The following is a 69,741-nucleotide window of genomic DNA, read 5'->3' as shown; positions in this document are numbered from 1 at the left end:
TTATTTGAGAGACAGAGAGAGAGAGAGCAGGAGGAGGGGCAGAGGGAGAGGGAGAGAGAGAATCTTAAGCAGACTCTGCACTGTGCTTGACATGAGGCTGGATCTCACAACAGTGAGATCATGACCTGAGTCGAAATCAAGAGTCAGACATTCAATCAACTGAGACACTCAGGCACCCTAAAAGTTCCTTAATTTTTAAAAAGTGATACATTCAAAAGAGATTTTACAATCCAAAAAATATTGGTCATATATGGTAATAGGTTAGTATCTTTAATGTAAAAGAGGGTTCTAACAAGTCAATAAAAAGAAAAAAGCAAGGGATATGAATAGGAAGTTTTTGAAAAAGAAATTATGAATAGTTCAAAATCATATGAAGGAAAGGTTCAACTTCCTCCAAAATCAAATACATGTGAATTAAAACATCAAGATACTATTTTCTGCTTCTAAGAGCAATAGTGCTCATTGTGGATGAAGGTATCTTATACACTTATGAAAAATATTACTTTTCCAGAGAGTAGGTTGACAGTATCTGTGAAAAGCCTTACATATTTTCATGCCTTTGGCCTAACGAGCACACTTTAAAGCTTTATCCAGGGCATATCAGACAGATGCTTGGGATGCTTGTATATGGATACTTATGGCAACCTTGTTTATAATAAAGAAGAGCAGGAAAGAGCCTTGTGTTTACCACTCGTACTAGTAATATAAATTACAAAATTATGGGATATTATTTAATCTTTTAATATGGAATTCTGATCAGGGTGGGGGTAAATTTATTGTAATTACACAGGGAGAAACCACCAGGAAAGGAAATACAGCCAGTGAACGTGCATAAGAGATCTTATAAGTGGTCTTGCATGTTTGGCAATGTTTTGTGTGTGATGTTTTGTGGTTAGAGAGGGCAGACATTCAGTCGGTACAGTTGGATCAACACAGTAATCTCCATCAACAACAGCCCGAAAGGTTGGGGAGCAAGATGCTTGGAGACATGCAAATGAGAAAGAGGAAGAAACAGTGCTTTTTTTAATGTGTGTGTGTGTGTGTGTGTGTGTGTGTGTGTGTGTGAAGAGAAAAGGGAAGAGATGAGAAAGACATGGAGTTTGGGAGGTGTTTGTGTGCAGAACATGAATAAAGTAATATGGTGGAGGGTTCAAGTGGTGGATATAAGGAATATACCTAACCCATGTGCCCTCAAACTTCTAGAGTCTGCCTGTTATTTCTGCTACTGGCAAAGGAACAACGAGCATGAATAAACCACATGCCAATGAATTGCCCTACCACTCCTATCTTGTACAACTTCGGCGTAGCCTAGACTGGAAACAGGTAGAGCCTCATTTTCCTGATGTCTGTTATGAGTCGGCTTGAGTTGTTTGTCACCTTGGAAACCTCCTGCCTTCATTGCTCTCCCAGCCCTTTGCACAGCCAAAGAGAATAGAGCCCATTTGGAGGTGATTTTTTAGTGAGAATACAGGGTCAACTGTGTAAGTCTACATTTATTGATATGGAAAGATGTTCATGAAATGTGAAGGAAAAACTGATTCTAGGGGCATCTGGCTGGCTTTTTCAGAGGAGTGTGTGACTCTTGATCTCAAGGTCATGAGTTCGAGTCCCATGTTGGGTGTAGAGATTACTTAAATGAATAAATACCAAAAATTGAAAAAAAAAGATTCTAGAGCTGTAGGAAGAGTATGGTTGCATTTTTGTACCTACATGTAATATAAATTATGGTGTGTTTGTATGTTTCTCAATGTAAAAACAGTAAAAGTCTGGACAGGCATACACCAGTAGTTTAATGGTGGTTGTTTCTGAAAGATAGGGTTAGGAAATCATTAAAATTTTTTGTGTTTGCTTATTTCTATTGCCTAATATTACTTCATAAACATGGATTACCTGTAAGTTTTCCTTCAGAGCTATTATGGAAATATGCAAATCATGTGAGGTCATCGCTGTACCTTTGTCAACTGCAAATGACTGCATTGCCACGGACATGTTGCACAGTGTTTAGGAAGACATTGTGGCAGACACTCTAGGGTGGCCCCTGCTTGCAGACCCACTCTGAGACTCTACTTGCTGGCGTGATGAAGTAAGCAGCCATGTTGGGTAAACCCCCACGGCAAGGAGCTGAGGACACTGTCCCTAGAAGCTCAGGACAACCTCTAGCCAACAGTCAGCAAGAAGCCAGGGCCCTGGGTCTTACATCTGCAAGGGAATGAATTCGGGCAGCAACCTGAGTAAACTTAGTTGGAAGTGGATTATTTACCAGTTGAGCCTCTAGATGAGAATGCAGACCATCTGTTTCCTTGGTTTCAGCCTTGTAAGACCCTAAGTGGAGGACTCAAGCTAAGCTGTGGTCTGACTCCTGACCCACAGTAAAAGTGAGATAATAAATGTGTGCTATTTTCAGCTGCTAAATATGTGGCAGTGTGCATCACAATAGAAGAATACAGACATCTTCAGGGGAATATGAGGGCCTATGACACACAGCTCTTAGGGCTTCTGAGGGTAGCTGTTTCTTTTCTCCCCCAAGGGCAGTGGGGTTGAGTTCAAAGCTCTTGGGAGGGGAGCAAGGAACTTCAGATTTTGAGGGACAGCTGAGCTTTCCCTTGAGAGGTAGAACCCTCTGAACCTCCAGGGCACTTGTGCCCTTTTCCACTTGTTGTGGGGCCTCCCTCAGCCTTTCGCCTTCTCAGCCTGTCCTGTTTTCTTAGTCTGTATCTGTCTATCAGTTTTTCCATCTCTTACCCGAACAAGAATGGACCTACCATAGTGGCATGAGGCAGAGGCAGAGGGGGTGAACAAGAGAAGAACACAGTAGCTGCAACATTGAGAGCTGGGCTAGGCCCTTGGTTAAGTCCTTCCACAGACTCATCTGGAGCAGCTGCTTGGATAGATGAGGCTCAGGGCCTGGGTTCCCCCTAGGGACCCATATCCCCATTCCCTGCCCTGGGAAGCACCAGATGTCTTGGGTTCTGGGCTGAGGGTAAGGGCAGGCAGAGCCCTCGGGAGGTGTCACAGAAAGTCCCAGGTTCTCACCTCCCACTCAGCTTGGCATTCTCTTCCTGCTTCCCATTGATATGGGTCACTCTCTGCAGGGCCATTGGGGTGAGATTCAACCTCCCTGAGAAGGAGTACCAGAGGGCAGACTCAATGAAGAAACTGTGGGTGGGGGCAGGAGCGAACACCACTTCAGCCTGGGTTGACAAGAGTTGTGGTTGCCTAAGGGCACAGGGCAGAGCAGGAAGACACCTTAGAGAGGTGGAAAGAATTCTGGCCTGGGAGTTAGGAGCCCTGGGTTCTACTCTAAGGATTGCTACTGTCTTCCTGGGATACCTGGAACAAGTCTTACTCCTCTCTGGGTCATGGTCTTCCCCACCTATCAAACTGAGCATTGATTCTTTTTGCTTTCACCTGCTTTGATACTAGGGGGGAAGAGAGGGAGTTCTAGGAGATGCTCTGCCCATCTTATTCACTTATTCTGAACCCTCTACCCTACCCTCAGGCCCCACACACCTGGAGTAGATGGCGAGGACAAAGAAAGGCAGAGAGACCGACAGCTGCAGATGGTGCCAGTGGGGCACAGTATAAGCCACGCCAGCCAGGAAGAACTGGCCAAGTCAAGGTACAAATCCAATTAGGAGGCTCAGACCTGGTCGGGCACAGATGGGCAACCACTCCAGGCCTAGGGAGAAGAGCAGAACTCAGATCAGTCAGGGTTTGTGTAGGTATGTGTGCATGTGGGGGGTGGTAGTCACTTCCAGGTGATTATGAGGATCCTCACATTGGAGCAGAAGGACTCCTCTCTTGAGCTCAGTCCTACTCTGCACCTCCAGGCCCCTCAGAGGGTAAGGCAAAGGTCGTTTGATCATTGCAAGGTTCAGCGTGTGTGTGGAGCAAGGGATGGGCTGGAAGGCTCTGAATTCCCAGGCATACTCCAATTTGGTGTCCCCAACCCAAACATCCATATTTCCTGGCTTCTCCCAAACCACTTTTGCCTATAGCCACTCCTTCTGCACTTCCTTCAACTCATTTTAATTCAACAAACATTAGGGTTGGCAACTCTGTGCCATGCCCTTTGCTTGCCCTGGGAAATAGAGATGAATGAGCCCTGCCCTCGGGGCATCCTATACCACTTTTATTTCCTCCAATGGGTCATACTTTCTTGCCTCTGTATATTCTGTTGTATATTCTATTTTTTGTCTAGAACTCTGCCCCAGAACCTTACTCCCTTTCACTTTCTGCCTCAATTTCCAGTCAATTCTGAGCTTAGATATCACTTCTTCTTCTTCTTCTTTTTTAAAGAATTTTATTTATTTTTTGACAGAGAGAGAGACACAGAGAGAGGGAACACAAGCAGGGGGAGTGGGAGAGGGAGAAGCAGGCTTCCCGCCGAGCAGGAAGCCCGATGTGGGACTCGATCCCAGGACCCTGGGATCATGACCTGAGCTGAAGGCAGATGCTTAACAACTGAGCCACCCAGGCGCCCCTTAGATATCACTTCTTCTGGGGAGATTTTCCCACTTCTGAGCTCCCACATCACACAGGATGGCCCCCATCACAGCTTTTAAGACACTAATTTGTAACTGCTTGGCAGTCTCCCCCAGTAGACTGTTAACTCTTTGAGGTCATGGACAGTGTCCTCTTGTTCACTTTGTATCCCCAGTTTAGGGTCTGACACAAAATTCCTTTTGAAATGGTTTCCAGTTGGGTGCCTGGGTGGCTCAGTTGGTAAAGTTTCTGCCTTCGGCTCAGGATTGAGCCCTGCATCAGGCTCCCTGCTTCTCCCTCTGTCTGCTGCTTCTCTTGCTTGTGCTCGCTCTCTCATTCTCTGTGTCAAATAAATAAATAAAATCTGAAAGAAAAAAATTGTGTTCAGTAAATGAATGTTTAATTAAAGGCTCACAGTTTGATTGGCCTCTTTAAGGAACCCCACCTAATCTCTATCAAGTCTTTACTTAGTTCATTATGTCAGGGATCCCTAAATATCTGGGATGGATTCCAGCCCCAAATGATCAGAGCTTCCAAAGAGGCTGTACTCTTAGTTTCCTTCTGCTTTGGGCTCAGCCTACTCCAGGAAAGGCCCTGATAGGCAGGGATGCTGGGAAAGGTGGACTCTGTTTTCACTCAGGGAAGGAGCTGAGGTCTGAATTTGTCAGGTCTCCTGGTCCACTGAAACCCTGTGACTCAGGAGTCCCCAGGAGATTGGCCCTCCCAGGGCCCTTCTCACTCAACATCAGAGAGTTGCTGCTGATGCCATTCACAGCCATGCCCGAGAGGAAGCGGCAAGCACAGTAGGCTGGGAAGTTGGGTGTGAAGGCAGAAGACACCACTAACTGCAGATGGGTCCAGATCAGCACCTTCGGGGAGCCCAGCCTGTGGTGGGTAGAGGAAACATGTACAGAGAGCACATTGCTTCCTTCTCTGGCCCGTTTCCCTGGATGTCTTGCCCTTGGTGCCCTGGGAATCTAAAAATGCATGTGAGGTTGCCCAGATGTGACATGAGGTGGGTGCTGAGATGGAAAGTGGGGAATGATAAGGTGAGGGCTGGCATCTTAGGGCCCTGAGTATTGGGAGGCTTGTTGTGTTGCCGCTGTCCAGGGTCCTGACACATCCCCGAGCGCCTTGGTGGAGGGGCCCACACCCTCTCATCAGAATCATAGTGGTGTGTTTAAAACAACTTGGATGATGAGTCCCAGTCATGTCCTGTAAGGTAAGCTAGAAACCTAATTTTTAACAAGTTTCCAAGGCTTGGAATGCTTCCAGTGCTCTGAGGTGTGGTTGGTACTTTGGCTGTTGGTCTATAGTGACTCCTGTCAGACCTCTCCCAATAGATAGTGATCTTTAATTTTTTAAAAAATCTTTTGCGATGTTTATGCTTTGGAAAATGGATATGGCTGTGGCTTATATTTTGTGAAGAATAAAGCTGATTTTGTGTACCTTTGATCTGCTATGACATTTCTAATATTTGCAAATTTTATTTTTTAGACCAACACCTCCATTTTATAGATGGAAGAACCAAGCCTAAGAGAGGTTGTGTAACTTTCCCATGGACTCACAGTAAGTTGTAGATCTGAGTCGGGGAATCTAGATTTTTGTCCTGCTTTGTCACTTTCTAGCTAGCTATGTGACTGTACTTTCTTCTTTTCAAAAAGTAAACACTAAATATTTACTTGTTACAGTCATAAAATAATAAATTATCACAAAAGTTAAAAAATATATTAATGAAAAGTGAAAACTTCTCTTCTTCCCAATTCCACTCCTCAGAATTCACAACTGACAACTTTCTTGAGTTCCTTCCAGACAATTTGGACATATTATTTAATATCCTTGAACTTCAGTTTTCTCATTGGCAAAATGCAGGTAATAGTACCACTCCATTCATGTTGGCTTCACATTGAAGTGAAGTGAAGCATGGGAAGTGCTGATGGACTGTTGTGTGATTCCTACAGACTTTCCAGACATGGTCAGACTTGGGTGGATCAGGCATGTGTCCCTCCCTGGATCCTCAGGGATGCCAGTCTTCCTTCCATGTCCAGCCTAGAGAGCCCTTTGCTCCTGATCCAGCAGGGACCTGCCTGTCAAGGTCCCAAACATCAAGCTTGCAACTAGCATTCCTGCCATGAAAATGGATTGGCTCAACTGGGGCAAGGTCTTGTGTGTGCACACAAGGTCCCACAGTGAGGAAAGAAGAGCTGGGTCAAGGAGAGCTGGACTGGCCCCAGGGAAGCCCAACTACCCCTCTCCTGGGGTCCTGAATTGGGACCAGCACATAGAGAGTGCTTCCCTCCCCCTGCCACACAATCTTTCTCATCACTTTCTCCTGGCGAGATTGATTCATATTACTTCAAAACACGTAAAAGTTGCCTTTTGGGATGCCAGCTCAGACTACATCCCCTTCCCTGGGCACTAACCCCTCACTCTCCTTTAGGGCTCCTGAACCTGACCTTCTCTGGGCATAGCTGAAGAAACCTGGCCCAGGAGCTAGATTGAGCTAATCAGAATATTTTTATTACAGACTTGGAAATGTGACTCAGAGAAGTAAGATTTATAAGGATACCTAAAGTAGGGTGGGAGGGCCAAGTTTGGCACAATGTAGAAGTGGAGCTGAAATATGAGAGAGTGGGAGAGGGAGCAGGGAGAGGGGAGAATGAAGTACTCTAGTCAGAAAGAAGTCAGGGTGAGAGCTTAGTCAGTGCCAGAGAAATCGGGATGGAGTGCTCCCTTCAGCTACCTGATCCCAGTCTCTCAAAAGGGTGGGCTCAAGTTCTTGACCTTGGGTTCTGTGAAACACTCTTGCATCCTTCCATTAACTTCCCATAACCAAATTTGAGAGGGTTGTGGTTATTTGCAATCCTGAAATAAACAGCAATTGGATACTGTAACTGATAGTTTAAATTTTGTTGCTCTTTTTAATGACAGGCGGGGATACTCACCACTATACTAACGAGGAAGACCCTGCTCTTTTTAATGAATATGAAGAAAACACTGTCATTTTGAAAGTATTTCCATTCTAGGTGGAGTAAAACAGCTCTAGAGCCTGCAGAAAAATCATATTGCTGACAGATGTGCCATTAAAATTAAGTCAAAATAATAAAGAGATGTGGCATTTCCTTTATGAGTAAGATCTAATTTTTATACACTTCTGAGTGGATTTTAAAACTCATTTCTTTTGTTAACAAAAAAATGAAAAAGGGCTGGAATGACCAGGACAATTAGGGAATTCCCCCTAGATGGGTTAATAATATGCAGATGAATTCATCTTTCAAGTGTAGTTACTTGATAATTTTGATTTGGTTGGAGAGAAATCCTTGTTTGTGAATATAATTATTATGTAGGTCTTTTACCATAGATACACACATTCACATGTTGTAGAATTTGGGATGTCAGCCCTTGAATACTTTCTCCAAAGAGCAATGGACTTTATTGCTGTTTTATTCAAATAACTGCTATTCTATAATTCTATGTGTTGTCTGATATAGCTTTAATTTGAAAAAGATTATGCGGCTGTGTCAGGCTGGGACTTAATTTTAACAATACTTTAATGGAAATACGTGAATGGAATATGACTGTGGAGAGGCATGTGGGACACACTGTGGTGAGTGGGTTAAGGATATTATAGATAGGAGCTAAGGAATGGAGGGATAAGAAACAAGAGGATGTAGGAAAGAGGTAAGAAGTCAGAGGAGTGCAAAGAGAACAAGATCTGTATGCAGTTTAGTGATGAAATCTATATGTAGTCCAGATTAGAAATTGATCCATGAATACAGAATACTCAGAAAAAATCTCTCTGCCTCTGGTCTGCTCTAAGGTGCTTGTCATCTGTGAAAGCAACAGTTTCGTGGGTCTTACACCATCTGAGGGTTAGTATTGGCTTTTGCCATCTGTGTTCTTTTCATGTGCTCCTAAAACCCCAGATACCAGATATTGCTGTGTGCTCTGTGGCACTGTGGGCTGCATGTATACTTCCCTATCTTCATGTATACTTCCCTATCTTCATGTGTATTGCCCTATCTTCATGTATACTTCCTTATCTTCATGTATACTTCCCTATCTTCAGGTATACTTCCCTATCTTCACGCATACTTCACTATCTTCACGTATACTTCCCTATCTTCAAGTATACTTCCCTATCTTCACGCATACTTCACTATCTTCACTCATACTTCACTATCTTCACGTATACTTCGTTATCTTCACGTATACTTCCCTATGTTCATGTATACTTCCCTATGTTCATGTATACTTCCCTATCTTCACGTATACTTCCCTATCTTCAGGTATACTTCCCTATTTTCACGCATACTTCATTATCTTCACGCATACTTCACTATCTTCACGTATACTTCCCTATCTTCACGCATACTTCCCTATCTTCACGCATACTTCCCTATCTTCACGCATACTTCCCTATCTTCACGTATACTTCACTATCTTCACGTATACTTCCCTATTTTCACGTATACTTCCCTATCTTCACGCATACTTCACTATCTTCATGCATACTTCACTATCTTCACGTATACTTCCTTGTCTTCACGTATACTTCCCTATCTTCACGTGTATTTCCCTATCTTCATGTATACTTCACTATCTTACATGTATACTTCCCTATCTTCATGTATACTTCCCTATCTTACATGTATACTTCCCTATCTTCATGTATACTTCCCTATCTTCATGTATACTTCCCTATCTTCATGTATACTTCCCTATCTACATGTGTATTTCCCTATCTTCATGTATACTTCACGTATACTTCCCTATCTTCATGTATACTTCCCTATCTTCATGTATACTTCACTACCACTAACAATATCTTGGAATAAACAGTGTTGGGTTTGAGCTTGACTAAGAGATTTGCTACCCAGGACTGCTCTGCCCTGCTAACTTGAGAGAGGCTATGATAAATGACAGATGCTATGAGACTGGCCTCAGGAGAAAGAAAAAGAGAAAAAGAGAAAACAAAAGGCAGTACAACCAGGAAGTAGAAAGGTAAAGTGGTGGCTGTTCACATCTGCAGAGTAGGAGTGAACAAGGAGACTCAGGCTGGGTCATTCATAATAACTCATGCCCTCCCTGCCCTACAGTCATTGGACCAAGGGTAGGAACATGACTCAAGCCAGCCAATAAGTCTTTCCTAGAATTTTTTTATTTTTTAATTTCTAATTTTATTTTATTATTATTATTTTTAAAGATTTTATTTATTTATTTGACAGAGAGAGACACAGTGAGAGAGGGAACACAAGCAGGGGGAGTGAGAGAGGGAGAGGGAGAAATAGGCTTCCCATGGAGCAGGGAGCCCAATGTGGGACTCGATCCCATGACCCCGGGATCATGACCGGATCCGAAGGCAGATGCCTAATGACTGAGCCACCCAGGCGCCCCTTTCCTAGAATTTTTTTGAAGTCAGAGCTGAGAAACAGAAGCCCTTTTTCTCACTGGTGAGGAAGTCATTAGGATTGATACCAGAAGGGTCAGTGAATACCTTGTGAAGGGTCCTATGCACAGTGGACATGCCCAGCATGCAAAGAGAAGCACAGATGAAACCCTGCAAGGATCCTGATGACATCCATGGTGTTGGTTACTGTTGTCCCTAGAGCCAGCTACACCTCTGCCTAACTTGTGGTTTTGTTGTGGGAGATTTTATACACTCTTTTACTACTCAAATTAGCTTGAATTAAATTGCTGCCATTTGTGAAAAAGGATTCTGACTAATATAGTTCAGATGGAAGCTGCTAGTTATTGCTCAGGACATTTTAATTGAGAAGAAAACAAGGAGAAGAGCTCAGGCAGGATTTTATTATAACCCATACACCCATATCCAGCATTGTTTTCTTGTTATACTTATTTATCTTTTGCTTTGCATTCAGAGTGCTGAAGCATCCCTTTGGGTTGTTGGGTCATTCCAAGGGGCAAGCTGGGCCTTGTTTCTCTCAGGTGACCTGTGCTATTGTGCCTACCAGATACAGCATGTGGCTTGGGTGGGGTGTCTTCACTAAAATTAGGCATCTTGCTTAAGCAGCCCCTGTTAACTTGCGAGCCATTTCATTTGCTTCACAACTCAGAAGGTCCAGCTTCACATTGGGTTATACATGTAAGCTGCCTATTATCCTAATGAAATGTTCTCTGGTGCAGGCACAGTCTTTGACATTATTGGCTCAAGGAAGAGGTATCCTGGCTGTGCTAATGAAATAGGACTTTTAGTGCCTCATGCTCATGTGTGGTGGTGGATGATGGATTATCCTTGGAATCTCCAAACATCTCAGGGAATGGGAGAACTATGTGCATCTGACTTCATCAGCCATTGAAACAAAACATGATACGTTACTACCAAGTCTCCATTTTGAAGGAAATCCAAGGTGCTCACTTACCCAGATTCTTTGTCCTACATGGCAAGAAATATGAGCTTTGGGTCAAATTGCCTGCTCTTGGGGCACCTGGGTGGTGGTTAAGTGTCTGTCTTTGGCTCAGGTCATCATCCCAGGGTCCTGACATGGAGCCCCGTGTTGGGCTCCCTGCTCAGTGGGAGAGTCTGCTTCTCGTGCTCTCTCTCTCTCTCTCTCTCACTCACTGTCGCTCTCAAATAAATAAATAAATAAAATCTTAAAAAACCCAAACAACTGCCTGCTCTTTTGAACAGAAAAGCAAAAGCTAGGTTGATAGATCCTGGAGTATTGTCAACCTTGGAAAGCAGAACGTAGAGTTTTAAGAAGGGAAATGGGGAAGGAGAATTGCTTCCCCATAACATATAAATTAAGATGGGTGGACAAGGATGTCTTAGAACTTGGGTTGAGGCTGGCAAATAATGAAGAAAATCCCCCCAACTATGCCTGGTGGGGGGGGGGATCGCATATAATGCCTGCTTACCTCAGAGGGAGGAGGACTAGCCATGCTTAGGCACCTTCTGTTTCTGTGTCTTGGGTCTGTCTAGTGGGAGTATGGCTTAATTTTGATTAGTGCAGGCAGATCCTGCATTAGGCAAGTTTGGGGACTCTGCCTTACTCTAGCCCTTTCTTAGGGCATTTTCTCTGCAAATCCCTGACTAATAAGCAGTGGGTTACATAATTCCACTGTATTGTGCCTTGGCATGATGATTAGATGAAGGGTGGACACCTGAGCCAGTTGCAGGGTAAGGGGAGGTTCATCAGTGTCATTGCACTGAGCCAATCGGAACCTTTTCTAAGAACTTGGATTAAGAAACACAGAAACATTCTGGTTGGTAGTGGGCCCTAAATCTGAGAGATAATGGAGCAGATCTGGGACTGGTGGTCATCTTACAAGATGAACATGCAGACAAAATGGGCTGAGAAGGAGAGAGTGAGTGTATAGAGACGCCTCTGGTACTCCAAATCCTGGTTCCAGCTTCCACAAGGCTGAACACACATTGTTTCCCATCCCTGGATTCCCTAAAATCTATGTATCCGTTTTAAAAAATTTTTTTTAAAGATTTTATTTATTTATTTGACAGAGAGAGAGAGACAGCCAGAGAGGGAACACAAGCAGGGGGAGTGGGAGAGGAAGAAGCAGGCTTTCCGCTGAGCAGGGAGCCCGATGTGGGGCTCGATCCCAGGAACCTGGAATCATGACCCGAGCCGAAGGCAGATGCTTAATGATTGAACCACCCAGGTGCCTCCAAATCTATGTATCCTTACAGTAATACCCCTTTTTCCCATAAGCCGATTCAAGAGATCTTCTCTTCCTCTCAACCAAAAGACAATTGACTAGAACAGATGTTAAGAGCATGATGGATGTGACAGATACGAAGTGCAGAATTCAGCTGGATGAACCACTTAGCAGCCTGGTCTCAGCTGCTGAAAGCTCTATCTAGATGAAGTCAGAAAACTGTTTTGTCTCTGGGACTCTAAGCCCCCATATTTCCTGCTCAGGAATATTCCCTTTGCCCTCCACCACCTACACACCTCCTTTCTCTCTTCTTCTCTATCACCTCCTAGGGAAGTGTGAATTGTCCACTTCCCCAGGGAAACCAAAGCAGAATATTAGATTCCCTGAGTAGTGTTTCTCCCTGGTGAAGGCAGAGGGGCAGAGAGCAGCTTCCTGTGAGGGATTCCATAATCTCTTGTACCAGAAAGTCTGCAACTCCAACCACAGTTCTCTCACCTCCATTTTAGGCAAAGGTCTTCACAGCTCCAGTGCTTTCCCACATTTAGACAAACTCAGGTTAGGGTCACACAGTGTCTGTGTCTGTGTGTGGAGAGGATAAGATGGAGACACAGGGGCTGGAGGGGGGACAAGGGGGCCCAGGTATCCTCACCTCAGTCATGATGGTAGAAGGGAAGGTACTGTTGTCATAGATCCAGCCGTTGGTGCAGGGCTCTGTGGCCCCTGTGCTGTTGGGAAAAAGCAGTCCCTGTTGGGGGACAGTGAAAGGGAGGCAGGACCTGGGCTGCCCCTGCCTGTCTTGCCTTTGTTGAGGTTGGCGTTTGCAGGTGGGCGGCAGTGGTGAGTGGGGATGGCAGCAGTGAAATTCTGTAAAAAATTGTGCAAATATGTCTTCTGGAAGCGGCCGACACCTCCCACCTGCTGCAGGAGGTCACTGAAGACCATGGGCAGGACCTAGCAGAAACAGCTGGGCTGAGGCCTCCTGCTCCCTCAATCTGTTTTCTGTCTTTCCATGCAGGCAGAGGAGAGGGACTGTGCTTTGTCTATTCAGCTCATCAGTTCCTGGGTCTGCTGTAGCCCTAAGCCTCCTGATGACCGACAATAGCTTTTAAAATGTCTTTTAAGACACCAAGTTAGACTGTGACTTCAGAGTAGGACATTCAATTATTATTATTATTTTTTATAGATTTTATTTATTTATGAGAGAGAGAGAGAGAGCGCAGGGGGAGGAACAGAGAGAGAGGGACAAGCAGACTCTGTGCTGAGCACGGAGCCCGACACAGGTCTTGATCTCACGACCCTGAGATCATGACCTGAGCCGAAATCAAGAGTCAGATACTTAACCAACTGAGTCACCCAGGTGCCCCTATAATTTTATCAAATTTAATCCAATAATATATAAAAAGGATAATGCATCTTGACAAAGTGGGTTTATCCCAGGAATGCAAAATTGATTTAACTTTATTATTTGGGGTTAATTACTTTTTTGTTTCAAGTTTTTATTTAAATTCTATAACACTATAACATATAGTGTAATATTAGTTTCAGGTGTAGAATTTAGTGATTCATCACTTACATACAACACCTAGTGCTCATCACAAGTGCCCTCCTTAATACCCATCACCCATTTAATCCAACCCCCTGCCCACCTCCCCTCCAGCAACCCTCAATTTGCTGTCTATTAAGAGTTTGTTTTATGGTTTACCTCTTTTTTCCCCCATGTTCATCTGTTTTGTTTCTTAAATTCCACATATGAGTGAAATCATATGGTATCTCTCTTTCTCTGACTGACTTATTTTGCTTAGCATAATACACTGTAGCTCTATCCATGTCATTGCAAATGGCAAGATTTTATTTTTTTGATGATTGAATAATGTTCCATTAATTCCAACATATGTATATATATCATAGCTCTCTCTCTGTCTTTCTATATATATATATAGATATACATATATATATATACCATAACGTCTTTATTCATTCATCAGTTGATGGACATTTGGGCTCTTTCCATAATTTGGCTATTGTTGATAATGTTGCTATAAACGTGGGGGTGCATGTGCCCCTTCATATCGGTATTTTTGTATTCTTTGGGTAAATTTCTAGTAGTGCAATTGCTGTATCATAGGCTTTAACTTTAAATAATCAACGTAATTCATCATGTTAATGGACTAAAAAACCCTGTATGATCATTTCAATAGATACAGAAAGAGCATTTGACAAAATTCAACATCAACAGCATCTATGAAAAATGTCTCAGCAAACTAGGAATAAAAAGGAACTTCTTCAAACTGATAAGGGACATCTATGGAGAAACTATAGCTAACATCATACTTTTTTTTTTTTTTGCTAACATCATACTTAATTGTGAAAGACTAAATGCTTTCCTTCCAAGTTCACTCTCACCACTTTTGTTCAACATTGTATTGGAATGTAATAATTAAGTGAAATAAATGAAAGAATTCCAGAAAGGAAAGAAGATGGAAATCTGCCTTTATTTGCAGACAGTATGATTGTTTGTACAGAAAATCTTAAGGAATCTGCAAAAGAAGTTATCAGAACTAATAAGTGATTTTAGCAAATTTTCAGGATGCAAGGTCAGTATACTAAAATCAAGTGTATTTCTATATAATAGCAATTGAAATAAAAATATCTTTAATAATTGCATAAAATATGAAATGCTTAGGGATAAATTTGATAGAATATGTGTGAGACCTATACATTGAAAATTATAAAACATTGCTGAGAGAAATTAAAGAATATCTCAATAAATGGAGAACTGTAACATGGATTGGAGCACTTGATATTAAGATGTCAATTATTTCCAATATGATCTATAGGTTTTTTTGTAATACAAACCAAAACCGCAGCAGTTTTTTGAGGTCAGTTTACAAGTTGGTTTAAAATCATTTATTTAGTTATTTATTTGAGAGAGAGCATGAAGGGGGAGGGGGGCAGAGGGAGAGGGGGAGGTAGAATCTTAAGCAGGCTCCACACCCAGTGGGGAGCCTGATGCAGGGCTTGGTCTCATGACCCTGAGATCATGACCTGAGCCGAAATCATCAGTTGGTTGCTTAACTGAATGAGCCACCCAGCTGCCCCTGATTTTAAAATTTATATGGAAATGCAAAGGCTCTAGACTAGCCAAGACAGCTTTGGAAAAGCTAAACAGGATTAAAGAATCTATACTGTGTTCAAGACTAATTATAAAGTTACAATAATAAGACGGTGTGGTATTCATGTGAAGACAAATAAATAGATCAGTGCCACAGGATAGAAAGTCCAAAAATAGAGACACACAAGGGACATTTGACCTTTGACCAAGATGTCTAGACAATTAATTAATTAAAAAAAGTCTGAACAAATAGTGTTTGTACAGTTGGATATCCATATGCAAAAGGCAGTGCATCACAACCCTCTTTCCTCACATTATTTACAAAGATACCTCAAAAATAGAACACAGACCCAAATGTAAGAGTTAAAACTCTAACATTTATATAAGAAAACTTAAGAGAAAATTTTAGTGTCCTTTGGTTTGGCAAAGATTTTTAAAGTAAGACACAGGGTGCCTGGGTGACTCGGTTGAACTTTGGACTCTTGGTTTTGGTTCAGGTTGTGATCTCATGAGTTGTGGGGTGGAACCCTGACCTGTGTCTGGCTCCCCACTCAGTGAGGAGTGTGTCTGAGATTCTCTCCCTCTCCCTTTGCCTCTCCTCTCACTCATATGCATACGTACACTCTCTCTTTAAGAAAAAATAAAATAAAATAAGACACAAAAAACATGAACTACAAAAGAAAACCCAGTAAGTTGGTCTTCATCAAAATTTTTAAACTTTTGCTATTCAATGACTTTTTTTGAAGATAATTTATTTTTATTATTTATTTGAGAGAGAGAGAGCGAGCACAAGCAGGGAGGAGGGGCAGAGGGAGAGGGAGAAGCAGACTCCCTGTTGAGCAGGGACTTTGATGTGGAGCTCCATTCCAGGACCCCAGGATCATGACCTGAGCTGAAGGCAGGCTCTTAACCACCTGAGGCACCCATGCACCCCTAAACTTTTGCTATTCAAAGTCACTGCTATAAAAATGAAAAAGCAAGCTATGAACTTGGGGAAAATATTTGCAAAACACATATCTGGCAAAGGATTTGTTCCTAGAATATATTAACAAAACATTTCAACTCAATCATAAGAAATCAAACAATTAAATTAAAAATGTGCAAAATTTTTGAACAGGTATTTTACCAAAGAAGAAATCTAAATGGAAATAAGCACATGAAAAGTTGCTTAACATCATTAGTCATTAGGGAAGTGCAAATTAAAACTATAATAATGTACTACTACATATTTACTACATTGGCTAAAATTTAAAATATGGATCATACCAAGTATTAACAAAGATGTGGAGCAACTGGAACTCTCCTATATACTGCTGGTGGGAATGTGAAATGTTGTAACCACTTTGGAAAATTGGTTGTTCTTAAAAAGTTAAGCAAATACCTTATATACTACCTAACCATTCCATTCCTTGGTATTTGTTCAAGAGAAATGGAAGCCTATGTCCACACAAAGAAGGGGCATGAGGACACTTTTGGTGGTGATGGATATGTTCATTATCTTGATTGTGTTGATAGTTTCACAGGTGCGTGCATCTGTTATACTCATCAAATTGTACACTGTAAGTATGAGCAGCTAATTGTCTCTTAGATTTCTTTTTTTAAAAGATTATTTATTTATTTATTTATTTGACAGAGAGAGAGAGAGAGAGAGCACAAGCAGGTGGAGTAGCAGGGTAGAGGGAGAGGGAGAAGTAGACTCCCTGCTGAGCAAGGAGCCCAATGGGGGGCTCTATCCCAGGACCCTGAGATCATGACCCAAGCCAAAGGCAGTTGCTTAACTGTCTGAGCCACCCAGGCACCCCGTCTCTTATATTTTAATAAAGCTGTAAAAAAATATATTAGTTAAGATGTCTTTAACTGCAGATCACAGAAAAATCAACTCACAATAGCTTAAAGAGGAAAGAGGATTTAAGTTGAAATTCCCATGCTTAACAATTAGAGTAGAGGTAGGTGTCTTCAGGATTGGTTAAATCAGTGGCTCAGTGACATAATCAAACCTCAGTTCCATCTTTCCACTATTGTCACTCGCAGTTGTTGCCTTAATCCTTGCTCTGGTTTCCCTGTTGGGTCACAAGATGGCTGCCACAGTTCCAGACATCCCATCCAGACTCAACATTGTTTACCACCTAAATCTAAACCCTGACCAATTCAGGCACTAACAGGCTGTTTGGTTTCTTCTATGGGTGTGGCTCAAGGAATTGCTTCTCAGTGTAGGCTTCTCTTAGAGGAAAAGTTTAGAAGTAGCAGGAACAGACCTCACTAGAGCTGGTCAGGGAAATTGAGGCTCAATTTCATCTAGCTTATGACTCCAGCTTTTTGCAACAGAGTCAGTAACTGTTCTCTGACTACAACATGAGCCATGTGGAGACAGTCACATCTCAGAGAACATCATTAGATGGTTTTCTTGAAAGAGGAGGAACAATGGGGACAATGGGGTCCATACAGAGCTTTTCTTCTGCTTCTGATCACACCGTTTTTAATGCATATGAGGGTAAGCTGGGGGTTTAATAGAGCATAGTCTAGGAGTTCCAAACTTAACGGCTATAAGAACCATAAGGTAACACAGATGTGTGAATCTGATCAGGTATAATACAATAGGGAGTGGTGAGGCCTATGGTGATCTAGACAGTAAAACCCTACCCCCACCAAAAAATAGAGCATGGGGAAACAAAACCCCTACGGGCCAGTTTGACATCTCTAGAGGAGTTTGAGAACAAGGGATATACATTATAGTTTCCAACTGCTGTTGCATCAAATTGTCACAAACTTAGTGGCTTAAAACAGCACAAATCAATTTTCTTATAGTTCTAGATGTCAGAAGTCTAAAATCAATGTGTTGGCAGGACTTTGTTTCTTCTGGAGGCTTCAGAGGTGAAGCCATTTCCTTGCCTTTTTCAGCTTGTATTTCTTGGCTTGTTGTCCCTTTTTGTATCACTCCAAACTCTGGTTTCTGTTGTCACATCTCCTATACCTACTCTGGTCTCCTGCCTCTCTCCTATATTCACATGAGGCCAACTCGGATTATCCAGGATAATCTTCCCATCTCAAGATCCCTAGCTTAATCGCATCTGCAAAGTCCTTTTTACCATGTAAGGTAACATATTCATGGGTTCCAGGTACTAGAATGTGGACATCTTTAGAGGTCCATTATTCAGTCCCCATGTGATATGAAAGCTGAACTGATTGGACATCTATTCTCTAAGGGGCCATGAAAACTCTTGGGAAAGGAGAGAAGAGCCTAGTGAAGGGGCTTGGTGTGGACTAAAGCCTGGGTTGTAGAGGTGGGTCCTGGGATACAAGGGTAGAGCCTAGGAAGGAAGGTGGCTTCTGGTGAGCACTCTACCAGGGCCAGGCAGTGGAGAAACCCTCTGAGTGTGCCATTTTGGGCAGGACATTCTCAGAGCGGCAGGCAGAGAATCTGAGGGTGGCCACAAAGGCCCTACCAATCCTGGCAGAGGATAGGACTTTGTGGTCAAAACTGGGTATAGCATCTGAGACCACTGAAGTGAGGCACAACAGTATCAAAACTCAGGCTCAGGGCCAATGTGAGAGGATGGAATGCGAGTCAGAATTCTGCAGATGACTCCTTGGGGAGATAAGTCAGAAGTCACTTACTGGTGACTTAAAAATGGGAGGAAGGTAGGGTTCCCCTTTGGTCAAAAGTATGGGGTGAGTGTAGGAAGTCCCCAGCCAGGAGCTGGGGAAATGGGTTCTGTGCAGACGGTGTGCACTGAGTCAACACCAGCAGTTGGGCCAGTTGAAGGCGTGTGAAGTGGGGGCAGGCCAGGGGCTGTCTCTGCTTGAGGCAGATGCAGATACCAGGTGATCTAAGCCCAGAGATGAGAGAGCCACAGGAGTCAGAGCATGTCAGGGTTGCTGGCAGGGTTTTGAGGCAGGGATAGGGCAAGTCACTGGTCCCAAGACCTCCAGATCTACAGAAACAGGGCTAGATGCAGGTGGCCTGCCTCCCAGTCCTAGTCCAGTCTCCCTGCTTAAGGCTGGTGAAGATGTCATCCTAGGTGCCCCTTGTCAGCCATGACTCAATGCTGCCCGAGAAATGGCAGCAGAGGGAGGGCTGGTGGCCCTTGAGCATCTACTGGATCCTACATGGCCCAGAAATTCTTGGGGAGCATGGGGCATATCTGCACACGGGGAACACCAAGTCCCCAGATGTTCTAGGAGGTGGAGTGGGTTATCATAATTTCAGCTCTGTCCACTTTGTCCTGAAAATCCTGCTGTCTGAGCTGCTGTGAGCTGTCCCAGGGCTTTGTGGCTTTTTCAGGGGAACTCTGGGCTACCTACCCTCTCCAGGTTGCCCTGATTCAGCTAGAGCCCCAGGATCCCACCTGGAAAACAATGTGCACAGCTTCAGAGGTGTGGACTTTCCTCGAGGGATGAGGGGCTGGGGGGCTGAGTCAGCTGCACGGGAAAGAGTAACGGGCAGTGTACCAGGAGACAAGCGTGACCAAGCAAGCACATTTACAGCAGGGCATGGCTGGTGCCCTGCCTCCTGCCACTTGTGGATGCTTATAGGGCTGTCTTTTCCATGCCCCCGAAGCTTCCTTGAAATGAGCTCCCTTGCTGACGCAGTGATCAGATACCCTTGTCTCTTCCTGATGTGACCCCTGAACTGCCTTTCATCCCTCCTTTCACATGGTTCCTACCAGGATTCTCCGCCTCCCCCCCTTAGCCTTCTCTCTCTCTTTTCAGGCCAGGAAGGAGGAGAAGTCAGGCCCTGGGCGTGCAAGAGACCAAGGTCTCAGTGCCTTACAACTCTGGGCAGAGGGGTCAGGTCCATGCATTCCAGAGCCGGATTGTCTGCATTCTAATCCTGACTCCACAATTTACTAACCGTGTGAATTTGGGCAAGTGACTTAGCCGCTCTGTGCTTTGATTTTCTCAGGTGTAAGATGGGGGATAACAATAGTATTTATCTCTAGAAAGTTACTGGGAGGATTAAATGAATCAGTGTATGCAAGGTGCTTAGGACAGTGCCTGGCACCAAAGAGGCACTCAGTGCTGGTGCTCTCTGGTTGGGTCCTACGCTCCCCTTTCCCTCCTCCCTTGTCTCCACTAGCCTTCCCCCCCCCCACCCCCGGGGCCTGCAGGAGGCAGAACAGCAAAGAATATCCATGGAGGGTGGTGGGAATGTTAGGGTATCTAGTGGGCAGAACCTCCAGCCGCAGAGCTGGAAGTGGCAAACTGGTTTTGAGTTTGGAGCCTGGTGGAATCTAGAGGAGCAGGGGCCAGCTTCCTGACATCACAGCCTCTGTGGTCCTTTCTCTCCCGCTTGGCTGCTGGAGGTTCCCATTGGCCCTCACTGAGGGGGAGGAGCCTGAAACAAAGCCTCTGATTGGCTGCTTTCATTTAGTCCCTTGTCAATTTCCAGTCCGCCAGGGAGGGGGAGGAGCATAAGACATTTAAAACTCACAGAAATATTTGAATAAGGTAGAGAAGGAAGGAGGGAAAAGTGTGGAAAGACGGGCAGGGGAGGGGGTCCAGGGAAGAGATTCTCCAATTCTCTGGGATGGTTTATAAAGTCCTGGGGGTTGAGGGCAGGGGACTGGACTGTATGGACTTTTGGGCCACTGGCTGATGTGGAGCGGCTATTACATTCGAGACAAGAGAGATAAAAGGAAATGCTGCACACAAACCTTTTAATGACGCGGTCTTGGTGGAATCTGTTCAGGGCAGGAGACCCCTGGGAGGTGCTTTCCTGAACCACAGCCTGGACCCTTGGGCCGCCATTTCCCCTTTCCCTTCCCAGAGGGGGTGGCTCAGGACCTGTAGGACCCTCACTCCCTTTGGGGCTCTGTGAGGCCCCTTCCCAGTGCTCAGAGTACATTCTCTCGTGCTGTGGCCTGGAGTGGGACCATCTTCTTCCGCTGCTCTTGCTCCTGCTGCCTTGGCTTTCCTCTCCTCCTGGGGGCAGGAGAGCGGTGTCCTGGGTATGCAGCCTCCAGACCAAGGGCTAGGAGCTGGGGCCTTCCCGGGAGTCTCCACTCAGCCGTGCCCAGCTCCCATCTCTCTGCCCCATCTACTGCTCCCTGGAGCCAGGAGCCCCAGGAAGGACTCTAGACCCCAGCCAATTGGGGAAGTGGACAAAGAGCCCTGGCCTAAACAAGGAGGCCTGGGTTTGAGTCTCGGTGCCACCCCAGCCTGGGCCTGTGACCCGGGATAAGTCCCTGCTCCCACCTGCTTTCCATGTCCTGCACGGTGTCTGGCAGTGGCTGGCCCAGGGTCTCTGGCAGGAGGGCAGTGACAGCGCTGGCGGCCACGGGCACCGCACCGTAGATGAAGAGAGGCACGGAGGGGTAGAGCTCAGCAGTCATGCCCACCAGTGGGCTCACGATGCTGCCCAAACGGGCCATGGTGCTGCCCATTCCCATGCCTGTCTGCCTGTAGGGCCCAAGGTGGGGTGCTGTCACTCACTGCTCTAGCGTGAATGTTGAGGTGCTGGCTGAATTTGGGGTCAGGGCAGCTCAGGATGAAGGCCCCTGGTCCCTCCTCAATTCCCCCTTTGATTAGCAAACCAATCTGGCATTTGTTTTGGAGATTAAAACAAAACAAAATAACAGGGTGGGAAGGGCTCTGGCCAGAGAATCAGGAGGCTGAAATTTGCCTCTGCCCTTAACTTGCCATGCGACCCGAGGAGGAGTCCCTTTTCCTCTCTGGGCCTCAGTTTCCTGAGCTGTCAAATGAGACAGTTAAGTTAGACCAATCATTCTCAGATCTCCTGGGGGACTTTGAGTTCTAGTTGCCCCAGCCCACACAGTCCTATTGGGTTAGAATCCCCAGGAGAGAGGACCTGGAAGCTGCATGTTAAGACTATGTTAAGAACATTCTCTGAGAGATCAGAGGTTAAAAACTTTGACTTAGGAGACAAACCGCTTGGGTTCAAATCCAAGCTTCCTCACTTACAAGCTGTGTGATGTGGGGCCAAGTCACTCAACCTTTCTGTGGCTCAGTTTTCTCGTTGGTAAAATGGGCTTGTCATGAGGATTCAATGAGTTGATATTTATAAAAAGTTTAAGAAGATGCCTGGTGCATAGTAAGTGATTTATACTGTTGCTCTTTCCCGTGAAATTCTGTGAGGGCGCAGGACAGCACCCATGACCCTGCTCATTCCCAGCAGCCTAGGGAAGCCTGGCCTTTCTTTGACATCTCATGTGAATTTTTCATCCCATTCTTAAAATAGACATGTGTTTCTTTTTTCTCAATGCAAAAATGCCTTCCCCCAATTTTGGCTCTCAAAAAGCAGTGCTGTGTTTATCTATACAGCTACCAAGCACCAGCATTATTAAATGTGGCTCTTGTGATAAATTACTTTCCTGTTTGGTCTTTGGTTTCAGACGTACCACTTGGTTTATAGATGAAATTTAGATTTGGTGGCAGCTTCTAACTTGGGCTTTGGAGGTCAAGGTGGGGTGGGGGAAGGGGAACTTCGATGAATTGCCTCTGAGATGTGTTTTCTCGGCTCTCAACCCTGCCCCAGATGGTGGCTCCTTTTGCGATCTTTTCCTTGGATCAGGTAAGGGCTTAGTGGGCAGGTGCATCTGTGTTAGCCACAAAGTGTATATTGAGCAGCTGATACACACCTTGCATGGATGGGTGCTGGGAGGGGGCCTTGGGCTATGGCACACTGGGTGTTGCTCTGGGGTCTGACCTCTGTGTGTGTGGGGGATGTCTTGTCCCAAGACCCCTCCCACTAGGCTCCACTCACCGGATCACTGTGGGGTACAGCTCCCCAGTATAGAGGAAGATGCAGTTGAAGGAGGCAGCCAGGCAACCTTTCCCCAGCACAGCAAGAGAGGTTCGGACAATGGACTGATCTAGAGAAAGAAAGGAGGGGATCAGTGGGAGCTCGGGAGTGGGGGCTGAGAATCTGGGGATAGGGCTAAGGGTGAAGGACCAAGGTACTCGTGGGTGCTCACCCTGGGGTACCACCCCGTTGACCAGGATGCAGATGCCTGCCAGCAGTAGTGAGGCCATCTGGGCAGGCCGGCGACCCAGAGAGTTGATGACAAGGAAGCCCACAAGCTTGGCAGGCAGGTCCACAGCACCAAAAATCACCTGGATTAGGTAGATGCTGACCCCAAAGCCCTGCAGGTCCATGACCAGCCCGTAGTAGGCAAAACTAGTGGCAAACCTAGTGGGGGAGGGATGAAGGATATGGAGTTGGTTAGGAAGGCTTAAAGGGGGGGCTGCTCATTCAAAATAGGGGTGAGCTACACTATGACCCTGCTTCAGAAGCTGGAATCTGCCTTGGCTAATCTTTCTTCAGACATTTAGTATGCATTTAGTCTAAGTGTGGGGTCCTCCAATACCCCAAATTTCCCAATCTTCTGATAACTAGGATCCCCAGTGTATTAGGGGATTTTCACTTAGTTGTCATGTAAGATTTATATAGGTTTAATCTTTATCTTATCTGTTGATACTTTAGCTTATCTATTGATACTGGGCTGAGGGCAGGTGGATTTTCAAGCCGCATCTTTAGGGTCAAGGTGTTAGGAAAGGCCAGGCTTTGCAGACCTGTGCATGGTTCTGGGATGGTTGTGCTTCTTAACATGTCAGGAGCCCACAAAATGAAGCTCAGGTTATCGGATAAGACCCACAACCTGAGTAAATGCCAAATTGGAACGAAAAAATTCACTGGTAGAATTGTTGACCATGCTTCACCTAACTGTCATGGGGTTACTCTGGTGATGGGCTCAGGAGGGGAGCATATCAGAAGGGTAATGGGGAATGTTGCAACCGGAAAGGACATTTTTGGCTGTTACCAGCCTTGGCCAACGTGTACTTCTGGAGATGAGTTTTAGGCATCTTATTGCCCATGCTTGTGTTTCTGGCAGGCCCTGCAAGGCCAGTAAAGTCTCCAAATGTTTTGCAAGCTGGACTGGTCTCTGCTTTCAAGATGTAATTCTGTTGACTCTGGGGCTCACCAATCCTGATGAGGTGTTTTTGTATTGGAACAGAGTTAATAAAAGGAGAAGAAGATAGAGAGATTGGTGCCCAGTGTGGGGACTGGAAGCGAACTGAGGGGAGGTCATCTGGTTCTTCAAGACTGTCCCTGGTGGAGGATTACTGCCTCTCATGGGAGGTCTGCTGACTTTTCCTCCCTTTGTTCTGGCTTCCTCCACCCATTGCATCCACTCTCTGCCTAGCCAGCCTTTTGTCTCTTGGTCTGTCTGTGTCTCTATGGCTCCGTCTGTCTGGGCCTACCACAGCGTGGAGAGGCAGAAGAAGAGGTGGCGAAGGGCGGGGCAGCGCAGCAACTCCAAGGCGGAAACCTGGCCTTTGCCCATGGTCAGCTCCTTCTGCAGACTGGCCCGGAGCACCTGCCAGGATGGGCAGGGCTCAGGGCCTGGACTCCTCCAGAAGCTCCTCCCAGCCTAACCCCTTACTCAGGGAAGCCCTCTGAGACCTGGGCTCAGGGTTTGAGGGTAGAATCCTCGTGGGGTGTCGTGGGAGGTCTTGGGGTGGGTCTCACCTCCATACTTAGCTTGGTCCCCTCTTCCCGCTTCCCATTGATCCAGGCCACTCTCTGCAGGGCCCTCAGGGTGAGATCTAGCCTTCCAGAGGAAGAGTACCAGCGGGCCGACTCGATGAAGAACCTGGGAGTGGGGGTGGGTGGGGGGGTGGGGGTAGGTGTCAACATGGCTTCAGTTCCAGGAGGCTGGGCTGGGGGCAGGGGGTGGGCTTCCCAGGGGACTGCAGTGGGATTTCATTTCAGGCTGGGAACCCAGGGGTTTTGCCAGATCCATCTCTCTGGGACCACAAAGCAGCATCCAGCTTGGTGATGACCCACTCCCCAACCCAGGAGCGCAGCGTTGAGGTGTTGGGTAAAGGCAGTAGCGCAGGCAGGGTGGAGGGCCAGTGGCGGGGGGAGCTGAAGAGCAGGATCCCCGGGGCGGGAGGCAGATCCTTCCTCCCACAGCCTCAGTTCTCCCATCTGTCACACGGAGGCACTGGCCTGGGTCTGACCTTCTGGCCTTGACCTTCTCTGATTCTGTGTGGTGGAGTGTGCAGTGGGATTTGGGGCATGTCTTGTCCCTTGCAGCCCTCTGGGCAGCCCTCGGGCACCCCTGCCCACCCTGGGCCCCACACACCAGGAGTAGATGAAGAAGGCGAAAAAAGGCACGGAGACCAGGAGCTGCAGGTGGCGCCAGTGGGGCACAGCCAAGGCCACCCCGGCCAGGAGAAACTGGCCCAGGCTGTAGACATAGCCAGTCAGGGTGCCCACACAAGCCCGCGTGTGGATGGGCATCCACTCCACATCTGGAAAGAGGGTGAGAACAGAGGGGTGCCGCTGACTGGGCTGCCTGGCGGGTGGAGACCCCTGGGCCAGGCAAAGACCCCTCTCTCCACCCAAACTTTGATCTGTCCTGGGGCTCAGTGGAAGACACATCAAATGAAGATGGGTGCCATGATGGGGGAAGTAGGGGACTTTTGGTGGAGGAAGGAATGGGAAGATGGGTTTGGAATCCCTAGAAATTGTCCCTTCCACTCTCCCGCTGTGTCTTGCTGCTCCCCAACCTACTGTCCTGGCCGGGGCCCCCTTTCCCTTCAAAGTGTCTCTGACCACTCAGTGGTGGCTTCCCTCAGCCTGGGCCAATTCAGTGGCCAGAGCAGCTTGGAAGAGACAGTGGTTTTCCTCCATCCAGTAGAGTCAAGGTGGGAGTGGGACCACCTTTCGCTGTGGTCTGAAGAGGCCCAGCTTTGTTCCTTGTGGGCTCCTAATTCGGCTGCTGGGGCAATGACTTGGACACGTAGACTGGGTTTTGGGGCTGAATTCTCTAGGTGTCTTGCCCTGGCCCTGGCCCCATCCCAGTTCATTTCTGTAGTCCAGAGAACCCCCAATCCACAGATTCCCTTCTGGGCTTGAGGGATGACCTTGGGTAGATTTTTGCCCTTGTCCCCAGTCTCAGGTTCCTCCTTTGAGAACCAGGGAGAAGGGGGTGATTTATCAGAGGATGCCCATTGACGGTTCATGGACAGACCATGCTCAGGCCATAAATGTGTTTGGTGTACATGATGCTGGCTTGCCCTATGTTAAAAATATTAGAATTAATTTCCAACATTACAAAACTGGGGTATTTTACATTAATAAAGAGGAGGCGGTAAGATCTGACAGCCCTGACCCTTCTGGCTGGAACAGCTGAGTGACTGTGGCCCCTCTGGATGGGGCTGTGACCCTCCTTTGTCTACAGTCCTCACCATTCCCTAATGCCTCTTGTACCCAGTCGGCTTCAGTCATTTATCGGAACTGCCTGGCCCTTAAAATGGAGTTTGCAGTCGTGTCTAAATGAAGGGTGAGGATGGTATGAGTCCGGGAGAAAAGCTGTTATGTTGGCCCCCCAAAAGTGGGCAGGCAGGACTCAGGAGGGATTGGCTGGGAGAGGCAGCCGAAAAGGGGCTGCTGGGTTGGGGGGTCAGAGAGGAGTGGGTAGGGATCTGCCCTGCCCTCCTGGCATCCCTCACTCAGTGTCATGCAGTTGAGGGAGATGCCAGCCAGCGACATGCCGGAGAGGAGCCGGAAGGCACAGTAGACGGGGAAGTTGGGAGCGAAGGCAGCACAGGTTCCTGACACAGCCGTCTGCAGGTAGTTCAAGATCAGCAACTTGCGGCGGCCCAGCCTGTGGGGGGAGGGGAGAACAGCAGCAGGGATCCTGAGGGCTGACTGTGCCAGGCCAGGCACGGAGAGGAGTGCCTGCCCTGGGGGAGGCCCTGGGCTGGTGGTCTTTTGAGGACCTGTGCCATGTCCTGAGGCTGGCCCTGTAGGTCCTCAGACCAGCCCCAGGTGGTCAGGCCAGCTTCCCACCTGGTTCCCATGACCCCAGCTGAGGCTCAGGCCCAGCCCGGCCGGGTGGCTCTACGCAGGACTGACCTGTCTGCCAGGTAGCCGAACACCATGGCTCCGAGAAGCACCCCAACCATGTACAAGGACTGCGCCAGTTGGCGTAAGGCCCTGTTAGAACACACGAGGTCCCACTGTGGGGAGAGGAGGCAAGGGTCAGGCGGAGATGAGCCTGGGCCGCCGGGCTCCCCTTCCCCTCCCTTGGGCTGGCCCTCTGAGGCCTACGTCACCCTCTTCCCCTGACATTTCCCTCTGCTGTTTGCTTCCCCGGTCCCGGGCGCTGAGGGACTTTTCTTGACTCGGACGTTCCCCTTTTCTGTAAAGGCCCCCACCTTGAACCCCTTTCTTCATCTTCCCATCTTGGCCTCTGGAGAATCTGAGACAGTCTGGGTGCGTGTGCATGCGTGTGTGTATGCCTCTGTCTGTCTGTCTGTCTCAGAGGGGAAGGCAAGTCTGGTTGGCCTCTGGAGCAGGGGGCCCAGGTATCCTCACCTCAGTCACGATGGTGGAAGGGAAGGTGCTGTTGTCATAGATCCAGCCATGGGTGCAGGGCTCTGTGGCCCCCGTGCCGTTGGCCCCTGTGCCGTTGGGAGAAGGCGGTCCCTGTTGGGGGATGGTGAAGAGGAGGCAGGACTCCGGCTGCCCCTGCCTGTCCCGGGGCAGCCAGGCCTCCAGCTCCCCGTCCTTGCTGAGGTTGGTGTCGGCAGGCGGGCGGCAGTGGTGGGTGGGGATGGCAGCAGTGAAGTTCTGCAGGGTGTTGTGGGAGGCCATCAGGAGCAGGGGGAGGACCACCAGAGTGACCTGGATCTGCTGGAAGCGGCCGACACCCCCCACCTGCTGCAGGAGGTCGTTGAAGGCCATGGGGCCAGGCCCGGCCAAGCGGCTGGGGGCTGAGGACTTCTGTCTGTGAGTCCGTGTGCCTGCTGTCCTTAGCTAGAGGAGAGAAGCCGCTGTTGCTTCTGCAGCTGACTGTTCCTAGAGCTGACTCGGAGCTGGCTCTGTGGGGGGACAGGAGCCTGGCTAGCTGCCCCTCCTTCCTTTGCTCTCTCCGTCTTCTGTCCCTCCCTTTCCCTTGAGCCTCCCCTCACTTGGGGGTGGGGTACTCAGCTTTCAGGGTCTGTGGTAGCCCTGACCCCTACATGGGCAGGATTTAATCCTTGGCCTGGAGGGAATGAGTTAAAGTGTGACTTGGTATCAGAAGGATTAACCCTCTGAGTATCCTTGTGTCAGTGGAAATTCTCCAAGTGGGTATAAAGGGCAGGAGAGTGGACTGGAGTGGGGGTGGTGAGACGGGATGTACTGGGAGGGCGTGTCTGGGCACCTGGGGGCCAGAGGGGGCCGGTGGGACCTTGCTGTCTTCCTTTTAGTGAGAAGACAGGTCTCCGGGAAGTGTGGTGGCCTCTTAAGGGACTTCTGTCCTTTTTAGTGGATAGGATCCAAGCAGTCTGTCTTTGGGAGGGGTTGCCAGAGAAAATACAGAACTCCCAGTAACAGATCAACAAATACATTTTATTGTAGTGTAAGTATATCTCTAATGTTACATGGGACATACTTACACTAAAAAATTATTCATTGATCTGAAATTGAGATTTAACTGGGCATCCTGTATTCTTATTTGCTAAAATTGGCAGCCCTAGTCTCTGGTCTCCTGGGGACAACTCAGATCTTATGGGACCACAGCTTTGTTCAGTCGGAAGAAACTAAAGAGGCCAGAGGCTACTTTTGAAGGACTGGGACTTAAGACCAACATCATACGTGATGTAGATCGATTCTTGCAGTGTCTCAGCTTTTACCTTCTGGCTTATTCTGATTCAAAATTTTCCCTTTGTCTTGTTGTCTCTGTCCATAATTTTTTTTGTTTTTGTTTTCATTTTTTCAGTCGAGCATGAACTTATTTTATTTGTAGCCACAACTCTAAGATAATCACTTGATTTCCTCTAACGGTTTGGCTTCTGAGCCCTGATCCCTCAAGATCAGGACTGTGCTGAGTTTTGATTGGATGGGCTTCTATGAGCTCTGATTGGTTGGATCATGGGTTGGGAATGTCAATAGAGTGAGTTGTAACTTCTTGCTTTTATTGAATTGAAATTTTTTTTTTTTTTTTTATGTTGGCTCCACACCCAGTGCAGAGCCCAGTGTGGGGCTTGAACTCATGGCCCTGAGATCAAGACCTGAGCTGAAATCAAGATGCTCCACTGACTGAGCCACCCAGACACCCCAACAACTTCTTGCTTTTAATTTGCATAGTGCATAGTATATAAAACATGGACTCAGGAGTCGGTTTACTTGGATCTAAATCCTCATTCCACATTTGCTGGTTGTGTAGTGAATGCAAATTGCTAAAATCCTATATTTCTTGGTATTCTTGTTTGTAAGGTGGGCATAATAGTCGTGTCTGCCTCGTTGGGTTTATTGAGGGTTAAATGAGTGAATCCTTTAAGTAAAGATCTTAAAGTAGCCACTGCCCTAGAGCTCAGTGAGTATGAGCTGTTCTTATTATTTGTTCCTGGTAAAAAGGTGAGACTATCAAATGGATTTTAGAGAGAAAATAGGCCTAAGCACATCTTACCCTAAGAACAGTGGTTCTCTACTGGAGGTGATTCCCCCCAACTCCTTCCACTCTCCAGGAGACATTTGGTAATGTCTGGAGACATTTTTGGTTGGATTTAGATTTGAGTAAACGGACTCCAGAGTCCATGTTTTATATACTATGCACGGTACAAATTAAAAGCAAGAAGCTGTTGGGGTGCCTGTGTGGCTCAGTCGATGAAGCATCTTGATTTCAGTTCAGGTTTTGATCTCAGGGTTGTGAGTTCAAGCCCCGCACTGAGCTCTGCATTGGATGTGGAACTTACTTAAAAAAAAAAAAATCAATAAAAGCAAGAAGTTGCAACATGCTCTATTGGCATTCCCAACCCATGATCCAGCCAATCAGATCTCATCAGATCACTGGGGTGGTTAGCAATCCTGGCGTGCAGTGGGTAGAGTCCAGGGATGCTGCTGAACATCCTACAATGCACAGGACAGCCTCCCATAATCAAGAATTTTCTGGACCCCAAATGTCATTAGTGCTAAGTTTGGGAAACTCTATCCTAAGAGATGTCTCAGACTTATTTTGAATAGTGATCAATCCCATACCCGCTTGGCCAAGGATATTCCAGGCATACAGATGACTCCTACCAGAATATTTCTAAGAATGCCCATGCTCTTATTGGAGTAGGGAAAATGTTTGCACGTTCTGCTGGAGTACAGCAGAGTAGCCTGGACTCTGAAGCATGGTGGCCCTTTCCTTTCCCAGGCATACCTAGCCAGTTTTATCACTGGAGGATTCAAATCAGGACCCCAACCTTTCTGGGTACAGGCCAACATTCTTCTCCACCATGTTCTAACTCGATTGTTGGTTTGAGGTTTCATGCCAGACTATTCTTTGTGGTGTGTTTCCATTTGGGGTCTCTGGCTGTCCCTCCCTGTTACCTGCCTTGTATTGACTGTCCATCCACCTCACTTCATCAGATACTTTGGCATATATCCAAACAGCATGGATGGTTAGGGTTCTGGAGTTTTATGGGAGGTAGCCAGGCCCCGTATGAATTAGCTGATGCAAAGGGCCATGAAGGGAGGGGGAATTTCTCAGTTCTTCCAGGCATAAATCTCCAAGTCATATTGTTGAGGGGAAGCAGTTGTATTCCCAACGTCTCCTGTGAGGACTTAAGATGCCCTGCTATTGTTGTGCAGTTTACACAAACTACACTTTTGTATTAAGTTGGGAGGGTGTTTACTGTCTGTTGAGGTGCTGGGATACATGAAGTCTTAGACTGCTTCAGATCTATTCTGTCTAACTTCAAAGCCAGATTGTTTCCTGCTGATTTAGAGGTGTGCACTGCCCAGCTAAAGAGGCCTTAGGGCTCATCCAGTCTCATTATGTACAGAAGAGAATAGGGAGGCTCAGAGAGGGATGTAACTCAGCCCAGCTCCCCCCCACCCCCACCCCCTGAATGTTGGTTCTGGGCTGGGACCCAGTGGGTGTCCAGATGCCTGACAACATTCTCCAGGCCAAGGTATATAAGAGCCTTGTGACCTGGGGATGTGAGGACAGCTGGACAAACAGCTGGGGCCTCTGGGGCCAATCTCCTGCCAGGACTTGGTGCCCTCGTGGGGGCGTGGGAGGAGTGTTGAGGGCAGTGGGGGAGATGGTCTCTACAAGCACCCTCCCTTTCTGAGCATGTGCCCAGCTTTGCCTTTGAGAAGAGCCCCCTCCCTAGTGCCTGACTAGCTCCAAGCCAGGCTGAGCCTGGAAAAGTTTCAACTGGAGGCTCCAGGGACTAAATTGTGGTTGGCTCCTGGGATCATCTGGCTAGTAAGGATACTTCCCACCAGCCTCCCAGCTCATGGAGGGTTTCTGGATGGAAATGCTACCATAGCGAATGATTGGCAGAATGAGAACTATCCCTTAGGGACATTCTGGGTCATTAAATACTCAGAGTTGGACTCCCTGGACTGACTGGAATGTGGACTTCAGTTCTGGCCATGTTCACCAAGAAGGGGTCAAATCCGGGACTTCTGATTGGCCAAGAGCCACAGAACCACATACAATCAGAGACGAATGCTGTCATTCACATGAAAACTTCTCATGGTACAGATAAGGAGACCAAGGCCCAGAGTAGGCAATGGATTTGTCCTTGATCACACAGCAAGCCCATCTAGAACTCGGCTCTCTTGATTCCCAACTTAGATGTGTTATTAGGGTACAATGCGCACCAGATTCTGAAGACTTATGATGAATTAAAGGCTGTAAAATATCTTTATTGATAATCTTTATGTTGATTACATGTTGAAATGGTAATATATGGATATTTTGGGTTAAATAAATTATTTTCATATGTACATACTTAAAATTAATTTTACCTCTTTTTAAGAACTAGCTACTAGGAATTTTAAATTATATAAGTGGTTTGGTTCCACTGGACAGTGCTGGTAAAGAATATTTGAGGAAGGGGTCTTAGGAAGGAACTCTGGGGAAGGTCAGTGTTCAGGAGACGATACAGGGAGAAGAGCTGCTTTTGGAATTGTTTGGTTTGGAAACTCTTGAGTTTAGCTTAAACAAAACAAAAGCTATTCAGAGAATTCAGGATATTTTCTTGAGCTCAGGGTCAGAAAATATATCCAGGGCTGAGGAGGACCTGGAATCCATTAAGAATCAATGTGAATAGTCTCACTGAGTCTTTTTGTCTGGGCCCCTGTGTCTTTGGTTCTTCCTTTCTCTGTGCCCTTTGCTTTGTTCTTTCTCTGCAACCGGCTTTCTCTGACCCACCGGCATCGGGGCCAGCCCACCCTCATGCTAACTTGCCTTCCCAGGACAAGGGCCAAGGCATGGACTAGAACCTCTGTGACTCAGATTCCCAGCCCAGGAGGGAATACATGATGAACAAAACTTGGATCAGGAGGGCCTCTGGTCCAGTCAGTCATGACCAGACCTAGAGGTCATGTAACTGTTCAGTTGGCAGGTTCTGGGGATGTTGACCTTTGAGGAAGGGGTGGGGGCAGGACGGGCAAAGCTGAGTTTTGTAGCATTTACAGGAAACCCTCCAGGAGATGCTGAAAGAGCAGCTGCTGTATGGGAGGGAGCTTCATGCCCCTGGCATCTCAGAAACCGGGAAAGGGGGGCGAGGCCAGTAGGACCAAAGTCAGCTGAGAGGCCAAGTAACACAAATTGAAAACGACCTGTGGGTTCAGCACTGGGGGTGCTGAGCGCTGTATGTGACAGCTCTCTTGGGGAAGGGGGGAGAGCCAGAGTGCTGTTTGAAGATGTATGAGGTTAGAAGGTACAAGCCAGGGAGGCACCCAGCTCCTTTATAAAGTTTAGTTGCAAAGGGGAGAAATTTCGAGACAGTGTGGCCCCTGCTGGGAGATATGACTCCAAGGGGAACTGGTTGGTTTGGTTGGCTTTCGTTAAGATAGGAGAGGCGAGAGCTTATCTGACTGGTAATGAGAAATGAGCCAGGAGAGAGCAAATGGGTGGAGGAGACCTGAGGGGGAAGACATCCGAAGGCTGCTTTCTGGAGGGGCTGGATGCAGAGCCCCAGTGGGAGGATGGACTTTCTGCTGGGATTGAAGGGAAATCGGGGCACATGGGGTGACATTGGTGGCCTTCGGCTATGGCTGTGGTTTTCTCACTTAAATAGGACACAGAGCTGTCTGGTGGCACGGGCCTGGGACGTCATTGGAGACCTGGGGCAAGCAGGTGGATCAGATTGGGACTGGAGCAGCGCAGGCTTCCATCTGCAGCAGCTCTGGGCTTGTCTCATCCTCTGCTCATGCGCATGCTGGGACACATACGTGCACACACAGCATCGTGCACACAGGGTATTTCCAAGCACCGGACTTGCTATGGACTACTGCGTCCTCACCCAATTTGTATGTTGATGCTCTAACTTCCAGTGTGATGGCAATTGGAGGTGGGGCCTTTGGAAGGTAACTGGGGATAGATGAGGTCATGAGGGTGGGGTGTCATGGTGGAATTAGTGTCCTCCGAAGAAGAGACAGCAGAAACCTTGCTTTTCTTGTGCTCTCCCTGCCAAGTGAGAAGGTCGCTGTTTGCAAGGCAGGAGGGGAGGGCTCCCACCAGAAACTCAGTCTGCTAGCACCTCGATCTCGAACTTCCCAGCGTCCAGAACTGGGAGGAAGAAGCATTTGTTGTTTAAGTGGTCTGTCTGTGGCATGTTGTTGTCACAGCCTGAGCAGGCTTGGTGTATACGCAGCTCTGCGTGCTCACACGTGCGCACACAGGTTCCCAGCAGCCCAGCCTCTATGCACCCGTGTGCCCATCCCTGCATGCGACACACAAGTCCCGGTGATGGTTGTGTAGCGCACACATCCGTGTGGTGGCCTGCCCCCTTCTCCCTGCCACCCCCATTCCTGAGCAGTGTGGCTTGAGTTCATTGCCATTTATTGAACCCTCCCATCAAAGAAAGGGGTGGGGAGCAAGAAAGGGAAGCTGTCTTTGTTTAGGGTTGAGCCAGGGAGCCTCAGGGCAAGGAGGGTTGGAACAATGGGGGAAGGTGGCAAGTGGGGAAGGGCTGGACAGAAGAATGGCAAGACCAGGGCTGAGGGCAGATGAGGACAAGGGTGGGGCATGGGAAGGCCTGTGGCCAAACCTTTGGGCTGGAGCATGGACCTGCTCAGGGTCCCCCCAAGGTGCCCTCAAGAGCCCAGAGGCAGGCAAAGACCTGGCTAAGATTCATTCCTGGAGGGCAGGGGAAGGGCGTTCTCTTGCCCTCAGCTGGGGTCCAGGCCCGGTCCACAAGACTGCAGAGGGATCCTCTGGGATGCTTTTTCTGCTTCTGGTTCCTGCTTTGGTTTTTTTGCCCGCCACGACCTAGGGAAAGAGATCTCAGGAAAAGCCCTGGGTCTGGACCTGCTTCCCCAATGAGGAGTTCCAGTGGGACCAGAGGCAAGGGACTGACCAGGTTTCCATGTCTTGGATAGTCTCTGGCAAGGGCCGATTGAGGGTCTCAGGCAGGAAGTAGGCGGCACTGCCTCCAAGGAGGGTGACGGTCCCAAATATAATACTGGGGATGAAGGGCTGCAACTCCCCTGTGATTTTCACCAGCGGGGCTGACATGCTTCCTGCACGGGTCCACAAGTTGCTTATGCCCATACCTGTTTGCCTTGGGAGAGTCCAGAGCAGGGATTGGCAACCTGTGCGTGGTTCTTAAAGGACAGGTCTGGGCGGGGGCAGGAGGATGTCACAATCCCACCTGACCCCGTATCCTTTGGCTGGGCTAGCCCCGAGCCCAGCACCTACCGGATGACTGTGGGGTATAGCTCGGTCGTGTAGAGGAATAGGCAGCTGAAGGAGCTGGACAGGCAGCCCTTCCCAAACACAGCCAGTACTGTCCTCAGGGTCTGCAAGTCTGCAGCGGGAAGAAAAGGTGATGCGCCTCGGGCTCAGAAACACCTGAATGTTCTTCCTCCTCAGCGGACTTTGTCTCCCTTTTTGCTTTGGCTGCTGGAAAGCTCAGATCTAAATTTAAAGCTGAGTAATAGTCCTTCTGCTATTTCTAGTGCTTTGCAGCCTGTCCTGCTGCCTTTGTGCTTTTCCCTGGCTCTCATTACCTACTCCCATATTTTGTTGTATATATACTTGTCCTAAAATAGCTCAAGTTCCTTTGGAAGGATATGGGTGTATCTATCAACACACAAACATCTATATAAAAGTGGCTTTTCCAAGGTCGTGGTGGGAGTAGGCTGTGGGGTCTTCCCTGAGCACTGAGCTCTGTGGTTTTTCCATGCCAGCTCGTCTTCTGTAGCGATGTCACCAGGCCATGCCCGATCCCTGAGCAATCCCCCACACTGGCCAGATACCACCGTACTTAGCCCAGGCTGAGTCAGATCTGGAAAGGAGCTTTGATATCATCTAGCCCAACTGAGTCATTTTCTAGATGGGAGATGTGAGCCCCAGAGAGTGCAGGGACCTGCTCAAGGTAACACAGAGAATTAGGGGCAGAGCCAGCAGAATTGGGGTCCTAGGCGTGCCACTTCCCAGCCTGTGGCAGCCTGTGATGCCCATGGACACGTTGGGTTCTGGCTTAGCCCTGGCTTCTCACCTGAGGGCACAAAGATGATAGCCAAGATGGACCCTCCTGCCAGGAGTAGAGAACTGGCCTGGGTGACGTGTCGGCCTAGATAGTTTATAGAGAGGACAGTGATGAACTTGGCTGGGATGTCGACCCCACCAAAGATGAGCTGGAGGATGTAGAGGTTGACTCCAAATTCTTCCACACCCATAGCCAGACTGTAGTAGCCAAAACCAGTGGAAAACCTGAGGGGAAGAGAGTGATTGATTGACACCTGCAGCCAGACTGGGGTCTCTCCCCAAACTGGTCATTGGGTCATAAGGATGATGAATAGTTTCATTTCTTATCCCAGCTGCAGCTGATCAGTACGGGCTGCTGGAGAGCTGTTTTGAGCCCTCTGAAATTGTGTCTGGGCTCAGTGCTGGGATGGATTGGCTCTTTCTGACATGGGCATGGTCTAGGGTGTGGTGGCAAAGATCAACATAATTGACTCCAGAGACTATCAGGACTGGCAGGACTTTGGGAGACCCAAGGAGGTAGTAAATGATCTCTCTTGGTTGGGTAATAGTTTAACGTCTAGAATGGGAGAGGTGAGAGTCAAGTGGTGCACCTGGGTCAGATGCCTCCCATTTCCCTCTCAGAATCCTGGGATCCCTTTTGAAGTCCCTGGACATATTGGACCCTATTCACGCAGGGATAAAGAAGGGTCTCAGAACCAGGTCACAGAAAGAGCTTTGCAGGAGCTGTAGAATGTCAAACAGAAGAGAAGACTCGGAGAAGCGTGAGGGGCAGCCTTGCTCTGTGGGGTCCCAGAGGGCAGAGCTGGGCCAGTGGGGGCAGTGACAGAGAGGCGTAGAATGGGGAAATTGCCATGGCAGGGGTGTGAGCTGTGAGCTGGGAAGGGGTTTGGAGCATTTGCCTTGTGGGTGGGGTGGGTGTGACCTGACAAGGAAGCAGACCCCAATGGCCGGAACTAGGTGTGTGGCAGGCACACAGGAGATTTATTTCCAGGGTTGGGGCTGGGCTGGGGTAGCCCAGGGAGGGAATCTCTTGACTCCTCTTGCAGGTGCCCTAGGCCTTCCCCTTAGGGGAAACTGCCAGAAGCCTTGTTCATCACCCCTGTTCTGCAGAGGTGCCAGGGTGTGGGCAGCGAGGGGTGGTGGGTTACCAGGCCAGAGAAAGACAACAGGTCACACGGCGCATGTTGGGTGTCCGGAACAGGTCAACTATGCTGTACTTGGCCTTGGCCAAGGAGATCTCCTTCTGCATGATCAATTTGAGCTCCTTGGGGAAGAGGAAAGAGAGGGGTGCCATTAGTGACCAGCTGGTCAGCAGGAGGAAGAAGGAAAGGAGGTGCAGGAATCTCTAGAGGACTTTGCTTGGGGCATTGGATGTGATGTTGGCTTGTGAGCAGGGAAACAGAGGTGAGAGGAGGGTTCCTGCTCCAGACTACAATCCCTCTCGGCTCCTACCTCCACGCTGAGTTTTTTTCCTTCTTCCTTCTTGCCATTGAGGGCAGCTATCTGCCGGAGTATTTTCAGGGCCTTTGAGATTTTTCCAGAGAGGACCATCCAGCGTACAGACTCTGGTATCCACCTGGGTGCCAGAACCAAGTCACAGTGACTCCCCTCATGCCAGAACCTTTTTTGAGGGACCGGAAGAACATCAACATCAACAGGACCCAGGGGTAGGAGGTCCAGAAACCCGAGCTGTTTTACTGCAGATTTCACGGAATTTAAACTTGGCCAAGCTTTGTACCTGGACTGCCTGCTGCCAGCACAAATTCTAGCATTCTCTTCTTCCCCTTCCAGAAGAGCCTTCCCTCTGCCCCCTACCTGGGCTACTTGTTATCGTTGAGTGTCTTCCTTAGCTAGGAGCCTTGGGCCTAGGCCAAGGCAGGTGGATCCTGGGGAAGGGACGGCATGTTCAAGGCTAGATAGCTGGATGATCCTGTATATCCACCTCTCCATCCTTCCTTGGGCCGCCTCCTGGGGTGAAGAAGGAGCAGGGTTGCAGTCCTGGGGCAGCTTGAGAAGGTGGCTCAGGTTAGGGTTATGGCCTAGGGGATGGGTTTGGGGCAGAGGACCAATTCTGCTGTAGTAGGTGCACAGCATGAGGTCCTGGGATTGGCGAGCGGGCAGCTAACCTCACTTTCCCCACCTCCAGGCTGTACTTTTGGGCTTGGTTCGCTCTGAGCAGACCCTAAGTGTCACTAGGCAAAGAGGAACAGAGGGGGAGGAGGTGTGGGGAGAAAGGAATGATATTTTGTGGTCAGCTGTGGCTGTGGCCTCCACAGGCACCCAGGGCCTGGACTCCATCCTCTTCTCCCTGAGATTAAGAATAGTGGCTCCCAGTCAGTGAGCCTTCCCGTGGACCAGGCACCCATGACCCTGGGTGATGGGCATTATTATCTTCATTTTGCCTAGGAAAATCTTGAGGCTCAGAGTGGGTGAGGCTTGTCCCAAGTTCCAGGGGGAAGGGGCTTGCACTCTCGACAGTTCCCCGTTGACCCTCTGCCTTATTTTCTTCCCCAATCTCTGCTCCTTGTCTGCTCCCATCCCAGGCTGTGAACATTCCCTAGCTCTACCCTGGACCCTCTGACCACCTCCCTTTTTGCAAGATTGTCCAGACCCCTCTAGAAGATTCTATTCTCATTTTCAAATGGAAGCCCATTCCAGTTCTGTGTCTTTTTGTGTAGCCCTGGGGGACGGCTTGACTTCTCTGAACCTCAGTTCTCATTGGTCAAGTGGGACAATGACGCCTCCTTCACACAGAGATGCCATGAGGATCGGAATGATTTAGGTGGATGCTTAGAACAGGGCCTTGCACATAGTAAGTGCTGAGTAAAGTGTCACTCTGAGTCAGTTTAAGCATCCGATTCTTGATCTCAGCTCAGATCTTGATCTCAGGGTCATGAGTTCAAGCTCTGCACTGGGTTCCACGCCCAGCATGGAGCCTACTTAAAAAACAAAAAACGAAAAAACCAAATTACATTTCGGAGATTCAGTTCCTGTTTTCAATGTGTCCTTAGGTTTGACGTGATGATGGTGAGCTCTTGACCTATTTGGGGTCTCTGACCCAGACACCTCGATTCTCCCAGGTCCCCCGGTTTGGGCTTTCCTTTCCTTTATACCTCAAATCTAGAAGTCCCCAAACCCTGTGGATTTGTCCTTCAAAATGCCTCTCAGACTTGTCCCAGAGGCTCCTCCTGCCCCCACAGTCATGTCCGTTCTCTCTCTCATCCCCACCTCCTTGGGTCTTTCCTGTGCCACCAACAGAAGCTTGGTCAGGCTTTCCACACTGCAGACACATTCGGAGGCATTCTCTGTCCCTCCACACGAAGCTGAGGCTCCTTGGCTTTCTGTGTTCTCCACAGTCTGGCTCCGTGCCCTGACTCTCAACTTAGTCCCTTCCTCCCGTGAATGCCCCCCAGACACCTGCTCCTGCAGCACATCTTTGTGTACTAACTCCTCCTCCTTGGAATGCCCTTCCTGACTCTGGGACAGAGGTGTCCTGAGTGGTCAGATTTGGGCTCCCCGTTTGGCTCCGGCGGGCACCTAAGGAGGGAGATGAAGAGGAGAGGGCCACATACCAGGACAACAGGAAGAAGGCGAAGAAGGGAATGGACACGGTTAACTGTAGCCAGCGCCACTGGGGGATGGCATAGGCCAGGCCGGGCAGAATGAACTGGCCACAGGTATAGAAGTAACCCGTTAAAGTTGACATGATGGCCCGCATCTGGATGGACAGGCACTCGACATCTGCAGGAGGAGCCCAAGGACCAGATTAAGATTGTGCTGGGCCCTGGGCCACCTCCCCATGAAGGGGCTCCTGCCCGCCCACCCCCCATCAGCTACTTGATCTGACCTTGATCCTAAGGGTTCATCGCCCCCATTTTACGGATGCTGTGACTAAGCCTCAAGAAAGTAGGACTCAAACTTAGGTCTATCTGACTTCCAAGCCCACACTTTTTTTTTTTAAATTTTTTAAAAATTATTTTTAAGTAATCTCTATACCTAACATGGGGCTCGAACTCACAACCCCGAGATCGAGTCACATGCTTTATCAACTGAGCCAGCCAGGAACCCCACCCCCAAGCCCACCCTCTTGACTATCTTTCCAGAGGCAGACGACTTCCCTTCTTTTGCCTCAGTGTCATTATCTGTAAAACTAGGACAACAGTGTCGCCTCCTTGTGTGTGGACTGAATGGGATCACGTCCCCAGCAGAGTGTCAGGCCCGGGGAGGGGGTGGGGTCCTCAGTATTGATTGCTGTTGTCGTTGTGCTCAGAGGGGGCCTCTGAGATCTTGAGAGGGGCGGCACGTTATGTGACCAAGATCACAGGGAACCTGTATTGAGCCAGGCCCTTGGCTTCAGGCTGGGGTCCCTCAAACTCCTGTTCCCCTGCCTCTTCCCTCTATGGCTCACTCAAGATCACGGTGCTCAGGACAATGCCTGAGATGCTCCAGCCACACAGGAAGCGGAAGACCATGTAGATGGAGACGTTGGGGCTGAAGGCTGCACCCGAACCACTGGCTGCCAACAGCAGGTAGCTGCAGGTCAGGATGGGCTTGCGGCCAAACCTGGAGCTCAAAGGAGAGAAAGGACCAGGTTGGTCACAGTGAGCTAGCTGAGACAGTGACTCTGCAGGTCTTGGGGCAAAGGGTCGGACCACCTCCCAAAGGGCTAGGCAGGGCATGCATTTCCCTCTTTAGACAGAGCCTAACTGGTAATTGCTATTTTGTTGACAGATTTGCAGTTATAGGTTCAAGTTAATGAGTGATTGGCCTCTATCCTCAGCTTAGCGGAGTGAGCAGAGGTCAAGGGACTTCCCATCTCTAAACAGTCCAAGCACCCCACCTCCATGGCCACACAGGCCACTATGCGGTGTCTGAAAACCTCAAGGCTTTCCCCCAGGGTCTGAGGAGGTGGGAAGACTCAAGTTGGGAGGGGCCTTTGGGGCAGGGAGAAGGCTGTGCCCCAAAAGGGACTGGGACTTGCCCAAGGCCACAGAGCAGGGACAGTACTTCCTGCCTCCCCCAGCTCTTTGCCTCTTTGGGGGCGGTGCATAGGTGGTCGGAGTGAGGTGGGATGTCCCTATAGGTTGTGCCTCCCCTCTGGAAGCTCCCCGGTCTCACCTGTCTGACAGGTCTCCTAGCACGATCCCTCCAATCAGTGTACCCGCCATGAAGACAGACTGGGCCACCTCCTTCAGTCTTCTGGACTCACACACCAAGTCCCACTGCACAGCAGAAAGGTCGTGCCAGCCTGGCTCGGTCCAGACCGGCCCTCCCAGCCATGCTCAGCCTGAGCCGCACAGTGCCCGCCCGATCCTGGAGCCCTCACCCGACTTCCCTGAGCCTGGACCCCACTCCCAGGCCCCGTTCTGCGTTCAACCGGGCCCGGGGCTCCTTGGTCTGCCTGTGGCTCTTTGGGTCCCTGACTCGTGGTGTGTAGTAACAGTTCCTCTCCAGAGTGCGGCTCCTGTCAGAGGCTTGTAGAATCTGCTTAGCTGTCACTTCCAGGTCTGTTCTCAACTCCTGCCCTCGTCCCCTCCAAGCTTGCCTGCGCCCCAGGCAAGGTCAGGGCCGGTCTGCAGCCTAGGTCTCTCCCTCTCCTCCACGGGGATACTGTTCTATGGTTGATACCTCGCTCCATCCCACATCCTATGTCTTTGTCTCAGATCTCTCCTTCTTGGAAACTCCTTCCGGTCCACATTCACTTTGTTTCTCCCTTCCCTTCAAAGCTGAATCTCTTGAATGAGAAGCTATACTTGCTGTCACCCTGGTCCCATCTCCTGCTCATTGCTCAAGTCCGCCCCTGCCACTCCACCGACACTGTGCTCTCCAGAGCCACCCGTGCTGTCTTTTTCACTAAGCCCACTGGAACCTTCTGTAGCCTGCCCTGCCCTGACTTTCGGCAGCCCTTGACGTTGCTGATGCTGACCTCTCCCTCCCCCTGGTCTTCCTCTCTCTATTTACCACTCCTCTTCTTCCTCCATGGGCTCCTTTCTCTCTATCCCTTAAAGATTCCCCAGGGCTCTTTCTGGATCTTCCTCTCTTTTTATCCACTTTCCTGAGGAAACGTCACCTGCTCCTATGGCTTCAATTTTTATTTTATGAGGAAGACTCCAATCCATATCTTCAACCCAACCTCTCTTCTGGCCTGGAGACCAGTCGATTCAGCTGCCTTCTTGGAAATTCTACCTGGATGATGTCTCACGGTCACCTCAGATTCAACAAGACTTGTCATCCACTCCTCCATCTCAGTGGCTGGGAGCCCCTCCTTTACCTCATCCTTCTCCAGTGCACCACCACTCCATCCTCCAGTTTCTAACTTCTGAATATTTCTGGAATCTGGATTCTTCGATTTCCACTGCTATCTTAGTGCAAGGTTAATAATAACGGCCGATTTTTATGGAGGGCTTACTATGCACCAGGCCCTGCTATAACGGAGCATTTCCCAAGCTTTAACTTCTTCAGTCCCCACGACAACCTTATGCTGGGGCATGACTGTCAGCATCATCCACATGCTACAGATAAGGTGACTGAGGCCTGCTGATGATTATTGTGACGATCTTCAGACAGGTCTCCCAGCCTTCGATTTCAGTTCCTCTTATCCATGCTTCCCCTGCTAACACGAATGGCTTTCTAAAACTCCACTCAGGTCAGGTTCCTGTCTTGCCTAAAGCACTCACTGGCTTCCTCCTGCCTTTTGGGTAAAGAGAAAGCTCTGTTAACACAGATTTATAAAGCCCTCATGCTCTGGCCCTTGCCTTACCTGTCTGGCCTAATCTCCTGCTAATCCCCAACACGCACCCTTTGTCTAGCTGTCCTGAACTACTTGTGTAATGAAGTGGAGAATTTTATTAACTAGAAATGCCCCACAAGAATGTTTTGGAAGTGAAACAGTGTGGGGGAAGAACCTTACATCCCAGGGAGCTCTTTCCACGTCCTCTGCTGGAAGTGAGGGGGATGGAGTGGATGAAGACTCCAGGTGCTCCGGCTGCCTCCGGGTGGCCCAGCATGGCCAGCAAACCCAGTGGGCTCTTCTGGCTGAGAAGGGAGCCTGCCCAGTATGTGTGTGGCATGAGGGGAGGGTAAAGGGTGAAGGAGGAAGTGAGGGGGTGTGAGGAGGAGTACACCAGAGAGTGTCTAGAGAGACTTCTTGTACATTGTGGCACGCTGTGGAAAGCTCCTTTAGGAAAATCTAAAGTAAAGACCCCCTGTCCACCTAAATTCATTCATGCCCCCTCCCCCTTCCACAGTAAACAGCACATTTCCCAGGTGACCCAGTAGCTGAGTAGGGTCATGTTGTTCTTGATGGTGCAATGTGAGCGGAAGAAATGCTTGTTACTTCCATCTCATTTGATTAAGAGAGAAGCCTTGGTCTGGACTTGAATGCTTTTTCCCTTCCTGTTGATGGGAATGGTGACAACTAGAACAACTCAGGAAGCCATGTGTTGAAGATGGTGAAGCTGCTGTCAGTCTGGGTCCCTGAAGGACTCTATGGGGCAGAATCACCCATAAATACGAAATTCCCACCTTAGAACTATTGCACGAGAAAGAGAACCACTCCTATGCCCTGCAGGCCATTGAATTACCGTTGACTCTTTTGTTATGGCAACATGGCCTCTCCTGATACATCCCACAAGAAGTTGCAAATGGAAATTTGATTCCCCCCCACCCCATAGCCTCCATGTTATTTAGTACCTCAAGAAATCATTCTGCTTGGATCCTGAGAGGGTCAGTGTCAGACCCATTTGGATTAGTTTAAGGCTGTTACCCTTCTCCACTGTCTGAGACCAGATCTGCCAGGTCCTAGTTTCTATAAACTACTTGCCGTGAGGTATGCATTAGAATAATGGTCACAAGCCAGTTTCTACTTGAAATTTCAGCAATGTACAGGAAATACCATTTCTAGAATGGGCTTTGACTCATGTTTAAAACATGCCCAAATCCTTATAATGACCCATAAATCCCTGCAGAATGAGCAGATTCATTCCTGTTACCTCTCTGCTCTCTTTTGTTACTACTATCTCCCCCATGGACGCTACTGTAGTTGGTCTTCTTGCTGCTCCTTAAGCATGTCAGGCACCTCAAAGTCTTGACATACGGTATTTCCTTGGCCTGGAAAGTTCTTCCTCCAGATAGCCACTTGGCTTGCTCCTTCACCTCCTTGAGATCTTCTCAACAAGAACCTCCTTGACCACCCTATTTAAAATTGTAACTCCCTGTTGTCTACATTACTCCATCCCCCTTTATTTTCTTGATTGCATTTGTACCATGAGATATACTACATAGTTTCTTTTTGTGTGTTTGTTTTTCCCTAAAGATTATCATCTTGATGAGGGTAGAGTGTTTCATCTATTTTGTTTGCAACTGTACTTCCATTGCTTAGAACAGTGCCTGGCACGTAGTAGGCACTCAGTAAATACTTGTGGGATTGAAGGAATGAGCATTCCATAGAAAGAACAGAGAAATGGAGAACCTTAGTGGTTAAGATATGCTGATGTCTAAAGGAGAGGTCATAGGGTCCACATTCCAGATACTACATGGAGGACAGTTTTGCTTTGCCAGAATGAGCGTATGTCAGGATGGAGAGTGTCTAGGCTATATATATAGGATCTATAACCACATGTTAGCAAGAAGGACTGGAAAAACTTCACAATCACACTGGAAAAACTTCTATGGCAAACTGTCTACTAGGGGATGGTAAAATGAGGGTTTAAAGCTTGGAAGAACTGCTTTGTGGTTAGATATTTTAAAAATCTTGGATTTCAAAGGGGCGCCTGGGTGGCTCAGTTGGTGAAGTGACTGTCTTCGGCTCAGGTCATGATCCTGGAGTCCCGGGATCAAGTCCCGCATTGGGATCCCTGCTCGGCGAGGAGCCTGCTTCTCCCTCTAACCCTCCCCCCTCTCATGTACTCTCTCTCTCTCTCATTTTCACTCCCTCAAAATAAATAAATAAATCTTTAAAAAAAAATCTTGGATTTCAAATGCACTCTTAGTTGCTCCCAGAGATTTCATGGTTAATAAATCTCATTGAAGCTGATGATAAAACTGTGGCCAGTGTTGCCCTGCCGATCAACACAAATCCATGGGGCTCAGATCTGGGACATGCAACTGCTATGGGTTGAATTGTATCCCCTGAAAAGACAGGTTGAAGTCCTGACCGCTAGTACCTCAGCATGTGACCTTATTTGAAAATAGCAATGTGGCAGATACAATTAGTTAGGATGAGGTCATATTGGGGTAGGTCTGGGCCCTTCACCCAATATGACTGGTGCTCTTGTAAGAAGAGAAGATACAGACACATAGGGAGGACACCATGAGACATTGGAGGCAGAGACTGGAGGGATGCATGGATAAGCCAAGGGAAGCCAAAGATCACAGACAACCCCGAGAAATTGGAAGAGACAAGAAAAGATTCCTCCCTAGAGCCTTGGGAGAGAGCACCCCTATACCTTGATTTTGGACTTCTAGTCTCTAGAACTGTGAGACAATAGATTTCTATTGTTTTAAGCCACCCTGTTTATGGTACTCTGTTATGGAAATTCTAGGAAACAGATACACTGTGTGATTACTGCATGTTTGAAATACCTGTGGGTTTGGTAGGTGGTAATGGGAAGGGGATTGGGAAGGGGATTTCCCTCCGCCTGGCCATGAGGGAACCAGACATAGAGAGAACTGGAGAGATTTTTTTAAAGGCATCCTAGAATTCTGGGGGAAAGGAAAGATACCTAGAGACATTTTGGGCATGCTTTTGTGTGGTTAGCTGTAAAAGCCCTTGAGAAGGCCTTGTTAAGAAAAGCTATAACTGAAGCTCGGTTGGTCTCAAAGGTGTTGAGAATGTGGCTTTTGTTTCTTTGACTCGATGCACAGGCTGGGCCACATGGGGTCTGCGGTTTTAGTCGGGTTACACTATCGCTAGATTCAGTGTGTGTTCCTCTCTGCTTTTATACTTGTCATCATGTCCTTGTTCTCGTCATGGTGCCAGCCCTTCAGGCCCTGGAGACAGGACAGGAAAGCTCAAGGCCAGAGAAGAATTGGAGGGGCCTTGGGGGACCGGCTTGTGCATCCAAGCCCACTTGGACCCTCAGACTGAGCTGGGCACCCACAGGGCTGAGGTTCAGTGGTGTGGGAGCTGTGGGCTACAGCTCCTCTCCAGGGGACCCAGAACCCACAATCCATGCTCCCCACACTTTCCAGACTTGAAAGAAAGGCCTTTGTTTCCTCTTAATTTCCTAGTAAAGCTCTTTCTGAAAAATTCCAACATTATCTCTGTTGAACTCAGAGAAAGGAATGTGTGGTCGCCTCTGCCAGGAAAGCTTAGGGGATCAGAGGGGGAGGGAGACTCTCTCCACTCTGGCTGGACCCTGCGCTGTGCTCACTCACAGCGTGGTCCTCCCACCTGTGCCTCCTCCTTTGGAGGGAAGTTCCTTATTATCCTGTTCTACAGATGTGGGGACAGAAGTGGAGAGGAGGGCTGACACCCCAGGTCACTGGCTGTGGGGGTGGAGCTGGGACCCGCACCCAGGCTTGTCGTTTCCATGAGGGGAGAGCTAGGTGCAAGCTGTGGAGTATGGCAAAGTTATGGGGGCCCAGGTGAACTGGGAAGGGCCGTGACAGCTGATTCCCCTTTTCCTGGGGGTCCCCCTACTCTTCTGGTGGGGACGACCCGTCTAATCTCAGGACACGTCTATTAGCCATAATAGTGACAACAACAGCCCCAGCAGCTGCTGACATTAGCTGAATGCTCTGCAGGGGCCCTGTGCCCATGCGGTCCTTGCATGGTCTCCTGTCGGGTTCACCCTTGCTCTCTTCCTCACTTTTACGGATGAGCAAACCAAGACTTCTAGCCTCATGACATTCCTAGTAAAGGGCAGAGTCAGGATATGAACTCTGCTGCTTGACCCTGGCTCACGATCACACGAGGTCCATCTTGGGGGGGTGGCCCCTGGCCTCTGCTAACTGGGGTCACCTGGACTGAGTTGGTTGCCAGATGCCACGCACCTCTATTACCAACCTCTGCCTTGGGGCTGGCACATCCAGACCCTGCCCCCGCTCCAGCGACCCACCTCTAGGTAAGGCCGAGCCACTGTTTTACCCCAGCCTCATGGGGACCTGAACCCTGCTTGCCCCACCCCAAGCAGTTGGAGCACAGATTTGCCCCCAATACAGCCGGAAACAGAAAAATTGCTGTGCTGGTAACCAGTGCCTCACTGGCTCTGGCCACAGACACTTTCCTGGCTGGGCAGGGACCCCTTGCATGGGTCCTGACCCCCACACCTGACCCAGGAAAGGGTACAGTACCCTGAGGACCGGTGAATCCCTGTGTTTGTTGGGATGCGGATCCTGGCCCACCCCCCACCCCCCCGCCCCGCAAGTGCTGGAATGGTGTCTGGGAACTTGCATGACACAGATGTGAAATGACGCTTGACCAAGTACAAGACCTGCAACCTCTGTTCTTGGCCAGGTTCCCTGGAGGGGAAGCCACTTTCCAGCAGTCAGCAGGGTCTGAGTCCCACCTGTTGGCCTCTGACAGGGACACAGCTTTCATTCAGCATTAGCTGAGCACTTACTATGCCCCTGGCCCAGGGATGAAAAAGATGGGTTGGAGGGGCACCTGGGTGGCGCAGTCGGTTAAACGCCTAACTCTTGGTTTCGGCTCCGGTCATGATCTCAGGGTGGTGAGATCGAGCCCCGTGTTGGGCTCCGCACTCAGCACAGGGTGTGCTTGAGATTCTCTCTCTTTCTCCCTCTGCGCCTCCCAATCATTCTCTCTCTTTCAAGATAAATAAATCAATCTTAAAAAAAAAAAAGGATGAGTTGGAGAGACACCTTCCCTGCACTGGAGGAAGCCGCCGGCCTCCTGGGGCCACAGGGTGCTTGGTCAGAGGGATTGACTGTAGGTGGGCTTAGTCTTACGGAGCCTGATTGCCCGGCTTTACCTCCAGCTCCACCTTTGATGAAACATGGTGGGGCCGTAGGCCAGGGGGCCAGGGACCTGTGCCTTCATTTCCTCCTCTGTACAAATGGGACAATTAAGGTGTCAGCCTTAGGGTTGTTGTGAGGATTGAAGGAGTTAATAAGAGCCAGATGCTTAGAGCCATCAGGCATGGGGCAAGCACACAGTAAGGGGTAGGGATGACGCTTATGTCACTGCTCCCTGCACCATTGTTGTCTCTCCAGCTAGCTTCTGTGTTTTCAGAGGACAGGGATGGTGGCTTTCACTCCTCCTCTCCAATTTCCCAGGGGCCAGGTGTACAGCAAGTCACTCATACATTTGGAAACTTTATAGGTATTGAGACATCTTTGACTCCCTCCCTGTCCTTCATCTGCATGTCAGTTGGGTCCCCAAGTCCCATGGATTCTGACTCCCTAAACTCTCTGGTGTCTATTCCCACTGTCCCTTCCACTTATCCTCATTTCCGGATCCCAGTGGCAACCTGCTAACCTGTCTCCCTGCCCCTGGACTAGAACTCTCCACTAGCCACTCTCTACCCTGCAGTAAGAGGCACCATCCCTGGAGGGTGATCTGAACGCACCACACTCCTGCTCAACACCCTTCGATGGCTCTCTATTGTCTTGGGACAGAGGCTACGCCCTCCCCTTAGCTTCCAAGCCGAGCCCCCCTCTTCTCCAGCCCGGGGTCTGGTGGCCTCCGCGTTCCACGGCTCGCCCCTCCAGGATTCCCCTGTCTCTCGCAGTCCTGACTGTTTTGTTCTCATCCTGCTCCTGTAACCATGCATTTGCCCCCTCTGCCCTCCAACGCTGTTGCTTTGGCCTGGGGCACGCTTGCCCACTTCAACCTGCCTGCTCCCTGTCTCCCTTGTCACACCCAGTGCGGCATTGTTGACTCCAAATGACCCTCTTGGGCCCCCCTCCAGGCTGGTTAGATGCCCCGACCCTGGGCTCCCAGAGCACTCTGAGGGTATAAAGCTCCTATCCATTCACTCCATAAATACTGATTTCGTGGAGTGCCTCCTCTGGGCCAGGCTCTGTTCTAGCTGCTGGGGATACAGCAAAGCAGCTGCAGGTCTCTGCCTCAGGAAGCTTGTGTGTTGCATCACAGCACCAGCGGTCCCTGAGGGGTGGCTCTGTCTCTCATTAGAGGGGAGTTCCTGGAGGGTAGGCGGGGAGCAGATAGATTATGACTCTTTGTCCTCAATAGTAGGCGTGTAGTTGTTAGTAAATGTTCGTTTGCTGCATTTCGGGCACTGAGCTTGGCACGAGGACAAGAAGCAACTATAATATAATCCAGGGGTATGAGAGTCAGCGAGTGTCATAGTTCAGAGCTGACTCTAGGGCTAGATGCCTCTGCTCAGATCCTGAATCTGCCCCTTTGCTCGTGGTGCGAACTCGAACGAGCTCCTTAACCTCCAGGCTTCAGTTCTCCAGTCCCATCTGAAAAAATGAGCTTATAATACTAACTACCTTACAGTGTTGTCAGCAAGGTTAAAAGTGTTAATATTTCTAAAGCGCTTAGAACAAGGGCCTGGCACGTAGTATGTGCTTTATGTATAAATAAATATCCATGAAACACACGAAAAACAGTTATACAGACTAGGAACATAGAGAGTCTTGGGTTCAAATCCCACCTCTGCCAGGTCCTAAGCTTAGGAAATCCTGGGAAAGTTGTGGAACCAGGCTCTGGGTGCTGTCGCCTGGGATTCCAAGAGCCCTCACCCTCAAGCATGCCCAGCGCAGCCCTGGGGGCAGGGTAAACACTTGGAAATGCAGCTCTCCTAATGGGGCAGAAGCAACATCCCGAGAGACTCATGGTCCCTGAGGGGAGAATGAAGACCAGTGGCCTCTCTGTTCCCAGCTCAGATGCCACGCCTCCTCCGGGAAGCCTCCCTGGAATCCTGTGGTTCATCCCTCTTTCCTCCTTCCAACTGCTGTAAACATCTATCCCCCTCTGTGCCTCTTAGGGGCGTTCGCCTTAAATCCCAGTTCCAAAACTGACCAGCTGTGTGATACTGGACCCTCACTTCCCTTCTCTGAGTTTTGTTCTTTTTGATCTGTAAAAGGAGCTAACGTCACATTCGAAGGGATATCGCTGTGAGAATCACAACGTCTGCAAAGCGCCAAAATGTGCCTGGCGGATTGCAGATCCTCCCTGAATGCCCGTTCCTGGTTCTTCCTCCCCCTCCTGTCTCCCCGACCGTGGTCTCCTGACTGGCCTGTCAGTTCATCCGAGGGTCAGGTTTACTTCTGTCGGTCCCAGGGACGGCAGGTGGAAGAATCAGGAGATAAGTAAAGGGCTGAACACATGGCAGGTGAACCCATGAGTAACTCTGGGGGCTTGGGGGGTGCACTGGTCCCTCCTCCACACACCCTCTGTTCTTGGGACCTTCCAACAGGATGGAATGTCCTTCCTTTTCCTTGTTGCCTGGCGAACTCTCGAAGTTCAAACTATCTCAGTTCGAGGGCCACTTCTTCAGGGAAATTGCCTCCTGGCCTGACCCCCCCCCCCCCCCCCCCCCCCCCCCCCCACTGCCCAGCCTCCCCGGTCACAGCCCTAAGTACTTGGAAGTTGTAATTTCACATTTCTTTATGTGGTCCTTTCATCCCGCAGGGCTGTGGACCCCGTGGTAGTGGGGACAGTGCATTTTTGTGTCCCCAGAGCTTAGCACTGTGCCTGTCATGGGATGGGCTGCGTGTTGAGGAAACGCTGACAACTCTAAACGGGACAAAACTGAACTTTCTGGTTCATTTGCATCTGCACCCAGGTCCTTCCTCTCTGCCTGCCCAGTGCCCTGTCCTCAGGCCCCAGTCCTAGGGAGACTAGAGCCTAGCCTCTTCTCCCGTCCCTGAGCGCGGCAGGGTGTGGGTTTCGTGCTGTGAGTGGAGGAAGAAGGGCTGCCTCTGGGCATACCTCAGTCACAATGGAGTCCGCGGTGCTGAGGTCATAGGCCCAGCCGTCCAGGCACGGCTCGGTGGCCCCCTGGGTGTCGTTGGGCACGGTGGCGTTGGGCGGATAGATGAAACGGAGGCACTTCTCAGCCTTCCCATTCAGGCCCTTGGGGAGCACCCAGGGCCCTGTGGAGGCGTTAGGGGGTGGGCGACAGTGGTGGTCCGGCGTGGTAGCTGTGAAGATCTGCAGCAGGTAGTGGTTGGCCAGGCCGAGGATTGGGAGGCTGAGCAAGATCGTGTTCAGGAACTGGAAGGGGCCCTTGCTGCCCACTCGGTCCATGAGCTCAGAGAAGGCCATGGTACAGTTCAGGATGAGCCAGAGCTGCAGGCAAGGCACCTGGCCAGGGAGAGGCAAGTATGCACGTGGTTCTGTGCCGATAAGTGGGTAGGTGTGGAAACACCATGGGAGGGTGGGCCAGGTGTAGCGTGAGCACAGCGAGTGCATACCTGTGTACGGGTGTGGGGCTCAGGTGTGTGTGGCCACACGGGGATACAGGAGGACATACCCAGTGGCCTGTCGAGGCATGGGGCCACCGGTGTGGTGTGTGTCCAGGTGTGTGTGCACAGGGGTGTCTGCTGTGATGTGTGTCTTGAGGCTGGAGTGTAAGGCGCAGCTGTGTGAGCTTGGGCGTGTGTCTGTGTGTGAGTGTGTGTGAGTGTGCGTGTGCTCTGTGAGGCTGCTCGCACATGCTGCGTGCATGGGGTGGTGCAGGCCCCACAGCTGGGACCCAGGGGCCTGGTTGTGGCCATTGGCAACAGGGGCCGGATGGTGGGGGGAGGTGGGGAGGCCCCTGCTCACCCTGGGCAGACACACAGGCTTAGCAGAGCCCAGATTGCCTGCTGGGGAGGTCTCCCCAAGCCCAGAGCTTCCTGGCTTTTGGGGCTGGGTCCACCAGACTGGGGCAGCAGAAAGGGCCCAGGCAGGTCCCAAAGGGCATAAGGGACCCGGGCAGTCACAGTAAGGAAGCAAGGCCAGACCTTGGGGGCTTCTCAGGGGCCTATGGGGGCTGGGGCTTGGGCGGGGGTCCCGGTTCCTCCTCACCTGGTAGCTGGGCCCGGCTCCCTCCGCTGGGGCTGGTGGTGGAATGTGGTGGAATGTGGCTGAAGCCCTTTGTCTGTCCCAGGGTCCGGCAGCAGCTGCTGTATTTGGGCAGCTCCGCTCCAACAAGCTATGTTTGTGCCTTCCCCAGGGGGACTTATATAAGGCACTAAGTTCCCCAGGCTAATGTTTGACTTTCTTTTGAGAATTAATGGTGCCAGCAAGGGAGGGTGCCGCGGATGCACGCTTTCTTCAATGGGCTGCCTCAGCAAAGGCTGGGTGGTGGTGTGGCTGAGCCTAGCAGGGTTGCTGGCCAGACGGAGGGGTAGGTAGGTGGTCGGGGCAGGCTGGCCTGAGGCAAGTCTGGGAGGGGGTCCGGTCTGAGTCCTGAGGACCCAGGGTCATCTCTGTGAGGATGGTCTGTGGGCCCAGAGCTCAGAATATCTCTGAGAGGGGTGTTGTGTACGTGTGGGCCGAAGACATTCTTCTGGGCACCACTTCCCCTGCCTGGTGCCTCCCAAGAAGGGGCCTGGAGACTTGTCTCTTGGGAAATGGCAGGGAAGGTCCAGCTGAAAATGTCTCAGGTGTCTGTCCCTGAGGGCTCAGGGCTATCATCCGCTGGGCTCCTGGGCAGCCAGGGCTCCCCTGTCTGAGTCTCAGGCTCAGGGGAACAGCCCCCTTCCATCTCCACTCTCCATGGACAGGCTCCTCTTCTGATCAGCTGTGTCCCTTTGGGGACAAATCATGGTCCCTCGTGTTTTGTTCTTTCTCTGAATTATTTTAATTCCATAATAATGTTTTTCTTGCATAAAACATGGGGAACATAAATAGGCCAAACAAAACCAAATATCCAGCCTCACCTGACAGCCAACCCCGTGTGCTTTCTGATGTATGTTCTTCCAGACCTTTCCTCCTCAGGGACTGTGGTCTAACCCTCATTCTTTAGCAGCCAACAGGAGGCTCAGGTAACCTCACGGCAGCCCCGTTACTATTCTAAACTTTGTAAATTAGGAGACTAAGGAACAGAGAGGTTAAGTAACTTGCTCATGGTCTCCCAGCCAGGGAGGGCAGGGGCAGTGTGAGCCAAGGGGCCACTGTGCTACACTGTCTCTCCCTTAGCAAGGTCACCTCGGTGGGCTTTCAATGTCACTCCTGCCTGCCTTTACCTCTCTGGTTCTACCTGCAGGGACTCTGGGGAGCTGCTGCCCCATCCCATCTGCTCCAGGAGCTCAGGAGGGGCCCACCTAGGGCTCCCATTCTTGGTTGGAGAGGGGGCTTCCCATTCTCCCCCTCGGCCCCCTTCTCCACCCAGGCAGCGTCCAGCTCCCTGGCTCAGGCTGGCCTCCGCCCCCTGAAGTCTCTCCCAACCCCTCACCAGCCCCCCCTCCCAGGCGGGGTCAGCCACTGGGGCTCTGCTCCCCACCTGGGCCCAGCAGTAATTGATGTTCTCAGAGTGGCCTGAGGCAGGGCGAGATCCGGAGTCATCAAAGGAAGATTAAATTATGCTCCGATGCAGCCAAGGGGTTGTTTTAGGAAGGTTTTCGACTGTGAGGCTTGCAGAGAGCTGAGCCGTCGCTTGAGCCCCCCTGTTCTGGGTATTCGCCCCCTGTGAGATTTTCTGATGCTTAATTGGGCATGGGTTATCCGTCTGTTCCTGTCCTAGTGGAATGTTGTTTAAAGGAGCCTGGTGACTTCCCGTGGAGGCCGATGGAGGTGAGCCAGAGTATAGATGTGCAAGCCCAGCCAGGGGCGGCCCCAGCCCCCAGTGCATATGCTTGGATTCACGGTATCTGACCTAAGGAGTTCTCTTAGGCCCGCGGGGATTGTGTCATGCACTTGCTATATGACCTTGGGCAAATCACCTCCCTCCGGGCCTCTCATTTCTCTCCATTAGTTAAGTGGCTTACACACACACACACACACACACACACACACACACATGCGTGCGCGCGCGCTCCAGAAATTTTTTATTCAAACAGTATATTGGATTTGTAAGATCAATATACAAAGCAGATGTGAGAGGAGGTGGTCTGGCTAAAGTGGGAAAGAAATTGGAGAGAAAGCGGCCCCTTCGTCACCCCCGCCCACCCTGGCTCACCCTTTCCTTTGGCATCTTCTGCCCCCGGCCCGCTCTGCCAGAGGCATTTCCGTTATATTAGAGGATCCACCACTTCTGCCATCGAATATGTGGAAATCAACTTTTTTTTTAAAGAAATGTTACATATGGGAAATCTTACCTGCTAAGTGCACTCTTAGCTTGGGATATGGAAGTGTCATTTTCTTTTTCTCTTTCATCCCTGCATCTTTTGTCTGACCCCTTCCCGGTGTCCTTTTAGCTGCACTGAGCTCAGTCGGTGGCCCCCATCCCCGCTGGGCCCCAGCACAGGCATGTGTCTTCAGCTGGAAGGGCCCAAGGGTTCATCAAGGTCAAGTCCAACGTCCTCACCTTACACGCAGGGAGACCAAGGTTCAGTGAAGGAAGGAGCACACATCTGACCCTCGGCTTCCCGAGCTTCTCCGCACAGTGCTGTCTTTCTAAATCCTCAATTAGTTGAAGCAGAGGATGCACCACGACAAGTGAAACAGGCAAATCTTACTCTGAGGGAGCAGGGTGGAGTCTGGGTGTCCTGGCCAATTACGGGGACCATGCTAAGCTCTCTGTGGGTCATCCACTCTCCTACCCACTCACCTGTTCATTGGTTTGTTCATCTCTCCATCTGTCTGTCCGTCCGTCCCTCCGTCTGTCTATTCATCCACCCCTCCATCCTTCCAATGTGCCTCATGCCTTGTATGTATGAGGCCCCAAGCTAGGAGCTAGGGTGTCTTCTCTACCCTCCTGTCTGCTTGTCAGGGAAAATAGCAGCGCAGCAACAATTACAGCACCCAGGAGATTGGCCTCAACACCATGGGAGAAGTCCATGCGGTTCTAGTCCTTTCCAGAGTGGGAAAGAGTGACTGGGTTTGATGGATCAGATTACGGTGGGTTGCCCAGAGAAGGTGGTATTTTTTACACTGGGTTGGATGATTCGGAGGTCGAATGGGGAGGGACCCGCAGACCCAGGGGTGTGAGTGCAGGCACTTTTGGGGAAATGGGAGGTGAGTTGGATAAGCAGTGTGGACAGAACTTTCTTCCCACCCTGGTGGAGGCCTTGGTCCCAGGGGCTGGGACACACATAGCTGTGATAGTCTCAGAGGGGCTGATGATTCTCTGGGCTTCTCTGTCCCTGTGCAGGTGGAAGTGGGGAAGATCTCGAGGCTGTGGCTCACCAGTGGAGTCATGCTCTGTGGTGCCTAAACTCACCGTGTGCAGTCTGGGTCTCTTGCCCCTCATAAGGGTCCCATTCAGCTGGGGGGCCATTCGAACCCTCCAGGTGCAGCTGCCTGCCTGCCTCCTCACTAACCCATCATGGCTTCAAGTCAGAAGCCGCAGCATGTGTGGGGGTGTCCTGGGGCTCAGACTATGTGCCTAGGTGGGCGTGGAGAGATGTTCAGTGAATTCCCAAAGGCCAAGAGCTATTCCTAGGGCTTCATCATTGGCTTAGGGGCCCCAGATTCAGTCCCTGTCCTTGGGTAGCTCTTAACAGAATAGGTGGCCTGTATGGTCCTGGACAAGGGATTGTCCTCTGCCCTCAAGCCCTAATCAGCCCTTCCTTTCCTTTCATTTATTCTAAAATTTCCTTCACAGGAGCAAGGCCATCCAAGGAAGAGGGTTCCTACATGCTTGAATCGGAATCTTGCTAGTTGTTTGGTCTTGGGCAGGTCGTGTCTCCTGGTTAAGCTTTAGTTTTCCCACTTGTAAAATGAGGATTAATACCTACCTTATAGGATTGTTGGGATTTATATAAAGTATATAAAACCCTGAACACAGTGCCAAGCACGCAGTGCTGAATTTGAGGGTCAGTCCCGAGGGAACGGGCTTCAGGAAGCCCGAGCAGTCCCAGAAGAAGAGGAAGAGGAAAGGTTGCTAGGAGAAGGGAGCCCACGAGGGGTGCCCTTTCGCCCTGGGGGGTCACAGGTTGGAAGGGTTTCCAGGCGTCGGTGGAGGGGGGAGCTCTTGAGGTTGTCCTTGGGCACCTGGAGTTTATCCTGGCCCAGCCAGTCACTGCCGAGCCCATCATGTTGCCAGGCAGGCTGGGGCACAGCTGTCACCCCAAGTAGGAAAGGTCAGGGGCAGCTGTCACCCCAAGTAGGAAAGGTCAGGGACACAGCTCCCAGGGTGGCGGAGGGACTGTGCTTGAGCAACTGGAATCCCCAGCCCAGGGCAGGCCCCAGTGGCGCTCCCTGCTGGTGCACATCAGGAACTGTATCTCTCACCTCTGGGGCATGGCCTGGAGTTCCCCGGGCCCACCTGCCACCTGAACCCCGCACAGAGAATGGAAGTCTGTTGATCTGTAAACCCCCACACTGGACGACTGCTCCAAGAACCTGAGGGAGGGGACCCCCTGGCTACAGGCTGAAGCAGCAGATGTCTCAGTCCCCATGTCCCTGGCACTGCTTTCTGCTCATGAAATGTCTTAAACCAGGGCTGGCCGATGCAGGTGCCCACGGGGCCAGGTGATGTGAATGAATGGGGTGGGCCAGGTGGGCTAGGTGCTCGGAGAAGTGCACAGCGCATGTCCAGTCTGAAGGGGGCAGCGGTGCTCAGCACCAGCTGGCGTTGCCATGGGAATATGCAGGCTTGGGGTTGCCAGAGCTTCAGATATTTTAAAAATAGCTTGAAATCTGGACTTTGTGAAATTTTCCAATTGTGTAGGCGACCCCTCCTCCCACCTTCTGGAATCCCTTTGTCTTTTCTGCTTCTACCACCCATTGGAGCCACAGACTCCATCAAGTGACTCCTTGTAGAACAAGGGAGGATTTCCTTGGGTTTGTCCTCACACGTACTCCCTGCTGGACCTCAGGATTTGGTTAGCAGGGCCTTCCAGTGTTTGTTCATTCAGCAAACATGTATCCGGCACCTTCTTTGAGCTGGGTCTTGTGCAGAAAGGTGCTGAGGATGGGAGAGATGAAAAAGACACAGAATGTGGCTTTGAGGGGCCACAGAGCCCTGGAGGGAGAGTGGAGGGGACAGACATCCATGGAGCCGGTGCCAGGGGTCAGGCACCCTGAGGACACTGTCCCATGTGCTTTCCCTCCAAGGCCTCATATCAGAGCGGTGGTTCCCTGTCTGAAATCAGCCATGACGGGGGTGGGTGGGTTTGGCTCCATGCTGCGCTCATGTTCTTTTGTCTTTACACTCGCTGTTCCCAAGGCCGGCTCCTCCTCAGCTTCTCAGATGTCACTTCCTCAGAGAGGCCTTCCAGAGCCAGCTAGAGTAGTGCCCCCAACTCTAGGAACACCTTCTCTAGCAGGCTCTATTTGTCACTGCCCAGAATTACGTACATGCTTGTCATCCACCTCTCCTGCCCTCAACCAGGAGGCCGTGAGGGCAGGGCCTGCCTTTGACCTGTTTGCCGCTGCCGAGTGGGCTTACGGTAGGAGCTCGCTGAGTTCATGTACAGCAGGTGCGGTCTGTCCACCAGCACCGCCCCCCCATCTCTTTTCAGGAAGCAGTCTCCACAGAGGGAGTGCTCAGCCCTGGACCCCACCTGCCCAGCCCTAGTGTCTTCACTTGCAAAATGGCTACGGTAATATTTCTAACCTTACAGGGCTGGGAGGAGGGCGGGTGCTCGTTGTCCTGTGGGGTGGTAGGTCTGAACCCTGTCATGGGGGATGGCGTCCCTGGGTCCTGGCTCGGAGCTTGGGGACCATCTCACAACCCTCCCTCCCCCAGCAGCGCATTTTTCCACTTGCCTTGTTTCCTGCCACAGACCTGCTCTGCAGTTGATTTCCCTGCGCTTGGCAGAAACGCTGAGTGAAAAAGATGGGCTGAGGCTCCCGGAGCAGACGGTGCGGGAGAGGAGAAGCCACAGATGCATGGGGGGATGTTCGGAGCCTGAGAAATCCCAAAGCAACTGCCCGATCCTGGTCCCTGGGCTTCCAATCTCCCCCTGGGGAGGGATACTGGCAGATGCATCTTCACCATGGTGCAGGCAAGGGCTCCTGCCCATAGAGGATGTGGCCTTGGGGACCGGTTTGATGGCCAAAGATGCCAACAAGCAGATGTGTAGCTGCCTGGACAGGGGAGGGAGCCTGTGGCTGGGGCTTGGGCAGGGGGCTGGAGAACGGTCCTGTGGTTTCCAGTCAGGTGTGTTGTATCTTCTGAACACACAGGGTGTGGGATCATAGACGGCTGTCTGTCTGGGGTACGGGGGCAGCGGTGGCCAACCCCGGGGCTCTGTGGGCTAGTGTCATCAGTGCTGTTGGTGAAATGCAGCCAGTAAAGTTTCTCAGGCTTGCAGAGAACTCAAAGCTGAGATAGAAGGTATCTAAGTAGGAGGATGGAATCAGAATCCAAAGGGATTGGAGGGGTGAGTGCTGAGCCTGCCACTTTCTAGGTATGCCCCTTCAGACAAGTCGCATCAACTTTCTGATCATTGGCTTCCCTGTCTGCAAAATGGGGGCAACGTCACCTCCACGCCGGTGCCATGAGGGTCAGTGAGACCACCTGCACGCGGCAGCCAGCTCAGTGCGGGGTACGGGATAGCTGCAGCTGCGCCTAATGACAGGGGGAGCTCCTCAGGGGCAGGGGACTCGTCTTTCAGTGCTGTGTCCCCAGTGCCTGTACAGCGTGGGCACCGAACAAATGTTTGTCAGATGAACGAACAAGATGAAATTTGACAGGGATAAATGTCAGTTCCTGGACTCGGATCCAAAGACCCAGCTGCACATGGATGCGGTGGGGGGTGGAGCGGGGGAAATGGGGAGAAATGGCTCAGCAACTAACAGCACATGCGAGAAAAGTGGAAGGATTTAAGCGGTTAGAAATTTTGGTCAACGTGAGGTGGTTTGCCAAAACCAGGCAGGGTGAACTCGGGTGGCATCACGAGAGGCCCAGGGCTCAGAAGTGGGGAGGCCACGGTGGTCGGACCAGCCTCCAGAACCGCATACCATTCTGCCCTCCCCCTGTGGTGTGCTTGAAGAAATCAGGGCACCGAGCTTGGAGACGGGAAGTGCACGGGGCCACCGCGCGGTGCTCAGAGCTTGCCTCTTCCACTCGCTTGGGCAATCAGCGAAGCGCATGACTCCAAGCCTCAGTTTCCTTGTCTGTAAAATGTGCCTGCCTCAGGCTGGAGCTCACTTGGCTGCGGGGGCAGAGCAGGAATGGGGGTCCGAGCCTCGCGGGACTCACTCCCCCACGCCTGCGCACTGAGCTCCTCAGCACCCGGTTGTTCACACGGGAGGACAGCACCCGTTTCCTGTGCTGTTGGAGAGGATTATAGGGGCAGCCCCTCCCACCTTGACCTCCCCACTTTCCTCCATTGGTGGCTGAGCCTGTAGTGCAGCCACTTTGCCCGCAGACAGCTTCCCTCTCATCTGCATGTTTTGGGTGTAGGACTGTGCGTGCAAAAAGCCTGGCCTCCACGTTCCTCTTCCGCCCACCAACCGCGCTGTGCCTGCAGCGAGCCTGCCTGTTGGGGGTGGGGGTGGGGTGAGGGGGCGCCCTATGCGCCCTCTGGTGGCCGCAGGGGGGCACTGCGCTGGGCTCTGGGGAAAGTCCGGGAGCAGAGCCCACCAGAATCACGTGGAAATTCAGACGACCTGGTAAAAATCCTGGACCCCAACAACAGATGAATGGATACATACAATGTGGTGTACATACACACAACGGAATATTATTCAGCCTTAAAAAGGAATGGAATTCTGATACATGCTGCAACATGAGTGAGCCTTGAAAACGTGCTTAGTGACATCAGACGCAACACAACAAATATTGTATGATTCCACCTATAGGAGGTATCTAGAACAGGCAGATTCATACATATAAAAAGTAGAGTAGAGGTAACCAGGGACTGAGTGGGGGGAATGGGAAACAACTGTTAATGGGTCCGGAGCTTCTGTGTGCGATGAAGAGAAAGTTCTGGAACTGGATGGTTGTGGTGGTCACACAACATGGGGGATGTACTTAATGCCACTGAATTGTACACGTAAAAATGGTTAGAATGGTAGATTTATGTTATATATCTCTTACCACAATTTAAGAAGTACCAAGAAAAATCCTGGACCTGCCACTTAAAACCTCCATGACCTTGGTGAAGTCACCTTGCTTCTCGGAGCCTCAGTGTCCTCATCTTTAAAATGGGTGGGGGGCAATTACTGCCGACATCACAGCCCCCATCCTGGTCCAAGCCACCACCTCCCTCGCCTGGAGGATTGCAAACAGCCTCCATGATGGTTTCCAGGCTTCCCTCTTGGGCCTCCCCCTCAAGTCTTTTTCAACTAAGCTGCAGAGTATCTAAAACTATAAACCAGATCAAGTCGCCTGTCTGCTTAAAATTCTCCCCAGACTCCTCCCCTTGGCTGACAAGATCTGGGTGGCGACCCCTACTCCTCTCTCAGTACTTCTTGTCCCCCCCCCCATCCCAGTCACTCCATGGCTTTCCTGCCTCCAGGCCTCTGGCCTTGCTGGTTACTCTGCCTTGGACACCAATCTCCCGACTGTCTTGTTTGGCTGACTTCTTGTCAATGGGGTCTCGGCTCATCTGTGGCACCACTCTGTAACCTCCCACTCCAATGTTGCCTTGCCTCCTAGTCTTATTGCGTGTGTCCTGCTTTTTTCCTTTGTCCCTGGCAGCAGCCATTATCTGAAATTGTCTTATCTTCTTTATGGAACTTGTTTATTCAACTGGCTGGACTTTGTAGGGTGCAAGCGGGAAATAGTTCAATTTTTCTCACCCCACTGCCCTAGCACTTACTCTGTTTCTTCTCTCTTCCCGCTCCTTGAAAATATTTCAGCGGTGCCTGGCTGGCTCGGTAGGTAGAGTGTGGGATTCCTGATCTTGGGGTTGTGAGTTTGAGCCCTACGTTGGGTGGAGAGATTACTTAAAAATAAAATCTTTTTTTTAAAAAAGAAAGAAAATATTTCAGCTAAGTGTAGCTTTACCCATTTCCTTCTGATGTTAGGTCAATTTCAATTTCTGGCATCAAAAAGTGTGATTCTTTTAGGAGATTTGAAGGATTTAGGAGTGAAGTGCCGTGATGTCTGAAGCTTGCTTTCGAATGGTTCAGCCAAACCATGCACGTATGCACGCGCGCACACACACAGCCGTCAACAATTTTTGGGTGAGCATATGGGTGTTTATTGCACTATTCTTTCAACTTTTATGTGTGTTTGAAAATTCTTGTAAAAAGTTGGGTAAAAAAGAAACTCTTTTTGCCAAGTTAAAAAATAAGCCTCGTCCTATCTCAATAGAAATATTTATCCTCCATCCAGTATCAGCTTCCTCAATGCAAGCTGATGGGGTTCCCAGCAGTGGGGAAGGTGGGTGGTGGGTGTGTGGTCACCGAGGGTTGGCTCTCTCTGACTCACCTCCTTCCTCCGGGGAAGGCAGCTGCGTTCTGGCTCTGACAGAAGGGTCCAGAGGGGAAGGAGGATGACAGGGAAAGGGTAGCACTCCTTGATTATGCTGTTGTCACACAAGGAAGGTGGACTGGTGGGCTTACCCCTTGGGGGGCTCAGCCTGCACTGATTCTGATGCAGGGAACGTCTGATCCTGCCCAGTGCTCCTGACAAAGCCTCTTTCTGTGCCCACAGGCAGCCCTCTTGGGTGAAGTCCCGTAGCAGCCCTCCAGTCCAGCTCTCTTTTGGATGTCCACTCTGGCCATGGTGGGAGGCAGGTCTCCCTACTGCAGCCCTCTCACCTCTGTTCTACCAGGCTGATCTCCATTTCCTCCTACCTTCTCTCCCCTGGCTCTGCTCCAGAGGCTGCAAGGCCCAGAGGGTCAGCGGCTCAGCCAGCGCCCAGGACGACAGTGTGGGGATGACGTTCCACAGTCCTCTCTGGCTGCCTCCGCCCTCCATGGTGGTGCTCTTGAATCCCCCTCTCACTTGGCTTGAGGGGTGGTGTTTTTTGGGGGTGTGTGTATCAACACTCTTCCGCCTCCTGGGCTGATCACTCTAACTCAGAACTGTCTCTCTCTCTCTCTTTTTTTTTAAAAGATCTTATTTTTATTTATTTGACAGAGAGAGACACAGCGAGAGACGGAACATAAGCAGGGGGAGTGGGAGAGGGAGAAGCAGGCTTCCCGTGGAGCAGGGAACCCGATGAGGGGCTTGATCCCAGAACCTGGGATCATGACCTGAGCCGAAGGCAGACGCTTAATGACTGAGCCACCCAGGCGCCCCAGAACTGTCTCTCTCGAACTTCTCAACCTCGTTGGTGTAGACTGGGGGAGGTGGGGGGCTAGGGGGAGGGCTTGCTTTTGTTACCTCTCAGTGAGCCAGCCGAGATGGCCCTCTGGGCCCTGGGGCCTCAGCAGAGAACCCCGAGGGCAAGAAAGGCCCGATTTGAGGTGCTGTCTCCCCTAGTTACTTCTTGCAGTCTCCGCAGAAGACTGGCACAGACCAGGGAGCTTTATTATTATGGTCTGTTGGTTGAAGGTGAAGGCCGACAGAGGCCAGGCTCTGGTAGGTCAGGAGGCAGGATGCACCCTGAGCGCAAGGGTTCACAGTGAAGAAGCCAGGTGGACCCATATCCCTGGCCCTGCCCCAGGCTCAGCCTCACCCCCACCCCTGCCGAACCAGCCAGACCCAGTCTTTATTATTATTATTATTATTTTAAAAAATACGTGGTGGGAGGAAGACCGTGTTATCTGTCTTAGTTCATTCCAAGCCCACTGAGATGCTAGTGTCCCTTAGCTCCCTGTGACGTTAAACTTCGTGGGCCAGCCTCTTCTCTCAGCTCCTGCTTTGGAGGACATCACTGCTGGGATACCCCACTGCTGTCTTCATTGGTTTCCTCATAGTCTTCCCTGGTGCAGGGGTGTCCTCTGGTTGGGGGCGTGCTCTGCCACTCACTCACCTTCCTCCTTGCACACGCACAACCACCCCCCTCCCTGCTAATTTGGTGCCAGTCTGTGTGATGGAGATGTCCCTGTTGCTGTTTGCCCTGACCCCTGGGGACCCATTTATCTGGCAGCCTCCTGGGAGTGCTGAGAAATCCAAGATGAGGGGCTGCATCTGGCAATTATTTACTAGCGGCCACCCAGCCTCAGTACCCAAACATTTGGCTTTTGACACACACACACACACACACATTTTAAAGATTTATTTACTTATTTTAGAGAAAGAGAGAGAGAGGAGGGGCAGAGGGAGAGGGTGAGGGAGAGAATCTTAAGCAGACTCCCTGCTGAGCCTGACGCGGGGTTCAATCTCACAACCCTGAGATCATGATCTGAGCCGAAATCCAGAGTCAGACGCTTAACGCACTGAGCCACCCGGGCGTCCTGGCTTTTGACTTAAAGATGACAGGAGGCCTTTGGTCACATTACAGTTCTGGACACCTCCTCTACTCCTCACCTCTCCCGGCTGAGTGCTTACAGTCCCTGGGCCCATGGTCAACCAAGTGAGCCAGAGAGGTGCCAGGAGGGGTGAGGGCAGAAGCCGGGATTGCAAAGCCGACCATGGAGTGGTGTCTGGCATGTCATTAGCTGCACCAGCTCTATACAGAGTAGGGACTGAAAGGTCAAGCAATCTCCTGGCTGTGCTGTGCATGTGTGTGTGTAGGCATGTATGGGCACAAATGTGTGTGTGTGTTTGCGCACACGCACATCAGGAGGGGTTGATTTCCATGCTGCTGGATCCTGAACTACACATCAGGTGCTAAAAAAGAAATTAAGGTTTATTGTATTGGTCAGTTATGTCCTAAAACTCAGCGGCTTACAACAACAATGATTTATTTTTGCTTCCATCTCTGTAGTTTGCCTGGGGGTCACCCAGACACGTCTTAACTCTTGCTGGGTTTAGTCAGCGCAACTTGGAAAAGAAAATGGTCCAGAAAACAAAGGATGAGCAGAAAGCCGGCGGCAGTATGCGTACACACACCTTTGTGCACTTGTGCGTGTGTGCGCATGCGTGCGCACACAGTTGATGCGCTCACGCGCCCATGTGTGATGGGCATGCGTGCTTGCGCGCGTGCGGTGGCTAGGTTGCAGGGTCTGGGGTGGGGGCAGGCAGAGGTGGTGGCTTTGAGGGGCCACGGGGGTGTAAGGGCAAATACAAATGAAAATAACAAAACAAGTTTAATTCTCCCTATTGAAAAAAAAAAAGGGAAGAGACTTCATCCCTTTTCTTAGAGCATTCAGCTTAGAAACTTTGTAATTGTAAGTTCTGCCTCTTTGAAATATCTGTAAATCTTTTCGTAAGCGAAGCCTCTTGCCGGCTTTATGTCCCAGGAATGTTTCCTGAAGGATCTGGAAGCCAGCTCTTTGAAATGGAGTCAGGGAGGAAGAAAGCGCCCGTCTCCCGCTTTCCGTGGGAGAGAACGGCCTGACTTCAGCGGGTGCGTGGTTCCAAGTTGCACACCTACCTCCTGTCATAGAGATAGGAGGAAGGTATTTTTCTTCTGCATGAAGGCAATTAGCAAACACAGGTGACCACCATAATTACTAGGTACATTTAGTATGAACTGGGTGTGACAATCGTGCTGTCACGTCCTCTTGGTGGAGGGCGGGCTGTCGCTTATCTTGAACACATGTCATGTATGTACTGGGCCATCTGCCTGGCCATAGAAAAGGAGAGAAGTCTTCCTTTGCCATCTCTTTGCGGGTTGCCCGTGATGTGCAGCACATTCTGGTTGAACGCTTATTTATTTACTTATTTATTTTTAAAGATTTCATTTATTTATTTGACAGAGAGAGACACAGCGAGAGAGGGAACACAAGCAGAGGGAGTGGGAGAAGCAGGCTTCTCGTGGAACAGGGAGCCCGATGTGGGGCTCGATCCCAGGACCCTGGGACGATGACCTGAGCCGAAGGCAGACGCTTAACGACTGAGCCACCCAGGCGCCCAAATGCTTGTTTAATCAAGTTGTGTTCTTTCCCTTTTACTTTTGCAGAGAGGTGTTCTGGGTTGGCAGGAGATTTTGTCTTTATTTTGTGTTTTCCCAGTGTCTGGGCGCCCTCCAGCGATTTTTTTGTGCACGAACGTGCATCTTTTCCAGATTGAGAGAGAGAGGGAGAGAAAGAGAGAGAGAGAGGAGGCAGCAAGTCTCCCAGCCTCCCGGGCCACCTGGACCACCCGGGCCTCCTCGGCCAGCCTTACTGGAGGCAGCCTCTCCCAGAAGGTGGTGAGGGGCTCCTCGCCCAGGGAAGGAGGGCGCCTTCTGAAGGATCGCTGCTGCGGCTGCAGACCTCGGCGTGGCTCAGGGCCCACGAGGCGGCAGACCCCAGCCGGGACGGCTCGACAGCGACGCCATGTGACCGCGAGGGGTGCCGGCGGCGGCACTGCCGCTTCTCTCCCCGTCCCCTCTGCGAAGCCAGGCTGACCGCCGCCCTGTGGACAGCTTCCGCTGGGGGCAAAGGACGATAATAAGGCAGCTGGGGCCTTGATCAACAGATTGGGAAAAATAGTCGCTATCCTCTAACATTTCCTGACCCCCAACGAGTTATAATGCAACACGCATCTCTGATCCCTACCTGGGTCGGTCGGATGGGGTAGGGAGGGTCTTGGGTTTGGCATCAAGGCTTCTGTTTCCCACATTGCTTGATAATAAAGCATTGACTGTTCAGTGACGTGTGTCGTAGGCTGTGTCAGGATGTCCCTGAAACAAAATGGCAGCACCAAAGCAGCCTCAGCAAAGCATCTCACATCCAAACGGCTGCATCCCTAGGTCAGGCACTGGAGGGGTCCCAGGACCACCGGGCGTCATTCCTGGAGCTTTCCGTGTTGTGCTGCAGGAAGCATCTTTCACACAGAGGGTCAGGGAAGTGGTGCCCCTCATTGGCAATGTGCCTGTGAACACAGGCCAGTGAGGGTTGAACACTCACTGGGTAAGGGAAAGGAGAGGTAGGCTCTGATGTGTCCCAAGGGTCTGGATCTAGAGGGCAGGAGTTCCTGGCACAGGGGTGGTACATGGATAATTCTTTGTGTACTAATTCCTGTTGATGGGCATATGTTGGGAAGCATTCTGTGACTTCTTGGATTGGGTGTGAAAGAGTGGTTGATTGATTACTGTATGAGTTTGCTATGGCTTCTGTAATGAATTTCCATTAACTTAGTGGCTTGAAGCAACACAGACTTATTGTTACAGTTCTAGAGATTAGAAGTCCAAAAGAGTCTCACTGGTCTTAAATCAAGGTGTCAGCAGGGCTGCGTTCCTTCTAGAGGCTCTAGAGGAGACTGTTTCCTTGCCTTTTCCAGCTTCTAGAGGCTGCCCACATTCCTTGGCTTGTGGCCTCTTCCAGCAACCACATTGCTTCAACTTCTGCTCCCATCATCACATCTTCTCTGACTCAACCATTGGTCCCACCCAGATAATCCAGGATTACTTTGATCTTGCAATTTTTCTTGCAGTCTCAAGACTGGCAAAATCCCCTTTGCCCTGTAAGGTAATATATTCACAGGTTTTGGGGATTAGGATGTGGATGCTACTGAGGGGACATTATTCTATCTACTACAATTTCTGAAGTCTGTTTCTTAGTTGGGACTCTCTTATAAGCATACTGAGCCTGAGACATGTGCAGGTGGTTTATTCAGGAGGTGGTCCCAGGACACCTAGTAGGGCAGTGGGGAAGCGGGACCAATAGACGGTGTGTCATCAAGCAGGAGACCCTTGTGGGCACCTGGAGCTGAATCCCATTGGGGAACTGCTGGAGACCACATGGAGCGTGTGTCTCTGAGTTATTCCTGAACTCAGGCTGAGGGAGCTGGGGTATTTTGACATGAACTCTGGTGAGCCATGGGTCATGGAATGTTGTGCAAATAGTTAATTCCCCTGCACTTGTAGGTTGCCATGCTTGGGGAGAGCAGGCTCCGGGGGCCAGAGAAAGCCTGTTGGTAAGGCAATAGGGAGTCAGACCATCAATGACCAAAATGGCAAAGGCCAATGGGCTGTGGTCAAGGTGTCGACAGTTTCTGCCAGTCAGCCATGGGTATGGGATGAGGGTGTGGTGGCAGCATAGCAAGGCTCTGTCCACCTCTATATTCACAAGACCCCTAGGAGGGGCATGTGGCCAGGACCAGGAGTCAGTCAGTTCACCTGCTTTAATCAACAAGTGGGAGGGGAGGCACGTGTAGGCACCATCCCCTCCCACTGCCTGTTCACAGCCACCATTTCATCTGAACTTCCGTGAAATTGAGACCCCTGAATAGGACCTTTGCTCACTTGGAAATCAGGGTGCGAAGTTTCTGGCACCCAGTGGAGAAGGAAGGAGTGGGGGGATATTGTAGGAGAAGTGTGAAGTGGGGGCACTCTGTCTGCACTCACTGACTTTTCCCAGTGACTGTTCTTCCTCTTCTTCTCCTTCCCCTCCTCCCCCCTCCACCTTTTCCTCCTTTTCTAGTTTTGTTTTTTAGAATTGTCATTTTTTTGCCACTTTAGAATTAAATTACATACCAAACACATGCCCAAGCACCAGCTGTGACTTGTACCATCATTTACTAAAACCCTTTCTTACGGAATTATTCAAACATACACTAAGATCGCTCAGCTTCAACATTTATCAACATTTGACAAATTTTGTTTCACCTATATTCTCCCCGGCCCATTTTCTTCTCATTATTTAAAAAGACAATTTAACATTACCAACATAGGGAGGATACAATCTGAAACTAAAGAAGAGTCCTTTAAATGGAAGAATTTTAGATGAAACAGGAATATTTAGAATTTTCTTTTTCTTTCTCATTTTACTGCACTCAGATGCAAACTTTGTCATAAATCAGTGTTTGAGAACCATTTATCAATGGTTCTCCTAAGCGCATAGATGAGAGGACCAAGACCCAGAGAGAGAGGGACGTGGCCAAGGTCACTCAGAGAGGAATGGCAGGGCAGACTGGAAGTCTTCTTGGAGCATAAGCCAGTCTGAAGCAAGGTTGTGCAAATTCTTTTTTTCCCCCAGAAAATAAAATCAGGAAGTAGCCCATGATATTATCTCCTCCCTGAATGCAGAGCTTGACCCTCTATGGATATCAACATTTATTACTGGATTGAGGTGACCTTGAGGAACTATGTCAACTATCTATTGCTGTGTAACAAAACCCTCCAAAATGTAGTTGTTTAAAACAACCATCGGGCGCCTGGGTGGCTCAGTCATTAAGCGTCTGCCTTCGGCTCAGGTCATGATCCCGGGGTCCTGGGATCGAGCCCCGCATAGGGCTCCCTGCTCTGCGGGAAGCCTGCTTCTCCCTCTCCCACTCCCCCTGCTTGTGTTCCCTCTCTTGCTGTGTGTCTCTCTCTGTCAAATAAATAAATAAAATCTTTAAAAAAAATAAAACAACCATCATTTATTTGGATCATGAATTTGTGGGTTCTTCTGGTCTGGGCCAGCTCAGCTGATCTCTGCCGGGCTTTCTCATGTGTATGTAGTCAGTGGGTGGGTTGGTTGGCAGGCTCATTTCAGCTCCAGGAGCCTCTCATTCTCACTGGAAGCAAGCTAGCCTGGAAGTCAAAGAGCAGAGAGAGAGGAAAGCCCTGCGAGCAAGTACTTTCCAAGCTTCTGCTTGCATCATGATTGGTAATATCTCTTTGACCAAAGCAAGTCACACAGTCATGGGGTGGAGCAATAGACTCCCCTCTCTTCACCCTCCCCCGTCTCCCCCTTCTTCTCCTTCCCCCACTTCTTCTCCCTCTTCTTTCTCCTTTCCTCCTCTTCCTCCTCCTCTTCTTCCTCTCCTTCCACTTCCTGTTCCGCTTCCTGTTCCCCTTCCTCCCCTCCCACTACAGACGGGTGGCTTAAATAACAGGAATTTATTTCTCACAGTTTTGGAGGCTGGGAAGTCCAGTGTCAAGGTGCTGGCAGATTCAGTGTCTGGCGAGGACCCACTTCCTGGCCTGTAGAGAGCTGCCTTCTGCCGTGGGCTTACATGGCCTTTCTTCAGTGTGTGCACGGAGAGAGGCAGATCTCCCTATCTTCCCACAAGGACTCTAATCAGGTGGGACCCTCATGACCTCATCTAAACCCAATTATCTCCAAAGGTCCCACCTCCAAACACCATCATAATGGGAGTTAGGGCTTCAAACATATGACTTTTGGGAGGATGCAAACATTGGCTCATAATGTACAGGAACCAAAGGGGATGTCTGTACGTGGAAATAGGTGGTGTATTAGTTTCCAGAGGCTGCTGTAACAATTACCACAAACCGCATGGCTTAAAACAATAGAGATGTATTCTCTTACAATTTTGAGGACCAGAAGTCTGAAATCAAGGTGTCGGCAAGGTCACACTGCCTCCGGAGGCTCTAGGGCAAACTGAGTCCTTTGCCTCTTCCAGCTGCTGATGGCTCCTGGAGCTCCCTGACTCGCGGCCACATTTCTGTTCTCGGCCTCAGGTGGCGTTGCCTCCTCCTCTGCTGTCACTCCTATAGGGACTCTTGTCATTGAATTTAGGGCCCACCTGGATAATCTAGACAAGCCCTTCCTCTCAAAACCCTTAACTTAATCACATCTTTTGTCGTATGAAGGCACAGTCACTCCTACCGTTTGAGGCAATAGTCACAGGTTTTGAGGATTAGAGTGTAGACCTATCTTTCTGAGAGTCATTCAATTCACTACAAATGGGTTTTGGAAAACTGGATTTATCTCGCTCAGTTTTGTAAAGGTGGAAAGAGAGGGTATGGGTGAGTGAGCGAGCAGGCACTAGGAGATTTCAGCGGGGAGAAGGTTTGTGAAGAAGCCATTGGAAAGCTGTTATGAATCTGATTCAGGAACTTTCCTTCATGGAGGAAAGCACACAGACTCAAAATGCATGTTTCATCATTTTACTGAAGTTGGTCCTACTGCTCAGTACATCCCATATCATGAGAAAAAAAGTCTAAACTTCAGTCTCCAAAATACATATTCCAGATCCTTCCACCAACTCAGATTCCCATGGAACCTACTCTAGTAGTCACTTACTACTGTGTAACAAATCGCCCCCAAACTTAGTGGCTTAAACAACACATATTTATTAGCTCACAGTGTCTGTGGGTCAGGATTCTGGACCTGGCTTAGCTGGGTACCTTGGGCTCAAGGTCTGTTACAAAGATGCAGCCGAGCTGCTGGCTAGGGATAGGGTCTTATCCGAAGGTCCTACTGGGAGC

The 69,741-nt window shown here is 50.0% G+C and overlaps 2 protein-coding genes across 4 annotated transcripts; both read right to left on the bottom strand.

Moving 5' to 3' along the window:
- Window positions 1-20,879: 20,879 nt before the first annotated feature.
- On the bottom strand, window positions 20,880-28,192 carry SLC22A6 (solute carrier family 22 member 6). Its single transcript, XM_025879146.2, has 10 exons — window positions 27,582-28,192; window positions 27,120-27,223; window positions 26,714-26,868; window positions 25,342-25,510; window positions 24,723-24,846; window positions 24,455-24,570; window positions 23,167-23,381; window positions 22,956-23,064; window positions 21,428-21,631; window positions 20,880-21,154 (listed from the first exon to the last, which is right to left on the bottom strand). The coding sequence occupies exons 1-10, from the start codon at window positions 27,948-27,950 to the stop codon at window positions 21,067-21,069; spliced, it is 1,653 nt and encodes a 550-aa protein (XP_025734931.1). The 5' UTR covers window positions 27,951-28,192; the 3' UTR covers window positions 20,880-21,066.
- A 5,826-nt stretch (window positions 28,193-34,018) lies between these two features.
- Window positions 34,019-51,741, bottom strand: SLC22A8 (solute carrier family 22 member 8). Of its 3 annotated transcripts, none has more exons than XM_025879084.2 (11): window positions 51,629-51,741; window positions 50,549-50,923; window positions 40,804-40,907; window positions 40,094-40,248; window positions 39,258-39,426; window positions 37,138-37,261; window positions 36,834-36,949; window positions 35,696-35,910; window positions 34,894-35,002; window positions 34,553-34,756; window positions 34,019-34,464 (listed from the first exon to the last, which is right to left on the bottom strand). In XM_025879084.2, exons 2-11 carry the CDS (start codon window positions 50,882-50,884, stop codon window positions 34,365-34,367), a joined length of 1,632 nt encoding a protein of 543 aa, XP_025734869.1. In that variant the 5' UTR covers window positions 50,885-50,923; window positions 51,629-51,741; the 3' UTR covers window positions 34,019-34,364. The 3 variants fall into 3 exon arrangements, with proteins under 3 accessions (XP_025734869.1, XP_073739412.1, XP_073739413.1); XM_073883311.1 differs by having other exon boundaries at window positions 35,696-35,770; XM_073883312.1 differs by lacking the exons at window positions 39,258-39,426; window positions 40,094-40,248; window positions 40,804-40,907 and adding an exon at window positions 37,518-37,653 and having other exon boundaries at window positions 37,138-37,262.
- Window positions 51,742-69,741: the final 18,000 nt, after the last annotated feature.

Source organism: Callorhinus ursinus, unplaced genomic scaffold (genome assembly GCF_003265705.2).
Source record: "Callorhinus ursinus isolate GAN/ISIS: 27379988/994484 unplaced genomic scaffold, GSC_fseal_2.0 scaffold51, whole genome shotgun sequence".
Taxonomy (NCBI): Eukaryota; Metazoa; Chordata; class Mammalia; order Carnivora; family Otariidae; genus Callorhinus; species Callorhinus ursinus.
This window is presented reverse-complemented; position numbering and strand designations above follow the sequence as displayed.

Bases quoted from the DNA above. Each gene is read 5' to 3' on its own strand.
- SLC22A6 (XM_025879146.2), bottom strand. From the start codon at position 27,950: ATGGCCTTCAACGACCTCCTGCAGCAGGTGGGGGGTGTCGGCCGCTTC. The intron at 27,224-27,581 runs GTGAGGATACCT...CTCTCCCCACAG, and splicing joins CTTCCACCATCGTGACTGAG to TGGGACCTCGTGTGTTCTAA. The intron at 26,869-27,119 runs GTCAGTCCTGCG...CTCCCCCCACAG, and splicing joins TTCGGCTACCTGGCAGACAG to GCTGGGCCGCCGCAAGTTGC.
- SLC22A8 (XM_025879084.2), bottom strand. From the start codon at position 50,884: ATGGCCTTCTCTGAGCTCATGGACCGAGTGGGCAGCAAGGGCCCCTTC. The intron at 35,911-36,833 runs GTAACCCACCAC...TCTTCCCCTCAG, and splicing joins TGTTGTCTTTCTCTGGCCTG to GTTTTCCACTGGTTTTGGCT. The intron at 35,003-35,695 runs GTGAGAAGCCAG...TTCCCGCTGCAG, and splicing joins TATCATCTTTGTGCCCTCAG to ACTTGCAGACCCTGAGGACA.